Here is a 67,175-nt window from a genome sequence, read left to right as displayed (position 1 = left end):
TTTAGCAATCTTCATCAAATTTTTACAGAAAGTGTATTATTAGATTTAAAAAAGATTGAATGCAGGATTTTCTTTACTTTTGAATATTTAAATTTATAAAAAAAAAACACCAATTGTTTTTTGTTTTTTATCTTAAACTTTTATTTTTTAATATTTTAAAAATTCCGACATTCAAAGTCTTTTAAACTATAAAAGGAACGTTTTCTAAAAGTTTGAGGTCTCTATCTCTAAAAATGAAGGAGAAGATAGATTTTTAGTGATTTTTTAAATTTCAGAGAAAATTGACCCCGAAAAATTTGCGGTCCAAACGTTTGTATCGGAAACTTTTTATAAAAATTACAATATCTCAAAAGTTAAATAAGATTTTTAAATTTTATAAAAACTGGCTTGTAGTTTTTATATTGACCTTTCATATAAGATTTATTGTGAATTTTAGTTTATAAAAAATGTCAGACCCCCCTATGCCTTTAAAACTCTTTTAATTGATTGGTTTATCTTTTTATTAAGAATGAGTTATTTTATAATTATTACTACAACAAACATGTTTATTATCTGTAGTTGTTCACCTATTTATTTTTTTTTTACTAAACACATTAGAGAGCTGGGTTCATGGCTATGAAAGTTATTTAATACAACAAATAAGTTCTTGACAAATAAAACTATGGTAACTTAAAAGCGACATTTTTATTTATTTTGCCACCTGAATATGTTGACTTAACTTTCTTTATGCTTTTACTTGTTTTAAAACATAAAATTTTTACGTAGTGAGTTATTATGATACTTCAGTATTTTGAACCTTAATTTAAGTACCTTACTTAAATTTTAACCTTAAGTTCTTACAGTTGAACGCAATTCGATCTTAAATGACATTTGTTTTAAAAAAAAAATTTTTTTTGTTTCTAGCAACGACACCTTGAATTAAATTAATTTACTTGATGTGAGTTAAGCGTTTTATTTAAGTTGCTCTATTATATATGAGTTAAATATTTGTCGTTAAAAACTAGAGGTGCAAATAAAATAAACAGAAACCCCATAAAAATATTATATGAATGTTTATATTTATCAAATGCAATTAATAAACTTATAATTTGTGTTAGGATGTTGAAAGTGATAATGATGAATTTGAAGACAAATTGACAGCCGACAATATTTTGGACGAAATTAATCAATCTATTATCAGCCAGCTCACCCATGATCGACTGACTACTCTGATGACTGCTTACGTTGAAAAAGGAGGAAAAATCGAAAGATGTATTACAATGTTTATGAAGCTAACCGGTAAGCTGGTAGTTTATTTGCCTTATTTATAAAATAATGTGTAAGGTTAGATACATTTTAAATAGTTTGAACTTTATTTTTATAAAAAAACAATAACGTTTTGATACTTAGGCTTTAAATTTAGTAAATGTTGTACAGTTTAATTGTTTTTTGAAAGTATGTCTTAAACATTCAAAATCATACAATTTTTTTTTCCAAACACAATATTTGACCAAGTTACGTTTGACAGGCTTAATTCCATCTGAAGTTTTAGTATCGGTCGATGACAGTTTGGAAGGAAACTCAGTTGTGCAAAAAATATTTGCTTGTTACGACGTTTTGCTTAGAGATGCTTTCGAAAAATACCCGAACACACCAATGATGGTCATCAATCCACTCTTCGTTGCCATGGCCCTTATTAAAAACGAAGATAAAAAACAGTTGCATTCTGATTGTGACGTGAGAAAAAGTGTTATTGCCATCAAACACATCTGCTGCCAAAAGTATTTGCGACAGTTTGAACACATTCGTGATGTCATAAAGAGTTTGGTGGGTAACAATAATAACGTGATTTGGTCGAAATATTCCAATTTTAGAAACAATTTGATGCTTGTTTTGGAAGGCTTGTAACGCTGAACGAACAGTAACTTGTTTAGGATTTTTAGTAGCTTTTGATAAACACCACTTTATAGAAAATTTTTTGTAATTTAAACTATTACTAATAAATTTTTACAAGCTTGTTTTTGAATACATAGCTAAGTTTGTTTTTGAATGGTTTTAACATAAGCTGGTTAATGTAAACACAGTTACATAAAACTTTTTGCTTCTAAGTTAAATAATTGATAAATTAATTTTAGTAAAATATTCTATTCTATTTCAAAATATGTTTACTTGAAGTAATAAATTAATATCTTGATGATCTTCATCAGATTAAGAAATACCTAATTTACAAATTAGTTATATTTTTAGATTAGTAAAATTGCTACCAGGCATAATAAAGTATCTAGAGGCTAATAAGAATTATATAGTTTTTATAAAAGTTACATAGAAACCTTTAAGTTGACACCAAAAATCTTAACTTTCGTAAATTAAATATTACCAAAGCTTAAGTATAATTCAAAAGTTAAATTGGTTGATAATATTTTATTACAAGTAAACAAAACACTCCATACCAGGTTAAATTTTGTTATGTAACCTTTAATTTTGGTCAATCTTTTCTAAGTTAAATTTCGACTAATTTAAGCTCTTACCTAAGTAATACGTTAATTATTTTTTTAGTTTTCCGCGTAGATTCTGTTGAGGATTATTAGTGATGTTTTTTATTTTGTAAACACCAAAATTAAAAAAAAAAAAACAGAATTTTAGATACATATATTTAAATAAAAACAACGCCATGTAAAACTTAATACATAAACAAACTTTTTTGGTTTAGTTATTTTTAAATTAAAATTATTAAGTTTGTTAAAAATTACAAGATAGTGTCTAATCACTTCACAAAGTCAAGTAGTTTGAAGCATTTTGTTAATTTTGTAATTACCTCGAAGTTATAAAAAAAAATTAGACTATTAGGCCTGTCACACACTCAGGCTAGTTTGGAATTTTTGAGAAACTGATGCCAACCTATGATAGTATAAACTATATTAAAAACTTTTACTATTTAGATTTTTTTCAATACACAGACTAGTTTATATGTTATCTTGAATCTAATTTTTTAACTTAAACTTTTATTTTATATTCAAAAATGTGTTTTAAGTTCTTTGGTTAGTATTTTTCGTACTTTTAAGGTATGAAAGCTTGAATAACATTAATTTTAATCAGTTTCTGACTTCTAGGAGCTTTGTACATGTTAAATTTTTGTAAGCTCAAGCCGATGCAGGCTTGGAAGGTTTCAGAAATGTACGAGTCTTCAGTTGTGTAAAAATAGTCACTTTTTCACGGCGCAAATTTTGCACTCTTGAATTTCTCTAAGCTAAATTTAAAGTAGAATTGTAACTTCATCGACGTAAATAAAAGTTAATCTAAGACTTAAATATTATAAAATATATTTAAAACAAAACCAAAAATATTCAAAACTACAAACTAATGGTTTGTTTAATCAGATCCCAACGAGGCAAGCTTACCGAAATACATAATAAAAACATATAGTACATTACTTTTTTTATTTAACTGACATAAGTATCTCTGTGTTAAATAAGCTAACAGAGTTATGTAGAAAATAAGTATTTCAAAGAAAGTATAGAACATAAAATAGATGAATGTATGTATTTAAATACTACTATAATATAAGTTATAATACTATAGAACAATATTTGATAGATACATATCCATTTTATTGATTTACCCAATTTTCACAACGCATAGCAGTCGGATTTTATATAATATACCTTATCTACTAGTATTTTATTAACTACGTATACTCATCTACTTAATCTTCTATTCTTTCGTTATATTTATTATTTACAGAACTCTGTGTTAACATAACACAGAAAAAGATGTGTTTAGTTGAATAAAGGAAAGTACTGTGCAATTTTTATTTATATAAATAATCAAAATAATTCTTTTTCATTTAAGAAGTGTCTGGTTTTATATAATATACTCAATGTTTTTTGTAACTTCTATAGTTTCTATGTGTTCTAACCATTTTAAATTTCTGTCTATAGTTATTCCCAAATATTTATAGCTATTTGTGTTTGTTATAACCGTTTTACCTATTTTGAAATTAGGATCTTTATTTTTCCCAAAACTATTTTTTGCATGCTTCTTGTTTTATTAAGATTTAGTTTAAGTTTGTTTCCCATAAGCCAATCTGATACCTTTTTTAGTTCTATGTTAAAATTTTTACTGTCATTTAGATATGTGTCTTTTGTACATGTTTTGTATAACATTGTGTCATCTGCAAAGTTGAGGACGTTAAGACTGGTATTATTCTGTAAGTCATTTATATGTACTAGGAATAACAACTGTCCTAATACTATGCCTTGTGGTACCTCAAATTCACTTTATTCACAGGTTGTCTCATATCCTCCAAAGCTAACGAATTGTTTCCTTCCATCTAGATATGAGCTGATTAGTAGATGCATATTTCCTCTCACACCATAACATTCCAAATTCCTTAGTAAGATATTTCTATCTACACTATCAAATGCTTTCCTTAAATCAAGAAAGACTGCACAAACTGCGTTTCCTTTATCAAAATTAGACAAAACCTCTTCAACAAATTTAAACAAAGTTAAAGTGGTGGAATGATTTTGTCGAAAGCGAAACTGAGAATTGTTTAAAAATATATTACTTTCAGAAAAAAAAAACTGTGCAGGCGATTATAGATTACTTTTTCAACGATTTAATTTAAATTAGATAGAAGTGAAATGAGTTTTTAATTTTCTGGTTAAGTTTTTAATCCTGACTTTAAAATTGGTATCACTTTTGCAAGTTTTAGGTTACTTGGATAAACACCTTCATAAAATGCTTAATTAATTAATTTGCTTAGTATTGAGGATATAAGATTGTTTGCTTTCTTAAGGATCTTTACAGATATACAATCTTCACCACTGGCTTTGTTTGGATCTAAACTCTTGATAATATTAGATACTTCAGTTTCTGTAACATAATACCAAAAAAAAACGATTCCTAATATTTTTTGAGATTAAAACTAACCTAACATTAAAACTAAACTACTTTTAGAAAATAAATAAAAAGAAGTCATGAAGACAAAGAAGAAAACATAAAGCTACTATGAATAAAACTTTATAAAAATTTTTGTTAACAAGTATATTAAAGGTCAGGTTGTTTAGAAATGGAATTATTAGTTCATCAAATTGCATTACTTATGGGGTCATTTAAGCTTGTTAATATACACTAATGAATTATTTATGTAACTAAATGCTAACTTTTTTTAAAATAGTGTTAGCTTAAATTTAGAAATATATGGCAAAACCTGATAAAAACTATTGAAAATATAATTTGAAAAATACTACAAAATAAACTACACATAAAACAATGTAACCTATGCAAAAAAATGTTTCGAAAAACTGTAGAAACTATATAAGAACTCATTAAAAAAATGATAAAAAGCGTTTTTTTGTTAGTAAGATCATCTGATTAAAGTTATGTAGAATCGTCATGATTTACCGTATTTCTCTTCTAAAAGTATATAAACGAACAGTTAGATTGATAAGCAGGTTATTATCAACACTGCAGAGCTTTAACGTCGCCTTCATCTGAATTCTATGAACAAGTTAAATTTACATAAAGAATAAAATTATGTCTTGCTTGAATTCTGTTCATTGGAAATTAAATATATATATCAAGAAAAATTTGGAAAAATCTTTACGAAAAATATATTTTGATCATTTAATGATTCGGCATTTCAAAAGACAATTATACTTAACTGAAAGAGAGAGAAATAATAAAACAAAAAGTTTATTTAAACCTTTAACCAGTTCTTGATAATCGACATTTAGTGTATGACGTATAATTTTTTCTTTAGTAAGACCACGTATAGACCACATTTTGCCCCTAACGTATGTTTAACTAGTAGTGAAAACCTGATAAATTGAGCTTATTTTTAACTAAGTATTTATAAATATTTTTAATTTAAGTTATCAATTCATAATGGTTTCGCTAGAATTTAAAAAACAAATATTTCTGAACATTTTATAAGCACTTTTTTGTTTTAACTTAAAATAAAGTGCCAAAGTAAATGTATTGCAAATCACTGATTGAAATTTGGCAACTATAATTCTCAGTAGCATGTTTACATGAAGTAATAATTTAGTTTGTTCTGGAATTTTTTCCTAGCTCTTTTTAAAAAACAAAGGCATTACAAATAGACTTCCGTTAGATTCTAAATTTTAATTTATTCATTACAACTAGTTTTGAACCAACAGCTGAAGCGGCACATTGCACCCATTTATAATGTTTTAAATAGGACTCACCCTAAACTTGTTGAAAATTCAAATTTTCTAGACCTGAGTGTCAGGCACACTATACCATGGGTTAAGAGTGCAGCCAAAAAAAAAGTACAGACAAACAGATGAACAAACTTTAAATTTAGTGTCGAGCATTGATGTTAATGGTGATATTATGGAATTTTTAAAAGGAATTTCGCATAAGTTTAGTTTGCATTCTACTCTAACCAGTCTTCTTTCATTATTATTTCTTCTGTTCGTTGAACAATATTTAATTTTTGTTAAATGAATAACATAAGTGTCCTTGACTACATGTACAAAAAAAAATTTTCAGTTGTATGTATTTTGTTGTATCAGTTTTTTATTAACGACGCTAAGACAAAGTGTTTTTTATGTGAAACGAGTTACTAAGTCTAAACTGATTTTAATTAAACTAATTAATTAGTAATTTTTTCAGTAATAATATTCGTTTAAAGATTAAACATCAAATATTCATCAGATACTTTTTCAAATAACATCTATAAAAAGAAATATTGATTTATTCTTATTCACTGACTAATTGATGACTGCTAAAGTCAACAATAAACAAGTTGTCCTTCTAACTACAATACCATCTAAAATATAGATAAAAAACGGCAGGAATGTTACTGTTAATCACAAAAATTTATTTATAATTAACATTTTCTTACCTTTTTAAATTATTAATGATTAGGAAAAAACTGTAATTTTGTAAAGATTGAAACTAAGGTTTTACTGTATCTACCTTCATCTTTGATTTACCACATGTAGATGGAAAATTTTAGCACATTATCACCACAAGTACGGTGAAAACTTTTGCACAGACATGTTTTTTATTCATATGATTATAACTTTTTTTCATACGAAATATACTTTACATGTTAGTTTAAAAAATTCGTAGTTTCAATTCAGTTGTTCCATTATAATAAGTTTTTATTTTTAAATAAATTAAATTTGAAAAAGTTCTACAGTTAAAATTGTTAGCTTAAATCTTTATTATTTCTCTTGTACAATAAATAATTTACTTAGGATTCTTAAAGACCTTCATTCTTTAATAAAACTCTTCAGAACTAAAGAGATACTAAAACAACCAAAAACTTAAACAATACCCCGAAGTCTATGATAAATAAATAACTATTTTTCAATTTTATAAATCACTTAAAAGATAAAACATTAAATACCTAAAATAATTGGAAAGCAGAATGTGTTTACCCGTTCGGGTTCTAATGCGTTAAGTAATTTTTGCTTATATGTAAGTCAGCATTAGTTTTAAAATGATTTATGTTAAAATATGAAAGAAGAAAATATTTAGAAAAACTAGAGATAAACTATTCTATATTATTTCTGTATATTTTTATCAAGTATCTACTAGCTCAAACTTAACAACTACTACTACAACTACAAAAGCTTCAAGGAATTCAAAAAAAAAAAACAACTTTTGCCAACTAAAAACTTTTATTATAGAAAACCATAATTTTTAAACGATATCAAAAGCAGCTAATAAGTACAACGTTAAGAAAAAAAATGGACACAGTGATTTTATGATAGCCATATGGTGAGTACACTATTGTATATTAACAATTAAGTTTTCTAAGTTACTTCGAATCTCCGGATATTTTTTACCACTTCGGTCTTCTTTAACTGTTAATCTGGACATACAAGCTTGAATAGATTTTATTATATTGGCTCCTTTCAGATGAACTTTTGCCTGAAAATATTTTTAGCACTACAAAGTTAGGTTTCAAACTCAATAAAAATAGAGTTAATAAAATCGAATCCATAGCGATCATTTATTCGTTACACGCTAGGATTTTTTACAAAACTATTTTTTTATAAAATTTAGTAATCATCAACTACCTATTATTAATCAGGTTTATCTAGTCGAAAAAAATCAAAAATTAGAGCACAAAAAAAAACTATCTAGTAAAATATTTTCAAAATATATTATTTATAATAAATCTCTTTAATTTAACCTTGAATTTATGAAGAAACCTCTTTACAATAAAAGCAAAACCCCTAATTTGTTGGTATAATTATTTTTTTTAAATTTTTTATTTACTAATCGTTCGTTAGATACATTACAATTTCTTTTAAAACTTAAAGTGTGTTTTTGTTTTATAAAAAAAACTGTAAAATCATTTATGGCAGTCATTTATATCAGGTACGTAACTTAAACAAATCTTCAACGCTGAATTAGATAAAAACTGCCTTTTTGATTTCAATTTATTTAACTAAAAGAAACACAATTTTAAACCAAAAGCATAAATCAAAAGCTATTTTTTAGAAAGTTGTTTAGCTGCAAAATTGTTCAATCTATGTCCGGTATAGATATGTATGGTAGGGCGGTAAGAGACAATTAAATTGTTCTTTTATGACATGTAAAAAGTATTAAAAGATTGCTTTAATCGAATATATATTTTTTTATTTCTATACGATTATCCGTTATGCTAATAATCTAGAAAAGGATTAGTTTTCTATAAATTTAATAAAAAAATAAAAATAAAAACTATGAAGTTTTTTGAATTATAATCTCTCCTATGTACACATATCATCACGTGTCTATTTTAGTGAATTTTGTTGACAACAACTTTTGAAATTTCAAAAACTTATCTTTCTAACTCTTTCGTTTTAGCTTACTGAACTATTATAATAATAAATAAATTGATTTTATTTAAGATAGAATTACTCCTAAACAATTTTGAAATTGATTAATTTTGTTTTATGAATTTTATTCAGATCAGGGGTCGGCAGCCTTTTACAGAAATGGAACAATTTTTAAAGAAAAAGTTGTTCACGTATAAAAACATCTTTCGCGGGCTACTTAAAAAACTGCAATATAAAAAATACTTTATTTCGAACCGAATTGGATAAAATAAGGATTAGTAATTACTGGTTATTAAATTAAAAGCCTAATTGTACGCTTTTAACGCGTAAACTTATTTTTTGTTGTTATTAAAATTAATGTCTTTAGCTAGGAAGTATATCACGGGCCACAGTTTGCCGACCCTAGTCTAAATTAAAAATTATAATATTTATAAAATAAAATAAACTCTAAACTAGTTTCGAAAATTTTACATGCATTTTGATAAGTATATGTATACAACAGGGTGGCCTAATATTTTTGGCAAATTTTCTCCAGGCTTTCAAAATTTCTTCAAGGTTTTCAAAATTTGTTTCGGGTTTTTGAAAGTACATCTTTTTTTGACCAGTTTTTGTAAAGAATTAATCTAATATAACTCTAAAAAATATAATTTTAAATTATTTAAAAATTTTGTTAAACATGAAAATTAATTCTAGTTTTATCTTTTATAAAGTTATGATGTAAACTTTGTAAACTTACAGTTTATTGCTTAACTAATAGAGTTTAAAAAAAAAACAAGAAATTTTAAAATGTATAACGTATAGATGAAATAAAGCTAAAAAATAAATTTAATTAAAAAAAGGCGACAAAAAACTTAATAAACTTTTATAACCACACATAGATATTAGATTACTTAAATTTTAAAATCTTGTACAGTTTTATCAAAGTCTACATCCTAACTATTAAACATAATTAAATAAGAACATTTAACTTAGCTAAATGATACTTATTAGAGCAATTTTAAATAAACTAGGCACAACTAATGACTTACAACTTAAAATTTAAAATTTATTATAGCTGTTATAAATACATTGAGTATAAAACATTTAATCAGACATTTTTATTTGGATCTGCTCTTATTTTGCGCTTGATCTTAGTATTCTATAGCTCTTAGTTTTCTCTCAAGCTAAACTCTATCAAATTGCATCAGTCAGAAATAGGTTCTTGTTGATTGATTTTACATAACATTCAAAACAATGGAAATGCCAGTAAAAAAGTAGTTTCATTAATTAATTTTAACAAAAGGGTTGATCATTCCAATTCGATCATCAGACTACAAGCCTTTAGTAGACTGAGACCGGTTTCGTCCTCATTAGGTAATAACAAAGTTTGCCAATGTTTTTGTTGATTTCATTATTAAAGTAGAAATTTGACTAATAACTTAAGTCTAGCAATGAAAAAAATTACAATTTTTAGTATACCAAAAGTGCAAAAAATAAATTTTAAAAAGTACCAGGTATTTTTACAAAATTCCAGATTTTTTCATAAATTTTGTACAAAACTTAAGGTTTTTTCAGATTTTTTTTTGCTTAAGTTGGTAAACTCCAGGTTTTTCGGCCACCCTGATATAATTGGCTCTACAACAAGATATATTTATGATCATTTGGTACAAAGTATATGTAAAGTATGTAATAATTTGTATTTGTCTACAATAATAAATTTGATTTTTTTTTAATTTAGTATAACCATTAAAAACGAATACTATATTAAAATTATATTTACATTTTTTTATTCATAGCCAATGATTGCACGTTAAAAAAATAAAGTTTTTAATAAAGTTTTGTTAAATTTCATTGTTAGCTAATTTTTTTTAGTAGGAAGTCTTTTTATAAATTTTTGTATTTTGATCTTTTTTAAGATAAAAAAAACTACTGATAGATACTTTTGTATTTAAACAAATGTTATAAAAGCATAAAATTTAATATAATTATAAAAAAAATTTTTTAATTGTACATAATAAGTAAATAAAAAAAATTAAAATTTAGTTTAAAATCATTTATAGATAAAATTTAAGTTACACTTAACAACTATTTATAATAGTTAGTAAACTGACCTGTTGATTATGACAAGAGAAGTTTGTTTTTAATATTTGAAGTATTAGACAAAATATATCATAAAGTGGAATGGTAAAATTTATAACAAATTAGTTTGTAGTTTTTTAAAAACTTTCCACTAACGTAAAATCACTCACTTTTTGGTTTTTATGTACTAAAGATAACAATGCTGACGCAGAGATTAAATGGATTTGGTTTTCATTATTTTCTAAACTGGCAACTAAAAGTGATACTATAGGACCTGTAAAACAATAAAATAACAATAGAAAAAAAAACCTGTGTTTTACCATATAGGAAAAAACTAACTTGAATAACTAATTCTAGGTTTACTTGGCTGATGGAAGCATAAATTTCTGATTATTTTAATAACGTAGTATCCACTTTTAAATATATTAGACTTATGTAGTTCCAACAAAACTAATAGAATGTCTGCAAAATTTTATAAGATGTTTAAATACATAACATAATAACTTTGATAGCATTTTTGTTTCATTTTATATTTTAATTTTCTTTTGTCTAAACAATTTTCACTCGTTCGAAATAATTCAAACGAGATCATTAGTTAATTAGTAAAATCTATAAAATTTTTATAAAAATAAAAGAAGACATTAAGTTAAACTTGAAATAAAACTGGCATTTATTGTAAAAAAAAAACAAATTAAAGCTTATAATTTAAAACTATCTATTTACCGATATCATAAGATTAATAGACGAATTAACTCTAAGGTTAGAAAAATATAAGCTACTTAAAAATATTACAAAGTTAAAACAAATAAAGAAACATTTAAAAAGCATTTTTGTTAACTTGTTTGTAACTTGTAATTTTTTCAACTAACGTATTTTCAGGATATAATACGTATAAAACAAAGGTTTTCAGAAGTAAAAGTACAACAACAGTTTGTTAACTTATAAATGTTTATCTTTTGTATAAATACATAAATATTATAACACCTAATAAGATATGTAATAATGTTATAATTAATTCTAGTAGGAAAAAAAATACTTTAGATTTTTAAACAGGATATTAATTATTGAATGAACTACAAATACGTCTGTACATAAAGATGAAGAAAAACATTGTCTGATTGGTATACAAATCAAACATTAGTTTTTTGAAAGCGGCTAAGCTTTGCATTTACATTAACACTGAGTTGTATCCAGCATATATATAAAACAACTCAGTTCGAAGAACTTTAAGTTACACTTGAGTTTTTATTTTTTAGATTCTACGTATCTAAAAAATTTGGGAAGAACGATAGATTTCATCTATTTTGCATATATATTAAATTCGTTTTACAAAATATAAAAACACCATGTCATCAAATTTAATTCATCAAAGTATCTTATACAATCAAATTGTCTCAAACAGTAAGAAAATAGCACCAGTCACATAAGAAATCAAATAAGAATTTTGAGAATTAGACAAGTGATGTGGTTTATGTTTGCAAGAGTTACGGTTTCATTAATCGTTACATAAGCCAAAGAACAGCTATAATGTTCGACCAATAAAAACATCAACAAAAAAGATGCGATAAAAACAGAAACCGTATGTTTTAGAGCCTTTAACAGCAATATAGAAAAGCTGTTATTATTGATGAAAATAAAACTATCCCTGCAGCAAACTAAGGTAATTTGGCAAAGAAACTATATAAACTTCAGCAGAAAAAGATACCATACAACTAAACAAAAATATAAAAACATGAGCAAAAACTTAAGATGACAACACTGCACCTAAAACGTTATTATCAAGAACCCGTTATTTAAGACTTTTCAGAAACCAAATCAGACACAAGTTACAAACAAGCTAATGTCAGAAAAGGATTGATAGGACCTTATTCGTTGAATAAAAAAAAAATACAATACTGCCTAAAAAAGAATCTGACTAATTAAAAAAATTCAGAAATTTAAATATAAATCAAAAACATTTAAAATTTAAGATATAAACTTAAACATGCAACTTTATGGAATTTTAAAACAAAACGAAACTGTTTTGCTGTGAATATTCGTTACTTTTTCGTTAAATATTTTTTTGTAAGAAATGTAAATAAAAGTTGTTAAATTCATATTCTTATATCCTAAAGCTATTTTTAAAAATTAAAGAATCTAAATTAAACTATAACTAAACTTTTAATGAACAAAAAAAAAAAACCGAAATAAAACTAGCATGCTAAATGTTTTCTTGAAGTTTTCAACTCAATGAAAGTCTCCAGTATTTCATACTTATCGTAAAGATTTAAGGTTATAATTTTTAAATGTTATTCTTTTGAAATGAAAAAATCAAAATTTATTTAACATTAAACTGTAGACACTGATGAAAGAATTGTTATTTACTTTTTTTTTTAATCTGTATGTTACAAACTTTTGTTTTATTTTAAACACATTCTTTGAAATTAGAACATTCTAAATTATTTTTATCTGCATATTTTTATCAAAAAATATCACACATATCTTAAAGTTTTTGGGAAACTATTTTTATATTACTTTTGTTTAAAGCTAAAATGTTTTATTATCTAGAAGGAATGTTTTATTGTTAAAAAAAAAACGTGTTCTCTAATAATTATAAAATTTATTAATAGTCAACGTTTTTTGTCGTATTTACTTTTACTTAATCTAATCCAAACTTTTATATTCTTTTTAATAATATTTTATATATCTAAATTCATTATAACATAATCCGTAGGTAAAACAAAAAATTGTAAGTACTGTTTGTAAAACGTCTTAAAAATACCTTTAATTTTAAGGATATTTTGTTGACCATCAGAATGTGCTGATAAACACAGAATAAATTTAAGCCAGTTTATGAGAAGTACAACGTTATACTTGCTCCGTTTTGAACACTGAACCTTGTCAGCTACTGCTGGAAACAAATCCATCAAATTTGCCTGTTAAAAAAATTAAAAACTATTAAAATTAAACAAGAAAAACTTTTTTTTTTGTAATTTTATTTAGTTTTTTAATTGTGTTTTGCATAAAATTTTGGTTAATAATTTTTTTAGATATGAAAGCATATAATTGATAAAACTAATGATTAGTTAGTATTTTTAATACCAGAAACTATATTAAATACAATTTACAGAGCTGTCTTTGAAGAAAAATAACTTGCTTTAAAAGTTATTGTTAAGCTAAGTTTATTAAAATACTACATAACTTTGATTGTTTAAACAAAAATGTTTCTTTAAACAAGAGTCGGCAGAATTTTTCAAGAGACTGACCAAATTAACTAGAAAAAGTCTTTCTAAGGCAACAGTAGTTTTAAAACTTTTATTAGAAAATAAATTCAAATTTTGATACAAATTTTTAGTGAAATTAACTTTAAATATTTTTGACTGTTTATTCAAAACTAAATTAAGAGCAAATTTAAAGTATTATTCATTAAAATAATTAATTTAATTGTTTTCTAGCTAAAAAAACGTCGCAGGCCACATATTTCTGATTATACCGGCGGGTCACAGTTTGCTTACTTCTGGTTTATAATGTACTAAGTTTAATTTAATTTACTAAGAAAATTTTACTGACGAGGTTTAATTGAAAATTCGTTACAATAAACTTTGTTTTTTATTTTTTTTAATATTTTGCACCGGAAATTAGTATATAAAAATTTTTATTGATAAAACTTTTAAAATAAGTTTAAAAAAATTTACGTGTAAAACATCATTTTCAAAATTAATTATATTAAATCGTGTACAAAACCAAAAATAGATAAATTCGAAGTAATTTGCTACAACTTTGTTAGTCTTATTTTCTTAATTTTAAAAGTATACATTAATTAAATTTCAATTATTTACTTAATTAAGCTTATAAACATAAGTCTTTGTAGGTGTTATATAAATTTATATAGAATAAAATGTTACACAAAAAGCTGTAGCATAATCAATTAATTAAACAGACTTTAGAAAATTAAACAAGGTCGTGGCCTTAAAATTGTATTTTTTTAGAAAAGTTGTACAAAATAAACAAAAAATTATTACACAGCTTTTTTAAGATAAAACTGTTAAAATTTTAACATAAAATAAATATGTGTTCTACGAACCTTATTTTTAAACATAATTAATCTGACATGTCTACAACTTTTTTAATATAAGTTCACCTTCCAAATGATATTTCTGCATTCAGTAGATACTGAGATGTTATTCATTAATTGAAAACAAGTGTTCAGCATTTTGAAATCACTTTTTGCTTGTACGATCTTAACATGCACGTTTTTACAGCAATCTACAAGAAGACTCATCAAACAAGGACTTTGTGTTCCAGCTTGTAACACAACCGATAAAGATGTGCATGCTGTGTTTTTGATTTTATTTAATAAAAAGTTTTCTATAATCATACCGCACAGTTACAACAGAGAAATTAAGTTTATGTGTTATTAAAACATTCGAATATCAATTAAAAAGAAAAAAAAACAATTGATAGTTTTTAAAAATTAATGTTATTACCTGTTTTTTTTTGCTTCATAACGTAAACAGTGTGAGTTTTACAAACAAAACTTAAAATTTTTTGTGTTTCTTAAACTAGTTTAAAACTGAACTAATTATTATCTTTCAGACCTTATTACAATACTAACATAAACTTAGTATATGTTTGTTAGCAAAAGTAAATTACAATGCGATATCTTTTGCTTTTAATAGTTAAAAATCATAAACTTAAGAATTTAAATAAAACTAAGTTGTCAAATATTGCTTTACTATAAATAAGAACAAAAACAATCTAAACATATACTTTTCTTTACTGTTTTTTATTCACAGCGGAACAGTATATTTTTAAGACATAATTCACTTAAACAAACCAACAATTTATAACAAAAATCCATTAAACTTTTTATGTCAGTTCTAAGTTCACATTTTAAACATTTAAAAAAGTTTTAACTACCACAGTTTACAAAACTGTCAACATTGAACTTTTTTACTACAGTGGAAAAGGAAATCAATAAGGTTCGATCCAAGACATAAGTGCGTACTTTGTGTGATATACGTACTTTGCGTACCGTTTTGAGACAAACTTAACCTTTTCATACCGAATAACAATTGATATCTACTAACTAAAACAAATACACGGTCTATTTTGCAGTTACTAGATTTTTCAAAAAGTAATTGGGTTGCATTTGGATTAATCACTTTAAGAATGTACTTTTGTTCATGAATTTCGTTTGTAACATTAAATATCATGTTTTTTTTTCAAAAAAACTTATATTTTTTCATTTTCAAGATTTATGCATACCTTACGCAAGCACGTACCTTATCAATGTCTTTAATGTAGTTTAAAAACTGTTCTACATTATTAAAAATTAAACATTGTATTCATTTTAAGATAAAGAAAAAAAGAGGTGTAGTTTTTGATAATAATTAGTTATAGGTGCATTAAAGTTTGTAGCTTTTTCATATTTAATCAATTTAGATAGAAAATTTTGGTTTTATTTTAAAGATATTTCTACACATTTGTAAACTTTATGGGAAAACAACAGAAAGATTAAACTGATTACATTTATTTATAAATAGAAAGGATAAAAAAAATAATCGATATTACAAAAAAAATTAAAATATATTCAACTAAACCTAGACATAGGGTAGTTATGTGGTAGACTAAATATGATAACAAAAACTTGATCTATTAATGTTAAACTTTTTCTTTAAAATATACATATTGTGCAAATATTTTTCGGATACTTGGAAAATATTGAATAAAAGACCAAATAAAAATGAAAAAAATGAAAATAGACTTTAATTCAAGTAAACTAGTTAAGCATAGTTAAACTTATACATGTTTTATTTTTGAGCAACCTTTTTCACAATGTGCTGTGAAGTTTAGGATGAATTTCATCAAAAACATTCTAAGCTCAGTTGATAAAAGACTTGTTTTCCACAGCTTATAAAGTACCTTTAAAATTTTAATATAAAATTACCAAAATTGACTAATATAATACAAATTACAAATTATGTACATAATAAAAATTTGAAACTACCTTGTTAAACACAAATAATCAAAACAGAAGAACTTTTCGCCACACTCATCAGTGTTTAATATCGTGGTTAAAAAAGCTGATGAGGGTGGCGAGAAGAACTTTAGTTTAATTGTTTTTATTAAAATGTTTTATAATTTTATGCTATAAACTAAAATAAAGGATGAGTTATTATTTCTATAAACAACATTTATACTTAAAGTAAATAATTTATTTTTAACTGCAAGTATTGACTTAAAAATAAATATAAACGCCGTTTCAGAGTTCTTAAATTTTTAAGGTATGTTGTTAAAACAATAACTTATTTTCGAACAATACACTTTTATATAGAAAACTAGGCAAACTTTTAAAGTGTTTCTGTATGCTTAATAACTAAAAGAAAAGCATATTTGCTATTACTAGCTTATGATTAAAGTAAAATACTATTAAAAAAAACAATGTTACCAAACTTTAAAAACATCCCTATAAAATAAATTAAAACACCTTATACAAAACCTCAATACTTTAAGATAAAAAGATTCCTACAAAATTTAAAAAAAAAAACATGCAACCAACACTTTCTTCCAAAAAAAAAAACTAACAAATCCAAGTCCAGCATCACAAGCTTGCAATCTGTACTCTTTTTCTCTGCTCAACAAGTTTGTTAAAACTTTTATGAGTGACAAAAGAGGTTGAGTTGAAAAAACGGTATCTAAAAATTAAACGGTTTAAAAAATTAGACAGAAACTTAAATTTATTAAATTCTAAGTGCAGACCATTTTACTTGAAATTACTATTGCTTCATAAAATAAAGCTTTATGTATCGAAGCATATTATATTGTTTTAAATACTTATTTAACTTAGTATTTTTTCAAGAAAAAGTGAAAACAACAAATTCTTGTATTAACATAATGCTTAAGTCTATAAAGATGTAATGTAATTCTTAATAATTTATCTATTCCGTATAACTTGGTTAAATAAATGTTTCAACCTAATTAAGTACGCCATTTCTCTGATAATAATATTTTTTATTTAAGACGCTATTTGCATCAAGAAATGTTAAAGGAGAAACTACTCATTTTCACTTAATTTTATTTTTTTTACTTTGGACAAAGCATTCGACACAAAAAACTATATGTCCTTATGAGGTGATAAAATCGTTCTAAAAATTACTTACTATGTTTTAAATTAAGTTTGAAGTATTATACGGTATACAAATAAAGTTTAAACAAATACAAAATTTAAGTAGGTTAAAATAAAAATAAAAAGCTAAACAAAAATATACTGATAAGTAAATTGTTTTTAAAAACCAATATCCAAAAAAACAGTTCAAAAATAAAAAATTCTTTGAAATTCATAAAATCGAGAATTTAACACTTAAACAAAACCGAAAGATTAACTTAAAAAATTAAGATAACATAGAAATTAAAATTCTTCTTATTTTACAACAGTTTACATTGGTAATTGTTCATTACGATTCAAAAAACGTATATCATATATTTTCAAAGACACAACATTGTAATCGAAACGGCCTACAAGACCAAAAAAGTGTCTACTACTTCAGCAATAAAAGAAAATGCTCGGAAATATTTGACGTTATGTCATTGTAGATACACTTGCTCTGCATCTCAGATAATTTCATACATAAGAGAGACATAGAGACAAGTTTACTGAAGGATTGCAGACAACAATGGAACAGACAAAAACAGCGTAATATTTGATCACCTGTTTAATTGCACACACTGCCAAACTTCAGACATTGTACAAAACTTTATATTTCTAAAACAAGAAAGAAAAATGAGTTTCAAGCCTAAAATCGATAATAGTAAGAAAATAAAGGTCTGAGTTAAATACTCAAATAACACCAAATGGCAAACAACAATATTAACAATTTACTAATTAATATATTTTCTAAACTTTTGTCTAAAATATCCAAGTTAAACTCTGTATTAGCTTAAATCTTATTTTTATACGTCATAATACCATTAAATTATTTTATAATTCTTTTATTCATAAATTAATTTTTTAAACCATATTATTACTTTACACTTTATAAGGATGTATAAATTTTATGTCTAAATCTATTTTTTATAAAAAACTATTATAAAAAGAATCAGAAATTCTTCTTATGTATTTTATTTTATAAATGGTGCCTTAAAAGTAATAACAAAGTAAAACCTTCCTACAATAGTATATATCTTATATAAAACGATTTTCTTTATCATCAATAGCTAAAAACTAGTACCAGTTTATTCTTTAACTTTTAAATACCTATATTAAACCCTTTTGTTAGTACTGAAATTGTACAAGCCTTTTTTACAAAATACAAAGTTATATATTACAAGATTTTGATTTATTTATCATCTTTATACAACAATGGAACCTTTAAAACTAAGATAACCATTAAGTTTTTCAACGGAATGTTAAATTACTTATAAATAATAATAAAATATTTACCTGTATTTTTTATTAAATTTGCTTCATCAAAAGGAAACAAATATAATTAATTAGCTGAATACAAATATATCAAAAGAATATTGTCTTCCACTTTTACATTTGAAAAAAATGCGTTTTATCATACTTCTTATTAACAAAACAGTAAATAAAATCAAACTATATACATTTAACTAGTGTTAACAAAAACGGAAAAGTATACAACATAGTATCTTAAAGTTTAATATTCAGTTCTTTAACATATTGTTTAAAAACAGGTTATTTAAAGCAAAATAAAAATTGAATAGTTAACACTGCATAATTAATGAAGGATAAATGAAAGTCTCTAAAAAACTAACATCGCTTTTTAAAACTTTTGCTATCAAGTTAACTTTATGTTTATATGGCTTTTGAAATTTTAGCAACTTTAAATTTTTATAACTTTGAAAGTTTATTTAAAAGTGTAAAAAAAAATTACCTAAAAGCCTTTTTTTTGATTTTTTTCAACTAATTTTTTTAAATTTAAATAGGATGTTTATAAAATTGGAACATTGAAGAAAACTTTTTATTATTTAAATGTTTTTAAATGCTTCTCTAGGATTTTTTAAAGGTTAAGAGTGTTTTTAATTTCCAAAACTAATTTTTGGTAGATAATCATATAAATTATGTCAAAAAATTTTAATTTAACATTCAAAAAATTAGAAGTTATTTTTTATATAAAAAAGAAGATTGAAAATAAAATAAAACCTTCCAACACTGCAGCTTGTTTTAACTGAATTGATGAAGAAGAATTGGTAATAATCATTTTAGAGTATTGTGATGTTAAAGCAAAAGGCTTAGTTGTGTGTATCAGAACAAGTTTGCTGTTCACCTCTTCTATCAAATCACAAGTCGACTTGATGAAACCCTCTAAAACAAACAAAAAATAAATAAACTAAAATATTTGATTTGAATATTTAATAAATTGGGTTTAGCGGTAAGGTTTAATTAAAAACTTGGTTTGTAAACTTAACAATCAGCTACTAGGTGCTGTTTTTGTTTTATGTTTTATGGTATAAGTTTTTTTGTCCAACTATATTATAAAACTTTGTAAAGTTTTTCTGTCAAAAGTAACTTTATTAAAAAAAATTTAAATAGTTTTGTAAAATGAATAATTTTTTTAATTAAATGTATTTAATATGTTTTTAATTTTACATTAGTTTTAAATGTAATTAACTATATATTTAATGCCTGTGTTTTATTTTTACTTAATTATCATTATTTTACATCAACTGCTAAAAGATACATGCTTAATATTCGTGGTAGTTTTTTTTTATTCATCAACGCTTTAGCTAAACAAACAAAAAAATTATTAAATCAATTCGGAACACTTTTAAACTGACTTATTTAGGTTAGTATTATAACAAACCTCTAACAGCCACTTTAGTGGAGTAATAAGAGCAAGCAAACAAGTTTTGAAGCCCTCCAGCGCATGAAACCATCAAAACATTACTTTCACCACTAACAATTGATGACGGATGAATCACCAGCCGTTCCAAGTGTGACATCATTGATAACGTCATAGTTTTTAAATGCTCCTCAGTAGTAGTATCACCTAAAAAAGGCAAAACTGAATAAATTAGAAGCTTATTTTGTGTTTTATATTATATCTGTTCTTTATCCTCAATTTTGAAGTTTCATCTTAAATAATCGCAATTTTAAACCACGACTATCAAAAAAAAAAAAAAAAAATACTTTCAATGCAGTTCTATAGAAAATAATAAATACAGTTATTTAAAATGTAAACACCATTAAAAATTATAAATATAATTTATTTAAACAAGTATGTTGATTTTCTAAATACCTAGTAAATCATACATCCATCGTAAGCTCTCTTTTCTACCTTTGATCATCTGTGTGCGCATGTGTTCAACTTGGAAAAACATTAAGAGAAACTTTACACATGATAACTGTTTCTTAATATCCTTGGTATCTTGTAAACATCGCTTAACTCCAACTAAAAACATAATTGTCAATAGTTTATATACCACACTAAACTTAAATCCTTCCGCCGAAAATATATTTCTACTAATGCAATATAAAGTGCAGCTTTTATAGTTATAACAGAAAACACAAAAAAAAAGTTGCTTTATTACAAATTAATATACTTTCTAACACTAACTTATTTTTACAATTTTCGTCAGTGTGTGTACAATTGCAATAGTACATTTAAACACTTAAAACTTATATAACTTTTTAATAAAAAAAACGTAATGATTACTAGTTTGTAATAGTTTGTATTAATACAATTCAGTAACAGTCCAGATGTTTAGGTTTTTTGACTAGTTTGTTTATATTTCGGGTACAACTTAATAGAAAAGCTTATATTTACCGTATATTTGCTTCCAGTTTCTATGAAAAACTTGAATGTTAAAAACTTTACTTTGCAGGCAGTAAGTCATCAGTTCAGTAAATATATTGAAAACTATTGCATCACAGGAACTTGCAATTTTTTCAAGTTTTTTAATTTTTTTAACTGTTAAGAAAAACTCAGTCAACATTATGTTAATATCATTAGTTTAAAAGTTCACTTTGTTTCTATTTTATAAACACTTTAATTCATTAATGCAGTATCTAATTCTATATAAAATTGTCTTTTATAACTTCATAAGTTTTGAACATTTTTGTATTACACCAACTAGCATTAAAAAGTTCAAATTAAATTTGTATTTAGATTTTATTGAAGAGATTATCAGAAAAAATACAATGTTTCACTCTTGTAGTAAACTGTAAGAGATCATCAGTTGTTAAAATATTTTTTCAAATAGAAATTAAAAAAAAATATATCATCATATATATCAATCTTAACATAACAGTTTAATTTTGTGGATTAGCTATAATTATAAGTTCCAACCTTAAAAATTAACCTTAAAAAGCTTTTTTTTAATTACTACTTAAATAAATGACACATATACAAACTTGTGGCGGTTTTAAATTTCTTAGAATTAAAAAATATGTTAGTCTTGAAAACCTGACAACTCTTTAAACGATTGATACTTGTAAAAAGGACATGCATACATTTCTATAATAGTACATACATAAAAAAGCTAAACTCAACTTTAACAGTTATAAAGCAAGTGAGCGAGATATTATTTTTTATTACAAAGATGAATCCAACAAAGTACTAAATTTAAAAGCTAACCACTAATTGCAAGTGTAAAAAAAGAAGACAGTTTGTCAATATAAGATTCTTTGACATCAATCATTTGCACTGCCACACTCTCTCTCTGTTCTTTCAAGCAGGAATATAAAAGTTGCAACACACTTGCTTGCATTTTAACCAAATCACTTAGCAACGAGCATCTTCTGTTTCGCTTGACCAACTCAATAGATGGCACTTCTGATTGGTCACTGATATCTTCTCGTTTTGTCAATTTTTTTAGTAAGCATTGAACACGCGATTGGTCCGTTAAACTGAAGTATTTAAACAAATAATTGAAAATTTATAAACAATGCTTTTTTTAATTAACTTTTTTTTATTTTTTTATAAATTATTCAAAATTTACGAATTATTTTAATCAAGAGATTTGCTTAAGTGTTTAGTGAAAACAGTTTTAGCTAAAAAAAAAATTAAAAACAAAAATAGATGAAACAAACTTTACTAAATTTGTTACTCGTAAAGAATGCAAACTTTTAAATTAGCAACCTTAAAACTTGTAAGATTAAAAAACTTTTTCAAAACTGGCTTGCCATAAATTTGTTTTTGTTTGGTGGAAGAAAATAAAAAATATTACAATTAAAAATGTTATTAAATATTAAAAATACATAAATTTTATATTTAGCTCACAAGACACTTGACTTAAGTTTATTGTTAAACTTAAACACATTTGATGTACATAAAAGCGCTATCTTGATTTAATCTGTAAAAAATTAATTCCTTGGTGTGATACTTATGAAGAAACTATTCTGCTAGCCTTGAAGTCTATAACATTTTGTTTGCTTAAGTTTTTAACCAGCATACTATTTTTCACCAATGACCTCTTACAAAAAAAAATATTTATTTTCAAATAGAAAAATAAAAGTGTTAGTTTTTGAAAATTAACTATAAAATAACTTATTTCAAAAACTTTATACTTATCATTACTTACAATTTTATAAAAATGTTATAATTGAAAGTTACTTTGTGAAATAGTACAACAAATCAGCTTCTAGCATTGCAGTTATTGTGTTAGTTGGTGCTTTAGTTATACAGCTGACTAAAAAGTGACACGTTGATGAAACAAGTTCTGGAGTTGCAAGTGACCTCCATGAGTTCATTAGCATTTCGTCATCTGTTTTGAAAAATTTTATTAAATAATTTTTTAGTTTCTATTTTGTATAAATTATTGATAAAATATCTTTATTGTTTTAATGTAAACTATTTTTTTTGGTTAACAGCATGTATAACTAACCAGTACGTTTAAAGTGTTGCTCAGAACCGTTCTTGATTAAATCATTTCTCTGAAAAAATAAAATATTTATAGTAAAAAAAAAAGAGTTCAAAGGTAATGAGTTATGAGGTTTTATACTAGAGATCCAGACAAGGAAGATCCGTCGAAAATTATTTAAAAAAATGTTTCAAGTACTTATTCACTTTATTTGACTAGCGGCGTTTCACTGTCAATTTGCAATAAACAGTTCAACGAAGTTTCTAAAGATTATCAAGTGAAAAAAAAATAGGTAAAAAATTGTACTATGATTTTAAGTATTTTAATGTACAACATTATAAAAAGCTTTCAGAATGCAATAAATTAGGAAGGGCAACATACGGCCCACGATCCGGAGATCCGACCCGCCAACATAAATCTTTGGCTCGTGACTTATTTTTTCAACATAAAAGCATCTTGTGCAGATACAAAAAAAAAGTAATAACATTTTTTTTGAAGTATGATCTTTATTTCTTTTTAAGTACACAGTAGCGCTTATAAAGTGATTTTTAGATGCAATTTTACTAAAAGACTTATTTCAAATTTTATACTATTCAAAACGACGCGACCTACTTACACTTATTTTCAAAAGTCTGGCCAGACGCGAAAGATTTTTTACTGGCAAATTCGGTCCGTCGACTAGAAAAATTTAACTACCCCTAAAATAAATGCTACTTAAACTAAGTTTATTTGTAGTATGCTTTAAAACAGTTTAATAACTACTGAACTTATTTTTAAAATAACAGCGGATAATTTATGTTTTGGATTTTTTTAAACGAAAATAGAAGTACTGGCACCTAGAACTGTGCTTGTTATAGAACAGAGAAACGTAGTTAGTTAAGATAAACTTCAATTATTTCTAAATTATTATATTTCAACGAAGTTGTTTAGTTTAGATCTTTTATTAGCAAACATTATGACCCTTATAATATACTTTACAAGTTATAATATTCAGTAAGCTTAATTTAATTTCATTACATTTCACATTAATATGTTATTTGTCAAACATCATATTCAGTTAAAAATTTATTGAATTACACTTATTTTCCAACTTTAACTAAGGTACAAAAAGCAGAAGTATAGTAAACAATTTGCTTATAAAAGCATGACGTAACATAAACAATTTTGACGGAAACATTTTAACATAACATTATTTTGTGTATGCAAAGTTCATTTTAAAGCAGTGGGTAACAGGTGTTTGGTGGTCGCAGGCTAGAATTAGAAAATAAAAATATTTGCGGACCGCAGTTGTAGTTTTTTTTTACTGTTTTAAATATCTGTTGTTAGTCTCGAATTTCCTGTAAATAATACTAAGTCTTTTTTTTTCGCTTTATACTTCAAACCTCAGAATATCAAGTCAAAATTTTCTTTCGCGGACCGCAGTTTTACCTTTTATGGGCCGCATCCGATTTAAAATGAAAACATGCTCGCAGGTCACACTTTGGCGAACCCTGTTCTAAAGTGAAATTTTTTAAACTGAGATTTTAAGACTAATATTTTTTGCAGTAATTTTCTTATAGTAATTTATCTTAAATAAAAATATTGCTCAATTTACCGTAATTTAAAGAGCTTATTTAAATATATTTAAAAAGCGGATAATTTAGCTATATTAAACGATTTTTTTCTACGAAAATAGAAGCACTGGCACCTAGAACTGCTTGTTATAGCACAGAGAAACGTAGTTAGTTTAGATAAATTTGCAGTAATAAAAGCAGTAATTTTCTTGAAATAAAATTAAATAATTAGTTTTAAAAATATTCTAAATTACAATACACCGTTAACATTAATATTCATATATATCTTAAGTAAAATTAAAACATAAAATCAAACTATTTTTTTAATTAATTTTGAATTACTTATATTTAGTTAAGTTTATTAATTGATAATTTGCTGCATTTCGTTTTAAATCTGTCACAAGCAAAGTAATAGTAGTATGATGTTTTCAAACTAACGAAGCTAGTTTGTAATGTAATAAAACTAAACTGCACTAACTGTAAACTACAATATATATGTTTGCTTTGTGAATTCCGTGGATGGTAAAAGAGGCTCTCCACTTTAAGTAGGTGTATTTTATATATTTAGTTCAGAAAATTAACTTGTACGTCGTACAGGTTTTTCGACGGGTAATACACTTTCTTCAACAAGGTTTTTATTGAAACTGTAACACCCAATTTTATACAATACAATTTTTATACAATTTAGTACGCATGCTTATAATTTGGTTTTTATTGAATAAAAACCTTGCTCAAAAAAGCATTTAAACGCTGAAAAAGCTATACAAGGAAAAAGTCTGTAATTTGTACTAAATCTATATACATTATTTATATAATATATCCTGTATAGTTAAAGTTATGTAAACATCATATATTGTTGTTTACAAGATGTTATTTTATTAAAAGAAATATTTTACATAAAAAATAATTTAAATACTGTACACATTTTTATTTGCATTTTTTATTAATTAACCTTGAAACCTTTATAGACTTCGAAAAATTGTTTAGTTTTAACGATCAGAGAAATGTCATTATCAAACAAAGTAATAACAAACTATAAATTGTTAATTAAAAAACATTCTTTAACTTACTTGGCCTACCGGGGATATACTTGCATTAATTTCAGATGAACCATTTAGACTCTCATTTGATTTCGAACCTTTAAAATTAAGATCTTGTATCAAAGTTAGCTTAAGCATTTACGACTACTTTTTTTAATTAATTATGAAATTTCAGTTTAAATTGGTGGAGAAGGTAGACCAATATGTCCTTACGTTGTAAAAAACAAGTAAGATAAAAACAAACCTGTTTTTTTTTTGAAACAAGGCAACTTTAAAAACAGATAACTCATTTACCGATTGTTGATATTTCAACTCCGGTGTTACTTCCACCTCGATCCTTGTCAACTCTTGAAACAACTTTTGAAATAAAGCGCTGCAAAGCACCAGGCGAGCGTACGCACGAATGGGCATGGTATGACGTCAAAATAAGAGCAATGTGATTTATGATGTGCGAACTAGACAGAAGGTACACGAGTGCTGGAAGGCCATGTAGAGACTGACCAAGTTCGCTTTTATCTTCGTTAATACATTTGATGATTGGACCCTTTACATTAGTGTTTTGCAAGGAATTAATAATTACATATAAGTAAGTTTTAAAGTAATTTTGAAAAATATTAAATATATACAGCTTTTTATAAAATAATGAGTAGATTAATTTCAAATTCAAACTAAGTATAGCTTCGGTAACAAAAATAAAAAAAAACTTTTGCACGGGTAACTTAGTTACAACATAGTTTACAGTTCAACAAGTTTCATAACTTATACATAAGACCTTTAAAAAGGTGGTACATTTGCACAGGACATCTTTTTTAAGCTCATAAACCATAACATAATTCTATGCGTATTAAACCATAACATCTAACTAACTTTATAAACTTTTGTTTGTAACATTTTTCACTCTACCCTAATATTTAGTCCATAAACTTTAAATCCTGATTCATAACTTCTAACTTTGACCTTTTATTAATTAGCTATAAGTCTTAAGTTGTGACGACTAGTTATTAACTCTCAAACCTAATAAAAAATACTTAGACGAAAAGTATACATTAATATTATGTCTAAAAGCGTTGTCGTGAAATTCAAAATGTTACCTAAAACATATGAGGTAAACTATAAAACGTGTTATCTTTTTTTTTTTCGAGTGAATCTTAAGTTGACTATTTTGAAACACCTTAAAGTTAAACTTAATAAAGATTAATTTTGCTTCAGAAGCCGCTTCTAGTTTTATAAATAGAAGTTAGAGCAAAACTTTCAGTTTTAATTAAATTTGCATATCTTAATTTAATTGTTATTTTAATAGTGTCTTACAAATAAAAACTATTATTGCACTAACTTGTGTTGAAGATTTTTGTTTACCACCGAAAGGATGACACATCAGATTATTGATTATTTGACATGCTTGTGATCTTACTGCAGCACACTCAGAATGATCCAAATATACAGCAAGAGCCTATTTTTTATTAAATAAGATAATACTTTTTTGTAGAAATAATAAATTATTCACAAGTTTATCCTTAATTTTTTGAATATAAAGTATTTTTTAAAAAATTAGTTTTTTACGGGATTAAATTCTTTTTTTTTATTAAGTTAAGTTTTCAAGTAGGAAATTTATAATAAATATGCTGAAGCAAAAGAAAAATTTCCTCATGAAAATTAATGCAATTTTTTTTTTCACTAAAACAGTTTAGTAAAAAAAATATCCTAAAAAAAAGATAGTGAAAATTTATTCCAACTTAACTATTTAGTTGATTTTTGAGCAAGGTAAATACAAATTACTTTATTTAGTTTTGGTATAACTATTATGAAGTCAACATTAATTAAAATAAACATAACTTAGTCTACTTTTTATATATATGGTTAGAAAAAAAAACATTAAATCAATAAAACACTAATTCATTATTGTTAACATTAAATTATATTTAAATATTTCATTAACTATTTAGTGAAATGTTTTAGTAAATTATTTCACCATTTCCCAAATTCCTCCTGATATATGCTGAAAGGACTTTACAAGCGAAGCAGCGCCATACTGACACCGGGAAACTATACATGCGATACCGACTCCTGAAACGCGAATCCTAGGATCTCTAGCTGACCACAACTGTGCCAGCCAATCTAGAGACAATTGACCTGTGATACAGTTGTCGCCATAACAACTGCGTTGGGTGCTTGACAAGCGCGGCTGGTGATTTCTTCCTGAACTCGATGAAGTTTTAGATTCTCTCTCAAGATGTTTAGGCCAATTCTGTTGTAATAAAAAAATTACAAATAAAACCCTTTTATTAAAACAATTATGGCAAAATATATTGATAGTTATCTTATAGGTTAAGATTTAACTTATAAAACTCACGGGAAAGTTAAACGAAGCAAGCTCTCTTGTTATGTGCAAAATACATTGAGCTGCACATCTAGTGACACCTTTTCCCATGTAAGACATATTACTACTAACACTGCCATAATCAAAAGTCGATATCATCTGTTTTTTATATTATTTAAGTAATAAACTTAAGTATATAACTTTTTAATTTTAGAACTAATCGTACAAAACCAAAACGCACATACAAATTATTAAGCATAAAGCAGTAGTGAAAAATTGTACAAGCTTTTGTCTAGAATTTCAATCTGTATCTTAGTTTTAAAATATAAGTTTGACATTATATACATCTCAATATATTTTTCACACTTTTTACTGGTCAGAAACGTAGAAACTAATTAAACACTTTATTAGTTTTTACAAAAATAAAAATACCTTACTAAAAACAATCTATTACAGGTACCAATTTATACAGTTAAAAACTTTTTTACATAAAGTTTTACACTTGAACAATTTTTATAACTACCACTTAAACTTAATATATGAAAATTTAATTATTAGACTCACCCATTCAACATAAAAAAGTGAACAAAAACTGACCTAAAATTTAACAAATAAATAAATAAAAAAACTTATTTTCTAGTAAGTGTTGAATACTCTCTAACAAAATAATTTTTCATTAACCTCAATCAACGTATTTAGTATTTTCTTCATTAACATAATGTCGCGATCATCTGAGCTGAATAAATTTAAGTTTGAGGAATCTATTTCAGATTCTTCTTCATGAACTTTTACGCGGTTTGCAGTGAAATGTACTAAGCTTGCAAGAGCTACCTCTACCGATGAAATATCATAATACTGGGGATCTTGAATGAACTCAAGTCGTACAAAAGCAGCTTTACGAAGCTCGTAATGGAATTGCTCAAAAACCTGTAAACATTTACGTTATTAACTTATAATTATCAAATTTTAACTGGCCAAGCCGAAAACTAACCTTGAATTCGACACAGGTTGACCTATATAGGAAGCGAGAAAGTCTTGAAAACAAGCGAAGAATTTTTTCACAAAGCCTTCGTCTTGTCTGCTGTGGAGTAACCCCTACTTCAAAGCTTTTAGTGGAGGGAACGAATTCGTAAGACTCAAGCATGTAAAAAAGAGGATTTCCAACTGAAGAGCCAGTTAAAGGTTTTGAACATCTAAATGAAAACATGTAATGTAAAAACACAACACCCAGTATGAAATGTCTTATTTATTTTTCTTAATAAAAATTTTCTGAAAATGGTTAATAAAGAAAACGTAAATTATATTAGTTTTCGTAGTTAAAGTTTTTTTAAATATAAAACAATTGCACACACCATTTAGACTTTCTAAAAAGTTATCAGAAACAATTATCTAATTTTAAAGCTCTTATTGACAATGAACTTTATATTCTACAAAAATTTAGTTGCAGACATCATTCGTTTAAAAAAAAATAATAGCCTTATGCTGTTTTTTTGTAGTGGATACTTTTAGATTTATGACTGACATTTAAATTTCTATCATTCTGATAGTTCGATTGGTGCAGCTTTAAATTGTTACAAGAATTAAATTGTATTCTTTTTATAAGACTTACATTGAAAATGTATTTTGTACGACTAGATTCACTATTATTTTTAATTCTTAATAAAAAGCTTTAAACAAAGTAATGCACCTTGTACTAGGATTTATTAAAAGAAGTTTTGTTGCCCACATAAGAAATTCATCACTGACTAGTTGCTTATTTTGAAAACCTGAGGACGTAATTATGATATTTGAAAAAATATCTAATGATGATTCAATAATACCAAATATTTCATCAAGAAGAGAAGTTATATTCGTCAACAAATGCTCATCTTCATAACACGTAGGCGCTATCTGTTTAGTTTTGTAGTATCTATTTGTACTGTTTTATTTTTTCATTTTCATTTGTTCGTAGATTTATCTGATGGTTTACTGAGATTTTTAATGTGATCAGTTTACTCGATTTGACTACTATAACAGTTGTTTATAATTTATTTTAACTTAAATAAAAATTTATATAGTCGACATTTTTATTATTTTTTTTATTATTGTTTAAGTTTACTAATATTACCTTATACATGACTTCAATGTATGTGTTTTTCATATTTATTTGTACTGACGAGCTCATTGTGCAAAACAATCTTTACAAAGTAAACTATTAAAAAATAAGTATCAACTTTATATGAATTATGGTAGTCACGAGAATAAAATTTTAACTGGTTATCGACCAAAAGCATTTTAAGCTAAACATAAATTAACTTTTTTGTATGTTGATATTATTTTAAAATCTTTAACTTAGTTAGCAGTTGCTTTATACCGTTTGTAACATTTTAATTAGTTTTTGAGATATGAAGGTAAAAATTCGGAGACTTCAATAGGCTATTTATGGAAGGACCGTAGGTAAAAAGGCAAAAAAAAAACTATTTCATTAAAGTATATATGTTTTCTACATCTTTTGAGCAATCGTTCTCAAACGTTTTAAGTTTAATCTTAACTTAATAAAAAGCAATCCTGTTGTAGATTTTCTTCAGTATTAAGAATAAAATATTTTTTTCCTAAAGCCTAAAAAATTAAAGATAAGTTATTTTGTTGTTAATAAAGTTACTAAATTTTGAATTTTTTAACGTTACAAATAGGACTTTTTTGATGCAAGGAACCTTTCCTGAAATGAATAAAAGATGAAGTAGAAGATAGATCTTTAATAATTTTATTTTAATTAAGAGATAATCAGCAATGAAAACTTCTCATTCATACGTTTGTATCGGAAATTTTATAAACAATTGACTATATCTCAAAAGTTAATTAAGGCCGTGTCCAACATACTTCTTTAACAAAAACTAACATTGGCTTTTATATGAATTTAAGTATAAACTACAAGCCGATTTTTATTGAATTTAAAATTTTTGAATTAATTTTGAGATGGCTGTACTTTTTGTAAAAGTTTTTGATACAAATGTATGGATTACAAATTTTTCATTGTATATTTTCGGATAATTTTTTAAATTTACAAAAATTCTATTTTCTTCATTTTTTGAGATAGAAATCTAACATTTTTATTAAACAATGCTTGTAAAGTTTAAAAGACTTAGAATGTTTTAATATTTTTGATGTTAAAAAATATAAAAAATTAAATAAAAAAATAAAAATAAGTGGTTTTTTAATATTTTTTTTTAATTTTTCAATGTTGAAAAGTTCGTGCTATGAAAAGATTCAAATACGAGTAATGGACTTATGTAAAAATTAATTGTTTAAAAATGAAGGAGAAGGGAGATTTTTAGTAAAATAGTTTTTTTCGCGGTTTTAATTTTCGTTTTCTATAAGGAACCTATTTAGCTCGCCGACTTTGATTGCTTATATACGGTTAAAAATTTCTGATATCTAAGACAAATCTCTACAGAGTGCGAACGACTAGTAAAAAATAAGAAGGATTTGTAAAAAACGAAACCGCTCAGTTCCAACCCGCGCACAATTTCCACCCAATCAATTCCCACCCGAACCTATTCCAACCCGAATCTATTCCCACCTGGATCAATTTCCATCCAAACAAATTCCCTCCTTAATCAATTTTTACGTCACTTTTACACAGCAACACTTTTACACGGAGAGTTATTTTTGAATAGTGTCAATTTTCCCACAAATTATCACTTTTTTATGACTGCACTTTGCTCAAAGCGTTCTGTTTGCATGTTATCAATTTTTTACTGGTGACATATTTTGCGCCAGTCGTCACTTTTGCACGGCTGACATTTTTTCAAAAGTTTGATAAAACTAAGTTGACGAAATTTATCTAAATACATTTATAAAAATTATTTAACTTAAAATGTATTAAATGTAATTTTTACCTGTTTAGACATCAATTACGTATTAATGTAAAACTAAACTTGAATATAAATTAAAACAAGTTTGACATAAAATAAAACTAAATATAACTAAAAGCTGATTGAAAACTATTTCAAGTAGAGTAGAAATATACACTAAATTTTTTTATTAAAAAAATACGGGTGATTCAGGGAACAAATTATTCAATTTAAGTTTTGTTTTTTTGGACTAGTTTTTCTACTTTTAATTCAATATTCATTGTTTTTATTTTAAAAGGTCCGAATATCCACACTTAATTATACGCTGTTAAAGCAACAACTTTTCCAAAAGAGAGTCTGACAACATTATAACTCTTCAAGACAAGTTAACTGCTGACAATAAAAGCAATTCAATTTTTTTTTATTTCACTAGGAATTTAACTTACAAAATTTATACCATATTTTAAACTTAACTTGAATTTAAGTTTTTAAGATAACTTTTTACTAAAATATTTAACAAAAAAATATGAATAAGTTTAATTACTTTTAGCCTAGCATTTTAAATTTTTAAAAAAATATTTTTAAGTATCAATAATCTAGAAGTACATCGACTATCATGTAAAACAAAACAAAAACTAAAAGGCACACTAGAAAAAGATGCATACATTCTACAACAAATAACTTCGAAGTTGTACAGTAGATTGAGCTTGTAAGACATAAAGTTATTGTAACGAAAATGTATAACAGTATATAAACACAGGTAATGAAACTGGTTTAAAAACCATATGAAAAACTGTCTCAATTCTTTTACAAAAACAAAAACAACAGACACAAAGATCTTTCGTTTATTATATAAACATTTTCAATGCTTATTCAAATAGATTTTTATAGATAAACTGTTCAATCTCAACTATAAAAAGGCAGACTACCTCCAAATAATTCAATTTATAGTATTTACACACGAAAATTTGTAGAAATTATGTAACAATATAACTATTCATTTAATAAACTGATTAAAACTGCACTTATACACGATACGGGGCAAACAATTATAAACTAAAATACTTTAAACTATTTATTAGACTAAACTTTACTTTTATGTTAAAATATATCATACGCTAATAGTTTTAGATTAAGTCTAACAAGTTGTAACGTGCATAAACATATAAGTTTAAGCAAATTTTTAAGCTGAAATGATAAGTTAAACAATTAAAAAAAAATTACTAAAGCTACTATACTGTTAAACTAGTTAAAAATAAGTAATACTTTCAAACTGTTGATCTATTGGAATTCGATCGGGTGGGAGTTGATCCGGGTAGGAATTGAGCGCGGGTGAAAAATGTTAGTATACCGTAAAAAACAAGGTGGACCCCCTTCTATGGCCTTAAACCTTTTTTATTCTGTGAAAATTATCTTATACTCTATTATTTTAACTTTAATATAACAGCCAATTTTTTTTATGTTTGATTCCCCTACGGCCTTTAAGTATTATTAGTTAAAACATAAGTTAAATCACAAATTCAATAAAATAAATATAGAAACTAACTTAAATTAATATGTGTAGTTAAGCTTTTATTCTGAAATTTCAAAATAGCCTAATTTAGTGGCAACTCTGTATTACTGCTTAACGAGATAAAATATTCAATATCAACATACATTTTACTTTTATAAGATGTGTGCCGATATTGCATATTTCATTTTTATTACATTAAAAATTACTATAAATAATCTAAAAATTGTTTAGAAAATAAACAAAGGTTCAAAGTTTTTGTAAACAAAATATTGTAAATTTAAAACAATTTTTTTTTTAATCAATTATTAATAAAGACTGTAAAGATTTACGTATTGCAGCTAAAAATCCCACTTGATAACTGAAATATACAATTATAAAAGTTAAATTATAAAATTATATTGAAAATAACTTTTACCTGCAAAAATCTTTCAATAACAGACAAAAAACTTTGTTTATTAATTAAAACATTAACAAAGTATTTGTTGTCTAAACATAATTGATCAGTTATAGATGATGTCATCAGCATAATACGCAGTAAATGAAAACTTGATGATGCAGATTGATGGGATGTAGATGATTCAATTTTTTTAACAAACCAATCACATGAAGTTTTAGGATCCGATAACTCGATTGCAATCTTATCGTGTAGCTTACTACCCATTTTTATTTCACTTTCTTTAGAAAAATCATTAGTTTTTAAACATTAAAGTTTTAAAAATGTTAAAAACTAAATTTTTACTTAATTACAGATATACATTAGTTAAAAATATATCTCAATTAAGATTTTTCATAAAAGTTTTTTCACCAAAAGATATTATACAAAGCAAAACTATCATTTGCTTGAAGTGTAAGAAGTATTTACTTAAATTTAGCTTTATTACACTTGGTTCAACTCTTTCAAAAATTTCATGAGTAGTAAATTAATAAAACTACTTACCATATTTATTTTTTGCTATTTCATCACTAATATCTTTATGAAAATCACTTTTTAAAAGCATATGCTTAGAAATAAAAGCATTTTTGTCTTTTTTGGCAGATATATGATTCACTTTTTGCCTAAAGTAAGAGTGAAACGGCTCCTCTTTTAGTTTTTCAACTATATTAAGATCGAATGATGGTCGATTGCGACTTAAGATGTCGTGTTCAGGACAAGTAAACGGTATCTAAAAAAGTAATATTTAACCATGATTTTCATTTAAAACAAATTGCTTAAAAAAACACAAGTAAATTATATAAAGTTTAAAACTGAACACATTGAAAAACTTACTTGATACCTTTTGTTTAGAGCCTGTGGTAAGCTCAACATTTTTTCCCCGGGTACTACCTGTGAAGTAGCAGGAGGTACCCAAACTTTCAAAGAGTCTGAAAAAAGCAACAATGCCATTACCAGACATGATTCCTGCAGACAACTCACCCCTTTGCCTCTGCATAAAATAGCGCCATGGAGAACTAAAAACAGAAAACTTCGGTCTCGTGAAAGTTTCTGCCTCACTAAATCATCTCTTCGCAAAACTAGTTTTAGTATTCGAATGCAAGCATTGTATGCAAGACGCAGCATTTCGGTCAACACCGAGCCATTATCAACAATCATGTTTCTAAACTCGCGAACAATTAATGGCAGTCCCTCACGAGACACGAATGCTCTCATCAGAGCTGCGTCTTGTATGACGTCACAAAGTTGGCGAAGAGCACTCACACGCATTGTTGGGTCATCGCCACCACTTTTGTCTTTTAGAACATTAATAATAGCGACGACGGAGTCTTCAAAGTATGAAACTTTAGTTCGTGTGCTTTCAATTTTGACTGGAACAAGCGCTAGCGGAGTTTCAGTTATAAAAAGATCAGTAAGACCTAAAAAAAATTATATTTTTAGCAGCTGAAGCTTTTAAAAAACTTAACATTATATAGTTTAAGGTACTACAAATACAAACAGTATATATTGTTGTTATTAATTAAGTTTTACGCTTTTCAACAGAATAATGTTATCCTAACAACATAAGTAAAAAGTCTTAATGTTTCGGAATTATAAGGAATACGTCGGAAACAAAAAATAAGTCTTTTTAAAACTATTACCAGAAAATGTTTCAAGCTGAGGAATTTCTGTTTTATATAGAGACTTTACTTTAGCTCCAAAAAAAGCACGAGATGGTCGATTTCTAAGAAATAATCCTCTTAATGATGATCTAACATTTTCAAATAAATCTTCATCAGTTGTCTCTCTTACATGGCTAGGTGTTATAAAACAAGAGATCGCAGAACGAAGTAAATCTGAATCGCCAGTGAATCCCTAAAATTAATTTTAAATTGTTTAACATCAACAAATTTATTACGCACAGTACCCTTCAAAAAACAAGTACATAATCATATTTTACATAATCAATCTTTTGATACAAAACGCGTTAGTTAAAAGCTTAACTTATTGCTTGTAAAAACTTAAGAAACACTGTTATGCTTATTTTTGATACTTTTGCAGTTGTACTCCAATGTTTCTTTAAAATCGTGTACTTGTATACTAACTTTTAGATTTCTACAACAACAAAAAAGTTCAGTACGTTTAAAAATACAAGCAACGTAATGCTGTCGTATCTCGAAAAGTAAATAAGTATTTTAAGCAATGTCGGTATCCAACTTTAAAAAACCGAAGTGAAATTAGTATATACTTTTTAATACTAATATAAAATTTTTTAAACTTATTCAACTATCACAATCAAACCATGCTAGTGTAAAAAATAAAACTAACTTGTATTACAGGAAAGACAGGTCTTATTGCTAGAGTAAACTCCCACCACATCTGTGGTGATACAAGTAGCCTGCTTTGCATCAGTAATACAAAAATTTCGTGAGCTGGAGAACTGATCAACCTGCAATCTTCATTCAATCCATGCGCAGATATCTCGTATAACACGTCGCTATCCAGTAAAAATCTATAGTAGAAAAATTTGTGAGACGTCTGAATGTATACTTAACAAACTAAAAATTAAAAGTAGTTTTTAAAACTACTAATAGAACTATAATTAACGTTTTGATAAAAAAAAATATAGATTATCTCAACAACTAAATATTGGTTAATTTTTATACTTATTTTATTCATAACAAAAAAAATATATTTTTCTTAGCATAACTTAAACAACTATATTTGATTATACATTAAAAAATCAAAATTAATTTGACTGAAGAATAAGTTATAAATTAAAAGGTTATATTAACAACACTCGTCTAGTATCAATGCATGTAGATTAAAAAAAATTATGATACCACATATAAGCTTGCTTTATTTGAATAGGTATGCCGGTAATAAATATTTTTTCAAGTAAATCCACAAAAACAAAGTATTGACGTGTCAGGTTATGTATATAATGTTTATATTCGAAAGTATGGGAAAAGGACGAGTATGGATTAGTTAGAGTATAGTTTGTAAAATCGAACAAATCACAAGTGGCACGTAAGGAATCTGCCAAGCATGTTACATGGAAAGAGCAACAACCACAGCAGAAGATAAAGTACAATTATTTGTGAATAAAAAACAAGATATATCCTTTGTTTGTCAACACAGCAGACGATAAAAAAACAATTAAAATGATATATCATTTCGAATCCTACAAGTACAAACTTCAAATTTTGTCGAAAGTCAGTTGAGTTTGCTAAATATAGAATATCTTATGAACATATCGGGCAATTTTTTTAAATGGATTAGTTAAGCAATTTTTCAACTCTAAAGTCTATCACAGATATACAAAGCTGACTCGGCCTCTATGCAAAACTAAGACAAATCATGGAACCTTTTCGAGATTTTTTTGTCCCAAAAGAATATTTTTTTAATGAAAAATTGAACAACGCCTACAATAAACCTAAAAAGGTAATAATTGAAGCAATATGAAGTGATGTTAAAATTATCGACTTGACTTTGGAAAACTGACCAGCCTTTAGGCATAACTTGTCAAAACTTGGTTTGAGGTACTTTCGTATGGAAAATCATTTTGAATTCAATAGCAGGTTACCATACTGCTGCACCACCACCTTAAAAGTGACGCTTGCATGTTCGAGATTTTTGAACGGAGCAAAAAAGAGATATGTTGCTATAGAAGAGGAGGCAAGTTTCTTGCTATATGTTTAGTTGTTATAACTATCGAAATTTTTCATTAAGGGATACAAAGATGTGGTGGTTGTAATGGATCAAAAGCCATAGATAATTTTTGATTCTTGAACTAAATCGAAGACACACATATTTTCAAGCTAAAACAGTGACCACTGCTATGAATTTTTGAGGTGCTTAACATGCCTATAAAGACTAATCTAACGGAATATGCTGCATTACGTTACTCGACCGTGACCAACAAAGTAAATTCTCATGCTTTAAAGACGCTTCTAATCGCCTCATTGAGTAATGAAGTATGTTCTTAAATGGCAATTTATTAGGATGAAATAGAAGAAGAGACACTTACAATAGCGACACCTACACTTGTAGAAGAGACACGACAAGAAATGATTTCATGTATAAACTTTCGAGAAAATCCCATTGTATTGAAAAGAGTTCAAAGTTGAAATTTCAGTGCGTTGCTTCATATCCGGAATACATATGACAAGTATTTCCGGTCCAGATCATATTGGGGCATCAACTTAGAGATAGATTTTTTTTTACTTTCTTTTCTGTACGACTTATGAGTAGAAAAGTATGGAAGCTCTAAAAATAATTACGATAGCGTTATTAAAATAGCTTTTTTAACAACTGTCACTTTTAGACGGTTGTCACTTATATACGAATTTCAACCTTCCAGTTTCAAGAACTTATACTTTAACGTTGAAAAAACTTAATCAAAATTTCATACATGTTAAGAGCATAGGGGGATCCGACATTTATTTTACTAAAAATAACAATGCATCTTATATGAAAGCTTGAACTACAAACTACAAGCCAGTTTTTATAGAACTAAAAAACCTTATCTAACCTTTGAGGTATTGTAGTTTTTTTTTAAAGTTTCCGATACAAACATACGGACCGCAAATTTTTCGTAGTCAATTTTCTTGGAGTTTAAAAAATCACTAAAAATATATTTTATCCTTCATTTTTAGAGCTAGAGACCTCAAACTGTTAGGAAACATTCCTTTAATAGTTTAAAGGAATTTGAATATTGGAATTTTAAAAATATCAAAAAATTAAAGTTTTAGATTAAAAAAAAATAAGGGGTTTTTTAATAAAAAAATTATTTTTCAAAATTTAAATATTCCTGCATTTAATCTTTTTAAAATTTAATAATATACTTTTTGTTAAAATTTAAAGAAGATTGCTTAAAAAATGAAGGAGGGGATAGATTTTTAGTGAAACGGTCTTTTTTCGCGTTTTTAGTTTGCGCCTTCTGTTAGGAACCTTTTGAGGTCACCGACTTTGATCGTTCATATCTCAAAAATTACTTTGAATTTTTTCAAGCGGTTAAAAATGTCGATTAGCTCAGATAAAACTCTATAAAATAAGATCAACTTGTAAAAATCAAGGTGGACCCCCAACCCCCTTTACGCCCTTAAAAGCTGAAAGCTACGAAACTAAATTGAGAGTTTTGTGTATTTTTTCTTAAGGTACCTTCGTTAACTAAATGATTAATTTCATAACAATTTTTATAAATATGTTCTTTTAAACATGAAGGAAATTAAAAAAACTATTAGTAACTTATGGATTTAAGTGTAATATAACACAAAAAAAAATAAGAAGAATTTTTAGACTTCTTTGGAATACTTAGTTAAGTTTTAAAATAAAACAATTTCATTAAGAATATATCAAGAATCTAATACTTAAATTTATTGGCTTCACTTTTCATAAAACTATTTTTTTAAACTTTAAATATACTTTAAAGTAAAATAAATTGGATAGTTTTATTGTTATCTGAAAAAAACTATGATATACAATTGAAGATAACTTTTAGAATAAAAAATTTACTATACAACGACAGTTTGATAAAATATTGCTAATATTTATTAAATCTTTAAATTCTATTTGGATGTTATTATCAAGGGTATTTTCTATAAATTTATTAAAAATTTTAAAGAGTATTTTAACTAAACATTAAATTCTATATCAACCATTTTCAATACGCTTGTAATTATTTATGTATTTTAAAAACTCAACGTTTTCAAAAATCTTCAAATATATCTATTTTAAATAGCTTAAACGTGTTGCAACAATAAAAAACTATAAAAAAGTTTTAGTCATACCTACAACCAAAACTTGATTTCATTTTCGGATCTTGAGCAGCAGAACTAATATTAATGGCAGCTCTTACAATTTTCAAACACTTCTCATATGTAAATTGTTTAACTTTCAAAATAGGAAAAGCCAAGAACTTTAACAAAATCTTTTTAAGTCTTAACTTTAAATCCTCCGTTTTTTTGTCTTCTAAAAAATGAAATTGAGAAAAATTATACTAAAGCATAATATACTTCAAAAATTCTTTACCTTAAAGTTAAATTAAAGTTGAGTTTAAATACTATAACTTTAATGCTACTTATGTCAACCCTTACCAGTCTTAAACGGACAAAATTCCTGTGATACTTCAGATAGAATTGATAATATATTGTTAATAGTATCAAAATTGCATTTGAAATAAAATGATTTAATGCTTTTTTCAACTAATTCAACAACATTAAGGCAATTTTCTAGATTTATTTTTTTCGTATAGAAGCGATTAGAAAATTTCTGTTAAAAATACTATAGTTATATATCAATGTTTAATCATTGTAAAAATCGTTAGTTATCATGAAAAACAACTAAATATTAGTGATTTGTTGTTATTGGAAAACATATATATAAATAAAAGATAACCTATTCATGATTTTAAATACTTATTCTACTGTTAAGTATAAAACGTTAAAATATTTTTACATACACTTTATAAGTACCTCATATTCGATTTCAAACTGATAACAGTATTCAAAAGATTCTCCGATTTCGTAGCAATTGACTATTAAGTGATGAATTTCGCTATTGAAAACTTTCAAATATTTACTTGATAAAATCCAAAAAGATGGCATTGTGAATGATAGGGAATAGTCTGCCGAAATTATCTGCAATGCGTGCACAGTGCAACTTTTCATTTCCATTTGAGAACACTAGAGGTTTTAATTTAATATTAGCAGTATGTACTAGATTCAAAAAATATGTATGTGTTTATGTTTAGTTTATAGGCGACAGATTTCACTGCAAATACTTAACAGGATATAATCCAGTTAAAGCAAAGTTCAAGTGAATAAAACATTAATATTTGTACTTATTTCATTAAAAAAATAGAGAAATAGTAAATTTCTAATTAAAATAATTTCAAATTAATTACTTAAAGTTGGAAAAAATATATAATTTAAAAGTAAAGATTAAACTAACTTAAACATAATTTTAACACAAAAAATTAATATCAAACAAGGTAAAGAAACAAACTTGATTCAGAGGCATAACAACTTTTAGAAATTTTATAAAAAGAGCAGCAGAAGTTTGAAAAATTAATCGACGGTAGTAAAATTGATCATGTGATTCGCTACTACGAATTTTGAAGCTAGTTTTGCTACCAAATTGCAAGTCCAGATGATAGTGATACAAAAGTATTTCAGAAAACATTTCAATAAGTTGCGTACATGAGGATTGCTATAAAAATTACAATTAAAAACTAACTTATAGAATTTTTAAAAACACATTAAAAAAAATTTATGACTACTTTATTTGTTATTAAAAAAATATTAATTATAAATTTTATTAACAAACATATAAAATTGTAAATTGTATAACGTATTTAAAATTCTTTCAGCCAGTATTTATTTCGGCCATCATCAACTAAGTTGAGATGTTTTATGCCATCGATATTAAACCATGAACTTTACCGCAAGACCAACAACAACAGCTGTGAATGATTTAGCTGTGTAGTTTTTTTAACTTTACCCACAAACGGTCGCTTCAGTACTTTGTACTTAACCCCGCTTGGTTATGATCACAACAGAGGTTTCTCGCGACTATTCCTGCCTGATGAGTTCTAATTAGGACGAAACCGGTCGTAGGATTGTCACGGATGCTGTTGTTGTTGATCTTGCGGGAAAGTTCATTGTTTATGTATTTAAAATTTAAAAATTGTAATATTCGTATAAAAATTACCATTTCTTTTCCTAAAGTTGTTGTATCGTCCCAAAGCTGATCTGATCTTATTGTTTTTTCAAGCAATCTAAGTAGCTGGTTGAGACACTAAAAAAATATTTAGTTAGCTAAAAGTTTGAATTTTCATATACAAACTTATGACCAAAAAAATTAAACTTAAATAATTTGGGTTCACTGTACTAAATATCATTTTTTAATTAATTACTTGTAAGTTCTACTTCCAAGTTTATTCGAAATTGTTGGAAGTAGATACTTTAAGGCTAAAACGCTGAGAGTATTTAATTAACTTGATAGAAAGGCAGCAGTATATTTAAGCATTACAATTAAGAAAAAAAAATCCACCTGAAAAATTGAAAGTGCTAAAGAGCAGCTTTCGGTTTTCAACTGGGGCAAGCAGGCAAGTAGGGATACAAGAGCGAACTGTGGAGTTTTCATTTCTACTGATTGCAACAACGTAACAGCCTCTTCACTTTCCTCTTGCGATGTTAACAGCTCGCTTGTCATCGAATTACCATCGCCGTAATTTACTTGTTGAAAACTGATAGGAGAGCGAGTACTGCGTTGTTTTTAACTTTAGCTTAGAAGTTAAATATTTAAAAAAAACTAAAACATAAGTTACAAACATAAAATTTTTTCTTATTTATTAAAGATATAGATTTATATACTTAAGTGTGAAAGAACTATTTGCAAAATACACAATTTATGGAAAACTAACGTCGTTTCTCTATGTTAAACTAAACACAGTTCTACGGAGTTTCAAAAAAAAAGTACTTTAAAGACTAGAAGATGAAGATGAAGTAAAAGTTATATGTGAGTTTTTTTTTTCAAACAATGAACACGGATAAACAATTAATTTCAATAGATATTAATAATCTACATTACTAATCTAAAAAAGTTAATTAATAAGAATAATAATAATTACAATGCATATCTATCATACTACTATAGCTACATCTTACTAGTTAATATTTGTTAGTAAAAAGTTAAAATGATTAATAATTATTGTAAGCATTATCAGTTGTTATTTATATATTCATAGTTTGAGTTTATATGCATTTATACTTACAGAAAAAACAACACAAAAATGCATACTTCTAAAACTTAACTTATTTTTTTAGCAAGAAATTTCTCTAAAATCATTAAAGCTCAACAAGATATGAAAACTTGTATATACAAAACTAAACTTATACTACAACTGAAAAAAACAGCGTCTCAAATTTTTTATAGAGTATTAAAAGACGGATTAGACTAAAATGTACAAACAAAAAGATTTAATATCTTAGATTAACATCGTTTGGTAAAAAAAAGTTATAATAAAAATAATATAACTTTATCTCAAAGTATTACAAATGCTACCTAAGGTTTATAATACCAAAATATATACCATTATTCAATAACAGTATTTTGATAATTGAAACAATTTACTTTTTTTTTAAATTCTTATTCTTAAAATCATTGCTTTACAAAATAACAATAAAATTACAGAGAAAATTAAGTATAAAAATTAAACTTAAAACATTCTTCATACAAAAAATTAATAATAACGTTGATAAGTCAGATGATTGTTCATCCCTGCCATCTCCCCTGCTTCTTTCCTTTCTACCTTCACATTGAGATCTGTCATGTGATGAAGTCAGCGACTCTTCCCTCGATTTTAATCGCAACCCATGAAATGGAAACCCTAAAAAATAAACATAAAAGTTCAAATGTTTAATTTGTTTTATAAAATCACTCTACTTATAATACCATTTCATTAAATTAACAAAATTACTATCAATGAAATTACTTTAATATTCATGAAGTTGTTAAATGCTTTTCAACTAAAACACGATTAAAATTATCAAAAATTTTAAAAACATCTCAATATTCAACTCTATTAATTTTTCTTAAAAAGTTATGATTAAAAATACTTTTTAATATACAATTGAATAGAAAATAATATATTAGGAAAAAAAGTATGGTACTGACTTAAATAAAGGATAAGCATTAATAGAAAGGTATGGTGCACAAAGTGCACTATTGTTAATTCTATGACTACTTGTAATCAACTCTATAAATAAATAAATAAATAAATAAATAAATAAACATGCATGATTTTATAAAATATTTTTGATACTATGATTTTTATAAATTATTTAAGTCGTGACAACTATAAAAAATAGTCATATTTTACAAATACTTTACACTACAAATACTGCTAACCTTGACGAGTACAATACATGGAAGGATCTTCATAAAAATTAACTCTAGAAACAAGACCTCGAGCTAAATAATTTATGCATTCCAATGTACTCTTTAAAAGATTACTTGAAGGTCTTGAACTTATTAAAGTTAAAAGGGTCTGTAATTTTTTTAACTAATAGTTATAAATCTTGTATTATAGTTAGCTTATAACTAATTAGTTAATTCTAGATATTTGATTTAATCTGTTTGGAAAAGAGTAACCATGGTAGGCTAATTTGCGTAAATTATGTAGCTTACTAGAAGCAAAACATTTATCAACCTTATGACTTAAAATTTTTAAAGTCTATTAAGTTAGTTTTTACAAACGAAAACATATTCAAATATATAATTATATTCGATTTAACTTTCTAGAATACTTAACCAAAAAGATCAAGTTTTATGGCAAAACAAAAATCATACTTTACTTTCAGCTTTTTTTATTCTTAAAGTTAACTATTAAATTTGTGTCACGTAATCAGCAATAATATGTTTTGCTATAATATTTAATACAATTCTCTGAGCATAATTTCAAGTATTGAGATTTAAAGTTAAATAAAAATTAAAAACAGTCATAAAAAGATGTTTTACAAAAATGTCAAAGACATTTTTTTAAAGTTTAATAAATATACTAAAATTATTTTTATGTAATATAAAATAACTGCATAACAAATATAAAACACTCTCCCAAGTTCAATACGTATTTCACTACTTTTCATCAGAACCTAAAAGTAGAGCAAAATATAAAACTATGAATAGTTCTTTACTAAAAACACAAAAAGTAAAAACTAACAAAGTAATAAAGGCCATGGGGGGGTTCAAGTTCTTTTTTAATGAATTTAAACACACACTCAGGTAAATGTTCTTTTATCCTGGTTTTTAAATGCCTCGAAGTCTGACTGATATAGCTTCTTTTGTAGGAGCAATTAAATTTGTACACTGTACAACTTTTGTCTTGGTCTGGTATCGGATCCTTCAACTGCACTTTTAATAAAGGTTTGGAGAGAAATATAACTTTTGGACTAACTTGATTGTAAGATTTTTTTGTTAAATATTTTACCTTATTCTCAAATACACGTGATGTTTCTCCAACATATGGTAGTTTTAAAACTGCTGGGAACTTTTCCGGTCCGTTTATCTTAGGTTGATTTAGGTTATTGTGATGTGATTTTATAACCCTCTTGATCAAATCTGGTGGGTATCCATTTTTTATTAAAATATCTATATTTTGTTCTACTGTTAGGTTCTGATGAAAGATAGTGAAATATGTATTTAACTATCATAGAAAAACTTGGGAGAGTGTTTTATATTAGTTATACATTTAAATAAAAGCTAATAATGTTCAAAATACGAAATAAATCAAAGTATAAACAATTTAAAAAAATTAAATTACAAAGGTACTTTAAGTTCTTTATTGTTTAAAAAGATTACACATGTTTTAGTTTTAATTCACAAAAACAAAAAACTAATCATCTGCAAAAACTATATTGTTTAATGCTTAAATTCATAATATTAACAAAAAATGTAGATAAACTAGAAAAATAAACTTATATTAGAGATAAATTGTTTTACAGAAAACTAAAAATTATAATATTTTTTAAACTATTGCTAAATTAGAGACTAGAATTTTCTGAACTAATTGTTAACCTTAACTAAAGCTGGTCTCTGAATAAATATTTCCGAAGGGAAATCACGAAAAAATATGTTAAGAAGTTTCCAACACTGAGTTGTAACAACATTTGGGTCAGGAGAACAAAGAGAAGTTCCAGTTGAATCAAGGACATGACGATCACTACTTGTCAAAGAATGCCAAGGAAACCCAGCAAAACTTAAACATGGAGAAACTTTTAGATGAGTTTTTGCTGAATAATCAAACTCTTTCATGGCTGGGACTGAAGGTGGTATAGATGAACTAACCTGTTAAAAATCAAATTTTAAAAATAAGAATACAAATTTATTTCAAATATATTAGAAACTCCATTTGCTTTAACAGTAATAAAGTTAATACAATTCAACAAATATATAAACAAATACAAACTGATTCTGATATGATATTAAAAAATCCTCGTGGATTAACTTCATCGCTAACAGGATTTTCAAGATTATCTGAAATCAAATGGTTTTAAAACTAATAATTATACTTTTTAAATAATATTTACTAAATAAACCTGTTATTTTTTTACCATAAACACAATGGTTTAGATCTCTAGTAGAAACTTGTGACTCTGTAAGATGAAAAAGTCGTTCTAGAACAACATCAAGTTGAGGTATTAAACAAGATTCAATGTCATTTCTTAAGGAAGTAAAAAATGCAACTGCTCCAATTGAAATAAGTATCTCACAAGCTTTAGAATGCTGAAAATTACTTTATTTTTGAAAATATGAAAACGATAATCTTTATTAGATATAAAAAATTATCAATTCTAACCTTTGTTAGTCTTTTGAGCAGATAAAAAACTTTATTTTTATCTGGGACTGTTTTATAGTTAAACCATTCTAACAACTTAATGAAAAAGTTCTTTTCTTGTACTATGTCATTTTCAGCTAATAATCCATGTTCTAGCTTAAGTACAATACTATTTAATGCACATACTCTTATCTCTGTGATTTTATGACCTAAAAATAATACTTTTCTTTTGCATATTGAAATTCATTTCATTTATTTATACTAGTGATACACCTGATCCACTATCTGGATGCAGATCTGGCCTGATATAGACTTTTTTCATTATTATCTGGATCCTGCCAGATCATAATTTTAAAGATGGGTCCAGATCCAGTTCTGGTTAGATCTTAATTTTAAATATAGATCTAGTTCCGATTGGATCCTACTTTAGAGGTTTTGGTAGATCACTAATTTTTACCCTTTATATTTACTATAGTTAAACTATTTTATCTAACCAAAAGCTAAACTTTTATTATTTATTTATACTAACCAACAAAAATATGATTAATATGAGTAGTAGTTGTTACTATAAGTAAAATAACTTTATATAAATGGGACAAAGTAAAAGTATGAACTTTTTTACTATAAATTAATTTTTAATAAATATTTTGAAGACTAAAATTAACAAAAAGTTTTAAACTTCAAAACACTCTAGGTGGTTTATTTGTATAATAACACAGTTGGTAGTTTAAATTTGTTAGTCAATAACAATTTAACTTATTTAATAAATTTTTGAAAATTTTAACACAAAAAAGATCAACTGCATGATTTGATGATAAAAAATTATTTGATATATGTTTTATTAACAAATCACAAGTTAAATAGCTTCTTTTTTTAACTGCACTTTACATTATAAAATTACTACCTTTTGTTGCTGTAGAAAATTAAAACAAAAAACTTTTGTATGAAATAAACTTTTTTTTATTTCCAAAACTTTTTGAATTTCAATTATATACTTATAAACTTAAATTACAAGTAATAACAATATTTTAAATATTGTAAAAAATTTTCAACCTACCTAGTTTTTTTATAACAGAGTTTATACCATAGTCATCAGTCGTAAGCTCCATTTACTTTACTTGAACGTGCTGAAGCATACAGTTTTTATTTACTAGTTGTATAAAACTTAGTTTAATATTGAAAACATAAATCATCTATATAATATAAATCTAGATTCAAAAAATCAGACCATTAGCTTATATTATTATTCTATCATTGCTTACATTATCAACAGGGTTGCAACTCGTTTTTTCAAAAACTTTTCCAGGTTTTCTAAATTTCTTCCAGGATTTTAAAAGTACACATTTTTGGGTCTATTTTCAGTTTAAACTTAAGTTTAAGGAAAGAGATTGCGTAAATAGTATAAAAACAGTGAAAAGATACTGTAAAGCTACTTTAAATATGTTTTTTAATAAAAAAAATTTTTGATCATGACAATTTTTTTTTATTTACATGATAGATTTTTAGAGTCAAATCGAAATTTTACTACTGAACATGTGAAAATTGTTAAAATTCCAAGTTTTTCCAGGTTTTTAAAAAAATTTCCCAAATTCCAGGTTTTTCTAGGTTTTTTTGCCTAAATTGTCAAGTTCCAGGTTTTTCAAGGGTTCCAGGTTAAGTGGCAACCCTGTATTAAGATAACATGAATAACTGTTAAACAAAAAACTTTAAAATAATAATAATTTTTAATAATATCTTAGATATTTTTTAATAAAAAAAAGTATAATTCTTTATCTAGGGTAAAAATTAAAGCAGCTATATTTTCCTTTCCCTAAGGTCATGTTTTGAAAAATTGTTAATTTTTTAGCATAGTCTAATTCTAATTTTAAAAGCAATAATTTATTTGATGTTTGTTTATTTAAATTTGCAACAGCTGATTGTGAGTTCACACTGGTGGCAGTGACCAAACAGTTGGATTTTTGATGTACTTTTGTTGCAGCGTTTGCAGATACTTGCTTGGGCATTTGAGCTTCAAGATTTTCCCACTCTGTGGTTTTTAGTGTTGAGATTTTAACCTTGTGACTGTTTGCTAAACAACGTGTCACCAAGGGATTTTTTTTCACTTAATTAAATAGATAGTTATTTTTTGTTTAGTTTTATGTCAATATAAAGGAGCAGGCAGAATTACAGGTAATAGCAACTTGCTTGCTTGTCCTTCTAAAACAGCTTATCATTGTATAGGGAAGAGTAAAACTGATTTTTTTCTATCAAAAAATAAATAAAGTAGTTATTATATCTTATTTTAAATTAAGTTTTAAATGCTTGTTATAACCCAGATAAATATTTATCAATTTATAAGTTTTATTTTTTTTTAATGTAATTCAACCACTAGGTCTTATAAAATGAAGAGAGTAACTAAATCCATCATAAGGACCCCTGTACCATCAAGCTAAACATATTTATAAAAATATAAATCTAATTTATGGTGATAAAAAAGATAAAAATTTTCTCTCTCTTTAAGAGTAAAATCTAAATGATGATTAAGTTTTAAAAGTTTTTTTTACTCTTAATAACTTTTAGTTTGTTTTTATAATTAAGTTCAGCTATAAAATTGTTTTTTTAACTTGTATGGCAACTGACATCATATTTGAAAGAAATATTGGTAATAACCTAGGATGATGTTGCACCAATATAAAACTGAAAATATATTATATTTGATGTCTTTTTTAACCATAATTCTAGGCTATAAATCAATGTTTTAAGCTTAATTTGTTTTAAACAAGCTACATAGATGCATATTATGAATTAAATTTATTTATGATAAACTAATATTAAATTGACTTTATTAAAAATATTGTAATATTATAATTTTTGTACTAATATACTTGTTTTATAATGTCAAATAGAACAATTAAATATTTAAGCTTTATTAGTTTATGATAAAAAAGTTTAATTTTATTTATGAATTTGTAAAATATAAACTTCTAGCCTAATAATATGGTTAAAAAAGACATCAAATATAATATAATTTCAGTTTGATATTGGTGCGACATCATCCTAGGTAATTATCAATTTATATAAAAAACAAAACAAAAATACTTCAAAAATATCATCAAAATACTGGCAAAAAAATCAAAAATTTTAATTCTATTTTTATTTTTCATTTATCATAAAATTGAAAGCAAACTACCAAAAATATTATAAGCCAAGCCAAACTGAGATTTTTTTAAGACTTAGTGGAAAAAACTAAACTTGTTATTAAAGATATATAATACACTTTATTGGTTTATATTTTACAAAAATGTTTGGATAAACTTTAAAGATAGTAGATGGGAAAGTAAGCTAATAATGTTTTTGATTTTGCATTTTTATATACTAAAAATAAGAGCTTTTTGTACATAGGAGAATTTTCTTATAGCTTTTATTGGTTACAAACTGTTTAAAACAGGCTGTTCGAACTGATTTTATACTACTTTTATGTACTTTTGCAAAAAGGGCACAGTAAAATGTTTATCAATGTAGTTTACATCAGACATCGAAAATTAGAAATAATCTAATAAGCAGCTTTTAAATTTAAAACAAAACTTTTTATTAAAATAATTAATCTAAAATGAGAACAACTTTTTAAAATAAAAAACTTTAAAAAGTTAACTTTTAGATGTAAACTTCGTCTTTTTTAAAGTAAGAAACGTAAGACATTGTGATGCCAAAATAAAACAGTATTGCGTGACCTTATGGCGTAGGGGACCCAGAGACATCTTTTAATACTCTCTTGGTTAAAACTGGACTTTTTAACTAAAGGACTTATTATGTATCACTTGAGTGTTTTTGAATCCCGTTTTATAAAGCTCTACAGTCCAAAGTTATTTAAACATAAGTTTACAACTCTAAATTGTATAAAATGTTAAAGTTTTTTTCAATTTTTTTCTCATACTTAATTTGATTAAAAAATGTTTTTTTGCGTATAGTATACTTTATTGTAGTTGCTCATTACTTTATAAAATTTAAAGTCTGCAATATTTTAGTTTTATTTATTTTTAAATAAGTACATGATAAGTGCAAAGTTGTCAAAATTCTAATAGTTGCTATGTCAATTGAGCACTGAAATGTATAAACTTTTGTTTATTTTAATTTAATAATTTCACGTTCATGTAAATAAAACAATGCCTTTTTACAAGCATGATACAGAGTGTAGCAGGGTTTTTAAATTAAATTAATAGGACAGAATAGTTTACAGAAACATTTTATGCTGTATGGAGCAGTTATTGAAATAAAACAAAAAAAAACATCACTTATCCCAAAAGACAATAATTTATATGGCCCTTGATATAGGAACAGAGTCGATATTTATGATGAACCAGCACTTACATAAAAAACTGATTTTACAGGAATGACATAGAACCACTATAATCAACTATAATGCTTTTAAGTTATTTTTCTCAACAAGGTGTGCTAAGTTAAGCTACGAGCGTTCATTTTAAACAGTAGAATGTCATAATTAAAAGTCATTTTCAAAATAGATAAAAAGACTAACCAAGAGAAACATTAAATTACTTTAAAGACATGTGTTGTAATCTTAAAGTATTTGAACTATGGGAAAAATCTGGTGCCCACTTCGGCCTGGCGACACAGAGATATCATCTATTATTACACATCTACTAAATATGAAAAAAAAAAATATTAAGTCTGATAAATAGATATGGTTGCATAAAGTGAGTAGTGTGCCTAAACCTTAGCTGAATACTCTAAAAATAAAATACCTTGAACCTAGAAGTTAAAAAGTGTAATGCCGAGAAAAAAAGTGTCACTCTAAGAAACTTTTGTGTATAAACTTTTCTTCTGAGTTCTGATTACTTGTAAGGAAAGACAATAGAAATTCTTAGCTTATATATTTATAACTTTAGTTGCCGCTGCAAATAAATTTATTGTGCAGATCAATAGCACACAAAAGAAACAGTAAAAAAATATAAGTTAGAAACGTAAAATATTTAATCAAAAACTATCTGAATCAAACTAAGTTCATATAAAAATAACGTATTGTCCTGGACAAGACGTTAAAAGGTATCCAAGTGGTGTGCGACTCGATAACTGAAAGCTTTTTTCGTGCACCAGGTCCTAGTACCAAATATTTTTAGCGTATTTTTGTCGTTCAATAAACTATATTTGTCAAAAAAATGTATACTTTACTACTACTACTTTAGCCGTTCAAAAATAAATTACAATAAATTACAAAACTAAAATATATCACGTAAATGATTATAAACGCTAAAAATCGCAATAATACAGTTAATCAAAAGTCAACACTGATTACTTAAATGATTATCAAGGCCAAAAAGTTATAGTAAATAACAGGGTTAGAAATGATCGTGTAGTATTAGGCTAGAAATAATCGGGTTAAAAATTATTGCGGGCTAGAAAATATACTATAAGAGTAGGAAGATAATGCATTTGAGTGTGGCGAGCCTGAGACATGCCAGATAGCTGTTATCAAATCACAAAGTCTGATAAAAAACAGGTTATTGTATCCTCACAGTAACAGACCTCTTGCTGAGACTATAAAAAAATTTTTGAATGTCGACAACACTGGGCTTCAAAATAGCTTTAGCGCCCTATGTTGACCCAATAAACTTACTACAAATGCTTTAGTTAGTAGCAGACTAAAATACCGTTTTATTATTTTTAGTTTCTCTATCGTTTAATTAAAACCTTATTTTTGCTTTTGATTAATAATAGAAACAAATACATCGCTTTAAACAGATAAAAGTATACAAGGCATAAGTAACACAATAATTCAACAGAACCAGAGTTTTGAGAGAGAAATAAACTTGGTAATTTAGGTCCAAGTAGGGATAATTTTTAGAAGATATGATACTATCGGGCTAGACATTCCATCACCTAACAATTAAAAACAAAAACAAGTTAGGTTAATATGTTATCTTTCTACCAACCACAGAAGTTGTAGCACATCAAGTTATTGAAATTTTTGAGAGAAGCATAAAGCTGTATTTCAAAAGGAAGACCTTGAAGTTGTTCAATTAAGTGTTATCTTTTTCAATACTGATTATAACTTATACTCTTTCAATTAACCAGCTTGTATCTGATAAGCAAGATTGAAGTCCGAAACTTTATATTCCTTAAAGTTTATTTATTTAAATACCCACCTACATTTTGTTTAACACAAATATGTCATTTTGATATTTATAAGGATTAGTTTTACAATAAGTCGAAAACATTTACCACTGTCTGTATTATTATTTGAGCTTCATAGTGCTTGCATAACCGATAAAGTCTTAGGCCCCGATTAAATATCTAGTTTTTATGCAACAACAGTTCGATTATGTGAATTACTTGCATATACTGCACTAATTTCTTTGTCACATCATTAGTGAAATCTGACTTCAGAAATTGTTGCATTTTGCTTTTTTAGTAGCAAACTGAAACCCCAATTAAAAAAGACTTTGCTTCAAAATTGTTCATTTTTAAGATAAGGTAAGCTAATCTGATATGATGATAGTTAATTAATTAATGTTATAAAAACTTTTTCTTATTTATATTATACTTCTTAAACTCTTATATAGCTAGTTTTTTTTTTTGAAATGTCAAAGAATCAAAAAATAAAAGTCGCTAATTGAATTTGGAAAGTCTTAATCATGCTAATTTTTTTTCAAAAAAAAAACTAAATATCAAACTAAAGTAAAGTCAAGCCGCGCGCACGAGCAGTTTAAAATATTTTTTAATACAACCTTCCCTTTCATACTTAATAAAAAAATTAATAGCAATCCCTAAAACTTTTTTTAAACTAAAATCAGCGTATGTATCTTTTAAAATTAATTTACTGCACAAAAACCTTCATTATTTCTACCTCATAATACTTATAAAACTTTGAAATTCTAAATTTCTCTAAAACATGCTTAATAAACTTAAGCTTTACTGATGAATATATGAGATAAAAATATCTCATATACAAAATGGCTGTATATAACGGGAGCCGATCATTTCTAACCCGCTATCATTTCTAACTCGATCACTTCTAACCCGACCGTTTCTAACACGATCATTTCTAACCCGATAACTTCTAACCCGATCACTTCTAACCCGATCACTTCTAACCCAATCACTTCTAACCCGATCACTTCTAACCCGATCACTTCTAACCCGATCATTTTTAACCCGATAACTTCTAATCCGATTACTTCTAACCCGATCATTTTTAACCCGATCATTTCTAACCCGATCACTTCTAACTTCATCACTTCTAACACTGTAACAGCATGCGCTGTTCTTTCTTCCTTTTCTCTCAAAAAATGCTTAAGTTGAGTAAAACGCGAGTTTCGGCAGTCTAGTTTTACCTTTGTACTGATAGTATGTTGTTTCAAAAGATTGTGTTCGCCTCGTACTTCTTGTACGAAGGCGACTGTTTTTTATATTAACTTGTGAATTGGAATAGCTTATTTGTATATTTTGTTATCATGTATCGCAGTTTATATTCATTTTAATACAGTTTGTGTTTCTAGACTCGATTTCTTATATACAATTAGTTAAGCATTCTAACAATCTAACTATTTAATTAAACTAAGCTTAAAAGATAGTCTAAGTTTAGTTCGCAATTCATTAAGTCGACTTAGCTAAATAACTTAGCTAAGTCATATCTAAACATTTAAATAACATCACCGATAAATACTTATAACGCGCACGGAGTCAGATAATAACCAGCATCGCGCGTATAAGTAACATTATAAGTAAACCGGGATAGTTAAATGGTGAAACCTAGTTGTGTAACACGCACCTTATTTAAGTCCGTAACTTCTTTTCATTTTCTACTTTTCGTAGTGGTGACCAAAAATTAGTTTAAAACTTTATTAAGACTTTAAACAAAATCTACTAGTATCATGGGTATACTTTATTTTAGGCTTAATAGATGCCAACTTTATAGGGACTGGGAGGAATTTAAACAAGACAAATATAAAACATTAATAACAGAGTTTTCCTCGTCTGATTCACCCGAACCAAATCTTTACAAGAATTACGCGAATTATAAGCCGAAAGAGCCGAAAGGGCCGAACTCGATCGAAGAGAAGCTGCTAGAGAATCGAAACGTAATCGCGCTGTCGCCATACCAAACTATGACGTCACGAGTACTTCGTCAAGTAATGCAACAAAAATATCTATTAAGAACCAAAGTTCTGAGCAACCACGGCCAGAATCACCAAGGCCAGAGTCAACGACCAAAGCAAAAGATCAGAGCCATGCCAACCAGCACCAAAACGGGCAGTCCCAACGGTCAAGGCAACCGCAGCCAGAATCAACAGAGCCAGAGTCAAAGGTCAGAGCCACTGAAGCCAGTACCAAGGTCAGAGCCACCGAAGCCAGAACCTCCAAGACCAGAGCCAAGGATCAAAGCCATCATAGCCAATACCACATCGGGCAGTCCCAACAACCTGGGCAACCGCAGCCAGAGCCAGAACAGTTAAGGCCAACGGCCGATATAGAGGCTTACAAAGAGCCGTCTCCACCCGTTAGAACACAAGCATTACTTGCACCATCAGATAAGGATGCAGAAACAGAGCCAATCATAAAAGGAAGCACAGCAGCGACGGCACAAAACAACAAAACTAAAAAAAATGTTAAAACTAATCGCGAATTCTTAACAAAAAAACACATTTCTTACTCTAAACGCAAAACGATTGCCAATAACAAATAACCTTTAGAAATTAGCTTACAGCAAATTTCTAAATTAAACCACGAATTAGTTTAGTTTATATTTCACAAATGGCGTCTTAAAACCAAAATATCTTTGAACAATATTGAAGCACGCATTTTTAAAAATAATCGCGAATTATTTTGGTTCATTTTTCACCGATGGCGTTTTAAACATATTAAAACCGAAATACTTGTCAGAAACCGTTGCAAAACTTTGAGTTTTTGTTCAGACGCTATTTTTTACCGCTGGAAAATTAAACTAAGATGTTATTGAAACTTTACGGTTAATTCACTTTTACAGCAAAACGTTAAGACCACCAAAAGAGTAATGAACTTTTAAACGCAAAGTTTAGACCACCAAAAGAGTAATTTATTTTATTTAATTATGGCAGACAACTAGTCTAAGAAGCTTTCTGAACAAAGCTTAGGACGAAATTGAGTCATAAGAAAATGAAGGAGTATTTTTAAAGTTTATTCTTTAAATAAAAATTTTATTTTGAGCTCTTACTAATATAAAAAATTGCCTTAATTTCTTAAGCTTTATTTCAATTTGTTTTTTAACAACAATTTTATGTTCAAACTTGAACTATAAATCTACAGTTGTACTATAGTAACCTTAGTGATTGATGTTAAGAAGGTTTATTGCCTCGTTTTTTGTTGTTATACACTTCAGCTTACTTATAAAAACAAAATTTTAATAAGGACATTTGAGCTATTAAATATCTTATTCAACATTTAAACGCTAACAACAAATTTGTTTTTAACTTTCTTAGAATATTAAAGTTTTATAAATTAGTATAAAGTTCAAGAGCTATATATTTTTACGAAAACAAGTTTAGGCTTTTGAAATGAATATAATAGTTTGTTTTGTCAACTAACTCATGTTGAATGTGAAATGTTTTTAATATACTAAAAGTTTATATAACGAATAACTAGTTTAAACTGAAGCTATAAATGTTTTTTAAGTTTCTTATAAACATACTTAAAAGTACTTGAAAATACTTGAAATAGTATTTTCTTTATATTTTTGCTTAAAATTTTTTTGAACTTCGCACGAAAACGGCTCAAGAAATCGAAAGTCGTCAACAAGTCGGCGAAGGTGACAAAGAGATCTGATCCACCATCAGCAAAGCGACTGAGTGGAGTACAGATGAGGAGACCGAGAATGCACGAATAGCGTCTACGGGAAACAACGACTTGCGAGCACTACTGGCGAATAAAATTCTAAAAGTTCTTTCAGTTTTTTTCATTTTTGTAACTTGTTAAATTTATTTAATTCTGCGCGTCATTTACGAAACTTAAAGCATTTACAAAGAAAAATAATAGTTTTTTACAAATAACAAGAGAAGTCGACGATAGTCGACGGTCATATTTCATTTATGCTTCTATATTAGAAGTTTTTTTAATGTTTTTTACAAATTCAAAAATAATTAAAGACCATATTTTCTTATGATAAGTGTGAACTCCAAAATAGCGGGTTTAAGTCGAGAGAATGTAACAGCATGCGCTGTTCTTTCTTCCTTTTCTCTCAAAAAATGCTTAAGTTGAGTAAAACGCGAGTTTCGGCAGTCTAGTTTTACCTTTGTACTGATAGTATATTGTTTCAAAAGATTGTGTTCGCCTCGTACTTCTTGTACGAAGGCGATTGTTTTTTATATTAACTTGTGAATTGGAATAGCTTATTTGTATATTTTGTTATCATGTATCGCAGTTTATATTCATTTTAATACAGTTTGTGTTTCTAGACTCGATTTCTTATATACAATTAGTTAAGCATTCTAACAATCTAACTATTTAATTAAACTAAGCTTAAAAGATAGTCTAAGTTTAGTTCGCAATTCATTAAGTCGACTTAGCTAAATAACTTAGCTAAGTCATGTCTAAACATTTAAATAACATCACCGATAAATACTTATAACGCGCACGGAGTCAGATAATAACCAGCATCGCGCGTGTAAGTAACATTATAAGTAAATCGGGATAGTTAAAACACGATCATTTCTAACCTGATCACTTCTAACACGATCATTTCTAACCCGATCATTTCTAACCCGATCACTTCTAACCCGATCATTTCTAACCCGATCACTTCTAACCCGATCATTTCTAACAAGATCACTTCTAACCCGATCATTTCTAACCCAGTTTTGCCCGATCATTTCTAACCCGAACACTACTTAATCGCTCACTTCTAACCTGATCACTTCTAGCCTGATCGTTTCTAGCCCGATCGTTTCTAACCTAATTTACTTGTTTATTTACGTTTTTTTTTTTCTGGATTTCATGCAAAAACAAACAAATCTTAATAGAGTAATTAAAATAATTAAAAAAAATTAGTTCAATTACTTACATTTTAAAACATAATGTTCATTATGTTACGTAAAAATATTTTTTGTATAGTGTTTTGTTTTAGTATTAACTTAGCATAATATTAATTTACTTTTTTACCTCATTTTTTGAGTTGTATAAACTAATCTAATAACTTATATTTTTAATTCATATATAATGATCGCTAAATAATCTAAAGATTTTGTCTTTTTGGAAATCTGTGAAATAATAACTTTTAAAAGATATCAAGAAAAATATTAAAGAAGTGTTTTCTAGTAATCGTGTAAAATTATTTTTGCAATTTTAAATTTTTCAAACTTTAAAATTTTATTAAAATTGTAAATTTATTTTTATCTATATACGACATAATTTAAAAGAAATATGAAAAAATTAAATTAATAAGTTTTCGACACTTAACTTTTATATTTAAGTTTATTATGTGATATTTCTTATTAAATCTTTAGATATTATTTACCATTGGCTAAAAGAAAGAAAATCTAAATTAAGTTCTAGTAAATGACAGCGTCTGTTTATGAAAAAAAATAAACGTTTACCTCTACTTTTTACTTTGTATTAAACAGTATACACTTTCGTTTTAAGAACTTAGAACTTAATGATGATAATTTTAAATGAAGTTACAATACTAATTACGATTACTAAATTATCAACTGTATTATTCTACGTTTTATATATACTCATACTAATACTCTTTAAAAATGGTATTTCGTATAAATTCGCCTTAAACTTGAATGCAACTTGCCAATTGGTCTCCATAGTTAAAATCTATTCTAACCATATAGAATCTCTTCATAAAAAAGTAAAGAATAGTCTTTAACCGCTGCAATGCTCATTATACTTCTTACATTGACGACTATCAAAACTTAACATTTAATCTTTAGAATACAGAAGACTTATACTTTCCCTAATGCTTTTAAAACTGAAAATTACAGTTAACTTATAATCAATTTTTGAATCCTACTAAAATAATCAATTACAACAAAAATAAATCGAAAAATGCATGCAGTCATAAGTATCTTTCAATTTAAATGTGGAGTTAGCTTTTAAACTAAGTTAATTTTTGCATTAAGTTGAACAAGTTTAATTAAAGCTTACTTGATTAAAATAAGATACTTTATATTAAAAACAATCAGTAATTTAACAAATTAAAAACTTATGGACCTTTGATTTAATATGTAGGATTTTGTTCATTCTATAGTTTGATTTTGTTAGAATTGCTTTTCCTATGTAAACCATTTTTTATGTTTCCGATAAATTTTTATTTGACCTGTGTTATTAATGTGATTTGGACTTAAGGTTTTAAACTTAGTGGTTAGTCAATGCATTTAAATTTTTGACTTTTTTTTTCAATTGTCTGTACTTTAATTCTAATAATGTTTATTTTAGTTTTTCGATTATGCTTTGGCAAAGCTACAAAAAAAAATGATAAAAAAACAATGAAATACCAAACGGTTGCACAAATGTGCAGAACCTAACTCTAAAAGGTAGGATGTGTATATCTGGTAGATGTATATACAAGAAGAAGTTTTATTCATAAATGTTTGTAGTTTGTTTGAAGTCTGACATTGTAGTATATTCTAAATGTTCTTTATAAAAGTAATCCTGAACTTATTTTAATGTAGAAGTGCGTAATTAAGACTATTTTGCTGATTTCTGAACTAAAATTATAGAAAAAATTTACTAAATTGTCTCAATATGTGTTGCTGAATTTTGCAGAGAAGGTTGTTAGTTGAAAATAAATTGGAGTTAATTCTAAAATAATAGATTGTGCAGCTGTGTTTTGTTTTATTGGAACTCACTGATCGTTGAAAGATTTGATATTTAAGTTGGTTATTATAAAATTAAAATCAAGTTTGTCAAAATATTTCTCCTTCGAATCATAAATAAGTTAATTAGTCTTATACTAAGTGTTGATTTTTTTTGCTGTTAATCTATAAAAAATAGATAAAACTGTAGTTTTAAGATATATAAATTTTTGTCTCTTCCTTATGTGCTATTTAGTTTAAGCGGCCCAGATTTTTACCTGTGGGTCTAGCGTAGGATAAAAAAACTTCCAATAGATATAAACATCAAAAATTAAATTTTATTAAAGCTATCAAAACATTAAGTTTTCATTAAACAAAACAAACTAAATTTCGAAAAAAAAAACAACTTTTTTGAGATCATTTTGATTTTCAAACAAATCCTTACTTTAAAACAATAATTCATAAACATATTAGTACAGATCGGATTAATTATTTTCGGGTTAGAAACGATCGGGTTAGAAGTGATCGGGTTAGAATTGATCGGGTTAGAAATGATCGGGTTAGAAGTGATTGGGTTAGAAATGATTGGGTTAGAAATGATCGGGTTAGAAGTGATCGGGTTAAAAATGATCGGGTTAGAAGTGATCGGGTTAGAAATGATCGGGTTAGAAATGATAGCAAGTTAGAAATGATAGTAAACCGTATATAACTGTTGTTTGTTATACTATTTAATAAGTATATAGCTCCGATTTAACTTGTCGAACAATATAGAACAAACAAATTTTTAATTATTAATATGTCTTTTATTATATATATTGCATAAAACTTAAACATGGAATTCATTATAAGTTTATATATATGTATGTGTATCTCTGTTTTTCACATCACCTCAATTTCTAAAGAAGGTATTTCTTGAAAGTTGGAAAGTCGTGCTTCTTTTATGCAACGTAATATGAAGTCTGTATATTTTTACGATTGTATTACAGTAAATTAAAAAAATATATTTTGTATGTTATAGTCGAGTCAAGTTTAAAAAGTGCTATTCAAGTTTTGATGAGTTCTAAAATACGTTTTCATGGTTGCTATCCTTTTCAAAATATGTTAACATTTTAAATAGTTTTTTTTTTATAGTGTATAGACAAATCTAAGTTTGTTATAGAATTATATTTCTTAAATATTTCTTCATATAAAGAACAAAATGTAAATTGTTTTAATCAGAAATTTTATGATATGACTATAACAATTTTCTTATACATTCATAACAGGTTATACTGTTTTGTCGATAACCAAAAGGTTTTTTCGTACACCAGGTCTTAAGACCAAATTTTTTGAGCGCTTTTATGTACTTACTTTGAATTATTATAACTATCAAAATTAACCATGCTTGAAAAAAAAAAACTTAACCTATTTTTGGTTTAATAACAACCGAAATGTTCGCGGGTTAGAAATGATCAACTCCCAGCTACGTCTGCTTCAAAAATATTGTTTAATGTCTTTTTATCGTAATGGTATTAATATTTAATTTTATAACTTTAAAGCGTGTGAATAAATATAGGGTTTTTGTAACAATAATATCATTTGATAAGCTTTCTCAAAACAGTTTTCCCTGTTTCCTACGATAACATTGTTTATTCGAAGGAGTTAATTTTTTTACAATGCATATATATCAGCGTTTTTCTTTCAAATATGCGTTAGTTGTTATATGTACTGCAAGACGTTTCAATAAGTTAAGCTTAACTTCTAGTTTCGAGAATCAAGAACATAAAATCGCGAGCACAATTCGTCAAAGCTGTTAGTATAGAACTTTACGATTGCTTATATTTATTATATATTTTGTTTGTGTAGTGATTTAAACAATTTTCTTTCAGGCTTATTGTTTTTGATATATTATTAAAAAGTACTTTACATTGATTTTAGTGTGTTTAATTTATAACTTAGTAACATAATTTAGTAATAAGTCATTTTAGTACCGTAAGGTAATCGTAAGTAAAGCAGTCAGTTTATAAGCACTTGGAAACCACGTAATTAAAACATAAACAGCATAAAAATATATCATTGTGCTTAAAGTGCAGACCACTGTGGTTAAAGTGGAGACCACGCAGTGTCTATATAGAACCTCAATATTCTGGTTAGGAATCTTTAAGCAGTCAACAGAAGAAATGCACACGAACAATAATGACGATCTCAATCTTAATAATTTTCATCTAGCAGAGATGATAAAAAATTATGTTAAATTTTGTCCGTCAAATAGTATTCAACAACATTAGAAAGTCTAGCGAAGTTAAGCCGCTAACAAATGAAGAAAAGTTAAGAAATTTACAAAACAAAATTCAAAACTTGAATATTATATTAAATCAGTCTAGTTAAGTGCTTCTGAAATGGGGTTCCGCGACGCCTCTCAGGGGTTCCGCGAAGCCTTTCGAAATTAAAAAAGAACATTTATTTAATTAAACATTTTATGTAAAATAAAAATTAGGGGTTCCGCGGAAAATTTGAATTTTGGGAAAGGGTTCCGCCACTAAAAAAAGGTTCAGAAGCACTGGTCTAGTTTACTACATCAAGAACGTGCGTTGCTAGGAAAACGTGAGCCTTTTTACGATAATTACGAAAATAGTAATCAAAATAGTTTTAATAATTTTAGAGACACATTTAAGGCGCAAAGACTAAGTAAAAAGTTTAAAAGATTAGACTTTGTAAGAAACCCCCGTGACACTATAAGATATTTTAAGGAGGAAATTATTAATGAATGTATTTCTAGTGATATAGATAGATATAGGTTTTTAATAGGGTTTTGGCCGAGAGAAGAGTTGTCAAATTATCATAAAATGACAGAACGATGTGAAAGAAAATAAAGTTCTTTAAGAAACTTTTTTATTAATAGGGACAATCAATTAATTGAAATTTTAGATAAATTTCCAGTTTGGAACGGATGTACAAACTTATATAAAATATTTTTAACAGCTGTAAATTGGGCCAAATGTTCAGAGTAGGACAGAATTAATTTTTTTTTTTGCATACTTAATGCCCTTTTCAATCAAGGATAAGATTAGGTAACATTTTGATGAAACCTTAAAAGTTTAAAAAAAAAGGACAAGCCATATGGAGTGCTTGTAAAGAAAACGCATTAATACCTAAGTAAGTTAATTACGATAGACTACAGCAGTATGAGCAAAATCATTGTAAGTCTAAAATAAATTACCATAAGCGAGTTCGTCAACAGCATTTTCATTTAAGAGATAATTGTTTAATTTATAATTACAATTATCATCAACATAATAAAAATAGAGATAATGTTAAACCAAGAAAATCATAAAATGGGAATGGCAGTAGTAATTTTAACATTGAAAAATGTTTGTCGTGTCATCAATATTTACCCAAAAAAAAATCTAATGCAACTAAAGTGTCACAAACAGCCAACGAAAAAGCTCAGGTTACCAAAAAAAACTATAGCAATTGGAGTAACTGGTCAAGTAGTACGGTTTAATATTCGCAAGAGTTACGGTTTTATTCATCGTGATGATCGAAACAGCGATACTTTTCTTCATTATACAGCTATCATCAAAAACAACCCTAAGTAATTATTAAGCTTAGAAGTTTATAAGTACTTGGAGACCACGTAATTAAGACATAAACATAACGAGTATCATAAATATACCTTTGTAGTTATATTATTTTAAGTATTTATTTTAACGTACTTCGATTACAACCTACTGATTCTATTATACAGTAAATGGCCTTCAAACCTTTCTAATATTTATCTAAGCGTTGTTTTGTTTAATGCTTGGTTTAAAACATTCAGTGTAAAATAGTTTAATCTTATATCATTCATGTCACGTAAATTATTTACTCAGGAAACAACAAAGTTATTATACTTAATGTATTAATTCTTTATTTGTCCAGAAAACTTATATATAATTACCAGACAAAATCTTAAAAACTATAATTCACAAAAAAAAAAACTGAAGCAAGAATATCAATAAGAAACCTTAAACGATCTTGTTAGGTCCATACAGTTTCACACCAAATGATAGCTCTTGTCAGCTTATTTTAACACTAGTATCGTACGAATCAATGATCTAAAGGTCTTTTCGTACACAAAAGCCCTTAGTTAGACAAAATATGTGCATATATTTTAATAAACTTTCTTTCATAGAAACCCTAATATACTAAGATTTACTATACATTTTTCCAAAATATTTACTTTAATCATATATAGACCATTTTCTAGTTTTTCAACTTTATTTTTTTAAACAAAAAGTTTTAGTGCGGACCTTCTCCATATCGCTTAGATGTGATGACACTTTTGCACGCAGGGTCACTTTTTCACGAGTGTAAATTTTTTACGGACGGTCACTTTTGTACAAGTGTAAAAAAAATATAAAAAGATTAATAAATTTAAAAAAAAGTTACCGACCGAGGGTAAGGGGTAGTAGTGAAGGGGGAAAAAATTCAAGTTAGTAAGAAAAATTATATTTTTTCAATATGTGCAAAAGTGACATCCACCCATAAAAATTACTTTCTTGTGACTAAGCCTATTCTGAAAAAAAAATGAATGAGTGTAATATTTACTTGATAGTTTAGGTATGTAGGATAGGTGATATCTACAAGTCTAAATTTATATTTATGTTGTATGAAGCCTTTTGTTTACTTAAAAATTAATATTATATTGAAAACCCCCGATTTTTTTAGTAAAACAGCTTTAACTAATTATTTTTAATATAGACATAATTCAATTCATTTTATCATATAGATATCATATCTTAACTTTCAATAAATTAAAATATGTAGATGTAAATTGAAAATGTTGTTAGAAAACATTCTATTGGGAATGTAGTTTTAAGATAAGATACTGCTCTTGGATGTTAAATTTCTATAACTTAGAAACTAACAATTGTAAAGTTAAATTTACTTTTAACTAACTTCTACTAATTAATTTGAATTATTTGTTACAAATCATATGTAAAATTCTACAGATATAAAAAAAATCAGTACTAGACAATACTTTATTTAGTTAATAGAAGATACAAATATCTTTGAATTAATCTGCATTTACCAAAAAAATAATCCATATCATTTTTAAAATCTTACTTTAACACATTTTAGAAAACACTTTTCATCTCTGTTAATAACGATACTAAAACTCGATAAAACTTGAATTTAATAATACAATAATATAGTTAGATATAAATAATGAACTAAACAGAAAAAGTCAGGTTCAACTGTGTTCCTACATAAATATCAGAGTAGAATTGTCCATATTTCCTATTTTACACATCATTAGGCACAAAATTTAAGAACTTTCTTCGTCAAAACATCTTCAAAAGCTAAAAATTCTTAATTAGTTTCCATTATAGTTTAAGTTAGACAAATTCTTGAACAAGTACTCAAACAATAAATAATAATTTTAAGGTATAGATAAAATTTTACGAATCCATCTAATAAAAATTGTCATGACGAGAAAAGATAACCAGGAAAACAGAAATGATGAGTACCTCCACCTTAAGCTTCTAAATTGATATATCATTGTCATCACAAAGCAACTTATCAATGCTTTCTTGAAGCTTTACAATTGACCTTTTTCCAGGGTCACTTTTCAAAACGCTTTCATTAATGTACAGTGACACAATTCCAGTATCTGATTTCTCACGACCTGCTCTCGCAGCCGCCTGCGCAATTGTTTCCCATCCAATTCCATCTCCAAGAATGTCAACACGAACGCAAGTTGGAACGTTTCTTCCGTACATACCTGCTATAGAATCTATTATAACAAATGGTTTAGGCTTGACTTCTGCAATAGCTTTATCCAGTTCCCTGTTGTTAAAAGTCAATTCTAAACCACAGAGTAATAATGCAAACAATTTAGGATCAAGATGAGCGTATTTGTCAACCCATTCTCGGCTAACATTAACTGAACCAAACTGTGATTGCAATGTGACTCTCCAATTTTGCTCATCTTTAAGCTCTTGTTCTTTCTGAGCAATTTTTTCAGCAATAGCATCAGAAGACTCAAACATTTGATCTGAATTTTTTTCTCTAGCAACTTGAGCTTTTTTTCCTTTAAGTTCTACAATCTCAGCTTTTACTGATTTTCCATAAGAAGCAAATAAATTTTCTAACTTTTCTGGAGTTGCAGGATTTTTAATAATTTCTAGTATGTGTGGCAAAGGGTTTGTTGTAGTTAGTGTAATTTTTGATGCAGTTCCTTTAAGTTCCAGTTCAGGAAACTGTACTTGTGTTTTACAGATTTCAGCTGCCTTTTCTTGGTCTTCTTTAGAATAGCTCCTTATAGCCTCAAGCAACCTTTTAGTTGCTAAGAGAAAAGAAGATGCAGTTGAAACATCATCATAAGTAAGACTTTCATGCTTTTTACCAGAAATAGTTTGATAAGATGATTTAAGTTTACTAAAAACTTTTGGTGTAAAACAACGAAGAATAGTAGAAGAAATATCCTTCATAAATTCATCAAAATTGTTCATATCTAACCCTTGTAGTGGTTGTAACGACTTACCTTCATGATTAAACATCAAACTGAATGAGCTACAAGATTCTCCTCCACTTACAATGGATATATCACATTCGTTAAAAATATTACTCTCTTTCATCTGTCTTTCCGTCAATGTAGCAGATATTACAACTCCAAAAGAACCAAAATTATGAACAATAGCAGCCATTGCATCAATATAAGCATTTTTTTCAACTTCTACATCACCTGTTGCTAACACTTCATCAACTACTGGTAAAAATCTAAAACCAAAACGTTCATACCATTGCTCTTGATTAGCAAGAACTTCTACTGCGGTTTTTGGATCCATAAACATAGTTGTTGGCATAACATAATGGTCTCTTTTATATTTCTGCCCTGTACCTCTATAATCAATCAATTGCTTCATCTGTTCTATTATAGGCAATGACTTATTTAAACCACCCCTTTTTTCTGCCCATCTGTCTGGAATCTCAGGTCTTCTACGACTCCTGGTTTTTATAATAGGACAACAACTAAACATTGGTATCATTACTCCATCTCTTGCAAGCCAAACTGCTCCAATTTTTTCTGAAATGACAGCAAAATCTGCAGCTGTCATTGGAGAAGGCATTACATATAAAACAACACCATGGTTGTCTTTGATAGCTATTTTACTATTGATTTCTTGCATCTTTTGAGTAGGAATTAATGAGGCTAAAGTAGACTTTCCTGTTGCAAATCCTGTCGTAATTGCTAAACGATGGGGTTTTATTGGTTTTTGACTTTCAACAACGAACTTTTCAAACAGTTTCATTGTTTTGTTTAATTCATTTATCATTTCTACCTGACAATCTTTCAGAACAACAGTATCTCCTTTGTTTTTCATAGTGTCAGTAATCACAGGATATGATATACCCTCAGGGTATTGTAATGATATTTCTTCAGCTGAAATTTTTATTTCAGTTTCAACTAAATTCAATACATGTTCGTATAATTCAATTTTTTTCTTTTCAGAAGAGTTTTTGATGGCCCATTTTAGTCCAAGCACTATTTCGTAAACAAGCATTTTTGGGATGTATTTGCTTCTTACTCTCTGTGTTAAAACTATGCAAAAATAAACTAAATCATAAGGATGTCTAATTTTTAATTCTTTAAGAGTAGTTCTTACATTAATAGACTTTTTACTAGCAAGAACTGAAACCAAATCATTTATTTTTGAAGTATGATTAATTATGTTGGTAACTTGGTTTTGCAATTGCATGACTTGTTTATTATTCAGCTTACAT

General features: G+C 26.5%; 2 protein-coding genes across 3 annotated transcripts in view; one reads left to right on the top strand and one right to left on the bottom strand.

Moving 5' to 3' along the window:
• LOC145837901 (ran GTPase-activating protein 1-like) overlaps positions 1 to 2,032 on the top strand; it is a 13,821-nt gene extending 11,789 nt beyond the window's left edge. Inside the window, exons 6-7 of the mRNA XM_082945387.1 lie at positions 1,098 to 1,278; positions 1,508 to 2,032. Coding sequence (XP_082801513.1) covers positions 1,098 to 1,278; positions 1,508 to 1,887 — 561 coding nt within the window. The 3' untranslated portion in view covers positions 1,888 to 2,032. The remainder of the gene's footprint in view (positions 1 to 1,097; positions 1,279 to 1,507) is intronic.
• A 5,683-nt stretch (positions 2,033 to 7,715) lies between these two features.
• LOC145837748 (rotatin-like) lies at positions 7,716 to 47,785 on the bottom strand. 2 transcript variants are annotated; one of them, XM_082945185.1, is made up of 40 exons: positions 47,714 to 47,785; positions 46,678 to 46,865; positions 46,418 to 46,604; positions 46,288 to 46,355; positions 45,897 to 46,166; positions 44,232 to 44,370; positions 43,575 to 43,710; positions 42,372 to 42,585; positions 42,030 to 42,116; positions 41,325 to 41,528; positions 40,793 to 41,002; positions 40,415 to 40,589; positions 40,109 to 40,289; positions 36,645 to 36,828; positions 35,978 to 36,191; positions 35,172 to 35,755; positions 34,842 to 35,067; positions 34,320 to 34,579; positions 30,246 to 30,448; positions 29,550 to 29,751; positions 29,240 to 29,485; positions 28,592 to 28,717; positions 28,211 to 28,486; positions 27,575 to 27,691; positions 26,536 to 26,785; positions 26,272 to 26,339; positions 23,673 to 23,721; positions 23,402 to 23,552; positions 22,424 to 22,695; positions 21,614 to 21,757; positions 21,086 to 21,238; positions 20,651 to 20,836; positions 19,990 to 20,151; positions 17,412 to 17,521; positions 16,652 to 16,748; positions 14,965 to 15,158; positions 13,606 to 13,759; positions 11,184 to 11,306; positions 11,015 to 11,118; positions 7,716 to 7,890 (listed from the first exon to the last, which is right to left on the bottom strand). In XM_082945185.1, exons 1-40 carry the CDS (start codon positions 47,763 to 47,765, stop codon positions 7,747 to 7,749), a joined length of 7,110 nt encoding a protein of 2,369 aa, XP_082801311.1. In that variant the 5' UTR covers positions 47,766 to 47,785; the 3' UTR covers positions 7,716 to 7,746. The 2 variants fall into 2 exon arrangements, with proteins under 2 accessions (XP_082801311.1, XP_082801312.1); XM_082945186.1 differs by lacking the exons at positions 7,716 to 7,890; positions 11,015 to 11,118; positions 11,184 to 11,306; ... (1 more) ...; positions 14,965 to 15,158; positions 17,412 to 17,521.
• Positions 47,786 to 67,175: the final 19,390 nt, after the last annotated feature.

Source organism: Thalia democratica, chromosome 6 (genome assembly GCF_965202585.1).
Source record: "Thalia democratica chromosome 6, ktThaDemo2.hap1.1, whole genome shotgun sequence".
Lineage (NCBI taxonomy): Eukaryota > Metazoa > Chordata > Thaliacea > Salpida > Salpidae > Thalia > Thalia democratica.
This window is presented reverse-complemented; position numbering and strand designations above follow the sequence as displayed.

Bases quoted from the DNA above. Each gene is read 5' to 3' on its own strand.
- LOC145837748 (XM_082945185.1), bottom strand. From the start codon at position 47,765: ATGGAGCTTACGACTGATGACTATGGTATAAACTCTGTTATAAAAAAA. The intron at 40,290-40,414 runs GTAAGGGTTGAC...TTCATTTTTTAG, and splicing joins ATTTTGTCCGTTTAAGACTG to AAGACAAAAAAACGGAGGAT. The intron at 22,696-23,401 runs GTAACTTTCAAT...TAAATACTTCAG, and splicing joins TTGTTGTACTATTTCACAAA to TTTAACGGACCAATCGCGTG.